The sequence below is a fragment of the Gobio gobio genome, assembly GCF_949357685.1.
Source record: "Gobio gobio genome assembly, chromosome: 1".
In the NCBI taxonomy this organism is placed as follows: domain Eukaryota; kingdom Metazoa; phylum Chordata; class Actinopteri; order Cypriniformes; family Gobionidae; genus Gobio; species Gobio gobio.
In genome coordinates, this window is record NC_137097.1 from 79779900 (window position 1) to 79850907 (window position 71008).

The 71008-nt window shown below is 41.5% G+C and overlaps 6 protein-coding genes across 8 annotated transcripts in view; 3 read left to right on the plus strand and 3 right to left on the minus strand.

Annotated features, from left to right (window-relative positions):
• Nucleotides 1-5371: 5371 nt before the first annotated feature.
• Nucleotides 5372-23680, minus strand: LOC307133447 (uncharacterized protein). 2 transcript variants are annotated; one of them, XM_079828533.1, is made up of 7 exons: nucleotides 23641-23680; nucleotides 23498-23543; nucleotides 18428-18528; nucleotides 16532-18216; nucleotides 16355-16382; nucleotides 13054-13737; nucleotides 5372-7268 (listed from the first exon to the last, which is right to left on the minus strand). In XM_079828533.1, the coding sequence occupies exons 3-7, from the start codon at nucleotides 18525-18527 to the stop codon at nucleotides 6406-6408; spliced, it is 3360 nt and encodes a 1119-aa protein (XP_079684659.1). In that variant the 5' UTR covers nucleotide 18528; nucleotides 23498-23543; nucleotides 23641-23680; the 3' UTR covers nucleotides 5372-6405. The 2 variants fall into 2 exon arrangements, with proteins under 2 accessions (XP_079684659.1, XP_079684658.1); XM_079828532.1 differs by having other exon boundaries at nucleotides 23498-23680.
• Nucleotides 23681-25831: 2151 nt separating this feature from the next.
• On the plus strand, nucleotides 25832-27626 carry LOC307129020 (DNA-directed RNA polymerases I, II, and III subunit RPABC2). Its single transcript, XM_079821132.1, has 5 exons — nucleotides 25832-26274; nucleotides 26538-26607; nucleotides 26952-27082; nucleotides 27172-27243; nucleotides 27362-27626. Exons 1-5 carry the CDS (start codon nucleotides 26255-26257, stop codon nucleotides 27450-27452), a joined length of 384 nt encoding a protein of 127 aa, XP_079677258.1. The 5' UTR covers nucleotides 25832-26254; the 3' UTR covers nucleotides 27453-27626.
• A 5267-nt stretch (nucleotides 27627-32893) lies between these two features.
• Nucleotides 32894-37826, plus strand: LOC307129045 (uncharacterized protein). The gene is made up of 3 exons (XM_079821160.1): nucleotides 32894-33018; nucleotides 33490-34980; nucleotides 36820-37826. Exon 2 carries the CDS (start codon nucleotides 33635-33637, stop codon nucleotides 34667-34669), a length of 1035 nt encoding a protein of 344 aa, XP_079677286.1. The 5' UTR covers nucleotides 32894-33018; nucleotides 33490-33634; the 3' UTR covers nucleotides 34670-34980; nucleotides 36820-37826.
• On the minus strand, nucleotides 35420-53738 carry LOC307129028 (uncharacterized protein). 2 transcript variants are annotated; one of them, XM_079821145.1, is made up of 6 exons: nucleotides 53556-53738; nucleotides 48486-48586; nucleotides 46644-48274; nucleotides 46413-46440; nucleotides 43112-43795; nucleotides 35420-37316 (listed from the first exon to the last, which is right to left on the minus strand). In XM_079821145.1, the coding sequence occupies exons 2-6, from the start codon at nucleotides 48583-48585 to the stop codon at nucleotides 36454-36456; spliced, it is 3306 nt and encodes a 1101-aa protein (XP_079677271.1). In that variant the 5' UTR covers nucleotide 48586; nucleotides 53556-53738; the 3' UTR covers nucleotides 35420-36453. The 2 variants fall into 2 exon arrangements, with proteins under 2 accessions (XP_079677271.1, XP_079677270.1); XM_079821144.1 differs by having other exon boundaries at nucleotides 46590-48274.
• A 2151-nt stretch (nucleotides 53739-55889) lies between these two features.
• Nucleotides 55890-57688, plus strand: LOC307128702 (DNA-directed RNA polymerases I, II, and III subunit RPABC2). The gene is made up of 5 exons (XM_079820645.1): nucleotides 55890-56332; nucleotides 56596-56665; nucleotides 57014-57144; nucleotides 57234-57305; nucleotides 57424-57688. Exons 1-5 carry the CDS (start codon nucleotides 56313-56315, stop codon nucleotides 57512-57514), a joined length of 384 nt encoding a protein of 127 aa, XP_079676771.1. The 5' UTR covers nucleotides 55890-56312; the 3' UTR covers nucleotides 57515-57688.
• Nucleotides 57689-65387: 7699 nt separating this feature from the next.
• The window catches only part of LOC307138273 (uncharacterized protein), an 18305-nt gene continuing 12684 nt past the window's right edge, over nucleotides 65388-71008 (minus strand). Inside the window, exon 6 of the mRNA XM_079836488.1 lies at nucleotides 65388-67278. Within this exon, the coding sequence (XP_079692614.1) occupies nucleotides 66416-67278 (863 nt within the window). The 3' untranslated portion in view covers nucleotides 65388-66415. The remainder of the gene's footprint in view (nucleotides 67279-71008) is intronic.

Sequence of the window (71008 nt, forward strand, 5' to 3'; positions counted from 1 at the left end):
CGGCCACAGGGTCATGGAGGACCAGTGGAGAACCGGCCACAGGGTCATGGAGGACCAGTGGAGAACCGGTCACAGGGTCATGGAGGACCAGTGGAGAACCGGCCACAGGGTCATGGAGGACCAGTGGAGAACCGGTCACAGGGTCATGGAGGACCAGTGGAGAACCGGCCACAGGGTCATGGAGGACCAGTGGAGAACCGGCCACAGGGTCATGGAGGACCAGTGGAGAACCGGCCACAGGGTCATGGAGGACCAGTGGAGAACCGGTCACAGGGTCATGGAGGACCAGTGGAGAACCGGCCACAGGGTCATGGAGGACCAGTGGAGAACCGGCCACAGGGTCATGGAGGACCAGTGGAGAACCGGCCACAGGGTCATGGAGGACCAGTGGAGAACCGGCCACAGGGTCATGGAGGACCAGTGGAGAACCGGCCACAGGGTCATGGAGGACCAGTGGAGAACCGGCCACAGGGTCATGGAGGACCAGTGGAGAACCGGCCACAGGGTCATGAAGGACCAGTGGAGAACCGGCCACAGGGTTATGGAGGACCAGTGGAGAACCGGCCACAGGGTTATGGAGGACCAGTGGAGAACCGGCCACAGGGTCATGGAGGACCAGTGGAGAACCGGCCACAGGGTCATGAAGGACCAGTGGAGAACCGGCCACAGGGTCATGAAGGACCAGTGGAGAACCGGCCACAGGGTTATGGAGGACCAGTGGAGAACCGGCCACAGGGTTATGGAGGACCAGTGGAGAACCGGCCACAGGGTTATGGAGGACCAGTGGAGAACCGGCCACAGGGTCATGAAGGACCAGTGGAGAACCGGCCACAGGGTCATGAAGGACCAGTGGAGAACCGGCCACAGGGTCATGAAGGACCAGTGGAGAACCGGCCACAGGGTCATGGAGGACCAGTGGAGAACCGGCCACAGGGTTATGGAGGACCAGTGGAGAACCGGCCACAGGGTCATGGAGGACCAGTGGAGAACCGGCCACAGGGTCATGAAGGACCAGTGGAGAACCGGCCACAGGGTCATGAAGGACCAGTGGAGAACCGGCCACAGGGTTATGGAGGACCAGTGGAGAACCGGCCACAGGGTTATGGAGGACCAGTGGAGAACCGGCCACAGGGTTATGGAGGACCAGTGGAGAACCGGCCACAGGGTCATGAAGGACCAGTGGAGAACCGGCCACAGGGTCATGAAGGACCAGTGGAGAACCGGCCACAGGGTCATGAAGGACCAGTGGAGAACCGGCCACAGGGTTATGGAGGACCAGTGGAGAACCGGCCACAGGGTTATGGAGGACCAGTGGAGAACCGGCCACAGGGTTATGGAGGACCAGTGGAGAACCGGCCACAGGGTCATGAAGGACCAGTGGAGAACCGGCCACAGGGTCATGGAGGACCAGTGGAGAACCGGCCACAGGGTCATGGAGGACCAGTGGAGAACCGGCCACAGGGTCATGAAGGACCAGTGGAGAACTGGCCACAGGGTCATGAAGGACCAGTGGAGAACCGGCCACAGGGTTATGGAGGACCAGTGGAGAACCGGCCACAGGGTTATGGAGGACCAGTGGAGAACCGGCCACAGGGTCATGGAGGACCCGTGGAGAACCGGCCACAGGGTCATGAAGGACCAGTGGAGAACCGGCCACAGGGTCATGAAGGACCAGTGGAGAACCGGCCACAGGGTTATGGAGGACCAGTGGAGAACCGGCCACAGGGTTATGGAGGACCAGTGGAGAACCGGCCACAGGGTTATGGAGGACCAGTGGAGAACCAGCCACAGGGTCATGAAGGACCAGTGGAGAACCGGCCACAGGGTCATGAAGGACCAGTGGAGAACCGGCCACAGGGTCATGAAGGACCAGTGGAGAACCGGCCACAGGGTCATGAAGAACCAGTGGAGAACCGGCCACAGGGTCATGAAGGACCAGTGGAGAACCGGCCACAGGGTCATGAAGAACCAGTGGAGAACCGGCCACAGGGTCATGAAGGACCAGTGGAGAACTGGTCACAGGGTCATGGAGGACCAGTGGAGAACTGGCCACAGGGTCATGGAGGACCAGTGGAGAACCGGCCACAGGGTCATGAAGGACCAGTGGAGAACCGGTCACAGGGTCATGGAGGACCAGTGGAGAACCGGCCACAGGGTCATGGAGGACCAGTGGAGAACCGGCCACAGGGTCATGGAGGACCAGTGGAGAACCGGCCACAGGGTTATGGAGGACCAGTGGAGAACCGGCCACAGGGTTATGGAGGACCAGTGGAGAACCAGCCACAGGGTCATGAAGGACCAGTGGAGAAGCGGCCACAGGGTCATGAAGGACCAGTGGAGAACCGGCCACAGGGTCATGAAGGACCAGTGGAGAACCGGCCACAGGGTCATGGAGGACCAGTGGAGAACTGGTCACAGGGTCATGGAGGACCAGTGGAGAACTGGCCACAGGGTCATGGAGGACCAGTGAAGAACCGGCCACAGGGTCATGAAGGACCAGTGGAGAACCGGTCACAGGGTCATGGAGGACCAGTGGAGAACCGGCCACAGGGTCATGGAGGACCAGTGGAGAACCGGCCACAGGGTCATGGAGGACCAGTGGAGAACCGGCCACAGGGTCATGGAGGACCAGTGGAGAACCGGTCACAGGGTCATGGAGGACCAGTGGAGAACCGGCCACAGGGTCATGAAGGACCAGTGGAGAACTGGCCACAGGGTCATGAAGGACCAGTGGAGAACCGGCCACAGGGTCATGAAGGACCAGTGGAGAACCGGCCACAGGGTCATGAAGGACCAGTGGAGAACTGGCCACAGGGTCATGAAGGACCAGTGGAGAACCGGCCACAGGGTCATGGAGGACCAGTGGAGAACCGGCCACAGGGTCATGAAGGACCAGTGGAGAACCGGCCACAGGGTCATGAAGGACCAGTGGAGAACCGGCCACAGGGTCATGAAGGACCAGTGGAGAACCGGCCACAGGGTCATGGAGGACCAGTGGAGAACCGGCCACAGGGTCATGAAGGACCAGTGGAGAACCGGCCACAGGGTCATTGTAAAAAAGTCCACCCTTCACAAATGGACTCTTCCAAACTCCCCCACCTCTGTTCGTGACTTGGACTGTTCAAAAAAAAAAAACTTTCCGCGGAGTTGTAAACAAGCTATCAGTGAGTGAGGCTGCAGAGATGCGATTGTATATAGTTATTAACATTTAAATTAGTCAGAAGTGCCATTTACAGTTCTTGTGGATTGTGTGTGCGTGCAACTGATTGTAAGTATTTCGCGTCATTAGTGATTATTGCTAAGAGACAGGAAAGAGCGCTACCGCGGCATTCCGCGTGAATGTTTACAGTAATAATTCGGTTTGCACATTATGTTGTTGCATAAATACCTTGTATTAAGGCCATATAATCTCACTGTGTTCTTATCAGTAAAGTATTTGATGCTGCACTTATATTGTATAGACTTTAAAGTGTCTCAGGGAACATGTACGAGCATGTTATTCATACAAGTTAGACGCATGCGCTGTAAACACTACGTGCAATAGGCTGGCGGTGCGATAGCATAAACATTTTATTGAGTCTGTAATGCATATATTTGGGTTTATAGCTATTTATTTAATGTGCAATTTAATATGATGCTTAAAACTAATAGTGAAGTGCTTTTTTATAGTTAAGTATTGTTTATAGATCTGTGATTGTGCATTTATGTTTATTCATATTTGTATATTGCTTGTTTACAGAACCACACGCACTCCCATGACAAACCCTAATAAATAATCTTGAAGTACAGACTGGTGTGAGACATAATGTTCTGACCGGACATCCTGTAGCCGTTCAATTACTCCGAACCAGAAATATAGAGGGTGAACAGCAGTTTTTACAGTCATGGAGGACCAGTGGAGAACCGGCCACAGGGTCATGAAGAACCAGTGGAGAACCGGCCACAGGGTCATGAAGGACCAGTGGAGAACCGGCCACAGGGTCATGAAGGACCAGTGGAGAACCGGCCACAGGGTCATGGAGGACCAGTGGAGAACCGGCCACAGGGTCATGAAGGACCAGTGGAGAACCGGCCACAGGGTCATGGAGGACCAGTGGAGAACTGGTCACAGGGTCATGGAGGACCAGTGGAGAACCGGCCACAGGGTCATGAAGGACCAGTGGAGAACTGGTCACAGGGTCATGGAGGACCAGTGGAGAACCGGCCACAGGGTCATGAAGGACCAGTGGAGAACCGGCCACAGGGTCATGAAGGACCAGTGGAGAACCGGCCACAGGGTCATGAAGGACCAGTGGAGAACCGGCCACAGGGTCATGGAGGACCAGTGGAGAACCGGCCACAGGGTCATGGTGGACCAGTGGAGAACCGGCCACAGGGTCATGGAGGACCAGTGGAGAACCGGCCACAGGGTCATGAAGGACCAGTGGAGAACCGGCCACAGGGTCATGGGCGGCCAAGGCTCATTGATGCCCGTGTGGTCGATCAAACAGACGAGCTACTGGAGCTCAAACTGCTCAAGAAGCAGGTTCTTAAATTTGGTTCTGATAGAAAAGGCTCAGAATACACAGAGCATCTCAGTTTGTGGAGTATGGGGCGGCACAACAACGAGTTTGAGGTGTTGACTTGGCCTCCAAATTCCCCAGATCTCAATCCAATCGAGCATCTGTGGGATGTGCTGAACAAAAAAGTCCGATCCATGGAGGCCCCACCTCACAACTTACAGGATTAAAGGATCTGCTGCTAACATCTTGGTGCCAGAAACCACAGCACACCTTCAGGGGTCTAGTGGAGTCCATGCCTCGACGGGTCAGCAAAAGGGGGACCAACACAATATTAGGAAGGTGGTCATAATGTTATGCCTGGTGGTGTTTTTTTTTACCAACATTCTTCAAAATATCTTCTTTTGTGTTCACCAAAAGAAAGAAACAAGAGGGTGAGTAAATGACGTCTGACTCTAACCACAACCCTTACCCATTTACCCAACCCCAACCCTAACCAGAACATAAAGAATTTGATCAAAATCTAAAGTATAATGAGGAAAAATTACTAAATTAATTTGATCTTCAAACCAAACCCCTTTGTTATTTTGCCCTAAACAGAACCATCAAATTGGCAAATAAAATATTAAATATTATCAATAAAACAATTAAAAGAAGGACAGATTTATTCAAAATATTGAGATTTAGAGAAAGGATGACAAAAAACCTATGCAGACACTGTGATTTGAATCAGAGGATGAGAATTATACCCCCCCCCCCCCCCAGACCTTATATTGTTATATAGAAGACACTCGGCAGATTATTGCTGAAGTGGAAGCAAAACATGAAAGTATGAAAAAGTTATGGAAGTATTTTTTATTTTATTTTCTTTTACAAAATAATTTTTACAAAATTTTGACTAAAATTACTATAAAATCAAAGCCACATGTCTAACCAAGTTGTGTTCCAAATATAACAAATATGACAAAAGTTGAAGATCTCCTGAGATTGTGTTTAGGTGCTGTACAAAAAATATCCACCAGGTGTCATCCACATTCCAGTGAATGTTTTTAATACATTCTCCTGTAACAAATGAATACATTTCAGTCTAAATATCACTTCTATCACACATCATTCACCAAATATGAACCTTGAGACTCAGACCTTTCAGATGTGTTTTGTCATAATTAGAAAATGTTTCCATGGTAACGCAACATCCAATTCAAAACAGTTTCCACAGGATGAATTTTGAGTTGGTGAGCTCTCGAATAAAACCTAATTTATAATAATTACTCAAATATATGACACAAAAAAGTGAGTTTTTCCAGTTCAAGTTCTTTCTGCGGTTCTTCCAGCATCAGTTTGAGCGAATCTTTCCTTCATATTCCTTTCCTCTTTCTTTTCTCATCTTCTCTTGATCTTTGTCTCGTTCATTTTCCAGATCTTCAATTATCTTCTTCCTTCCTTCTCTCCCACTCCTCTTTTCTCTCTTGCTCCACTCTTTCATGATATATTTTAATTTAATGTCTCTTTTCGTCAAAATCTATCTCTTTTTCCTCCCTCTCTCTTTTGTTACTGTCTTTTTTTTCTTTTTTTTTCTTTCTCTTTCTCATTTTCTCCAGTTCTTCTTGTTTTTCTCTCAGTTGTTCCTCATGTTTCTCTGTCTTTCTTCTTCCTCGCTTTCTCTCATTTGTCATTTCTTTTCATCCTCTCATTCTCTCGCTGTCAGCTGTTTCATCTGTAATCCTGCTATAATTTGATCTTGTCTGTATTTCTCTTCTCTCTTTCTATCTTCTTCTCTTTCTTTTCGCTGTTTTTCATACTGTGATCTCTGATTTTCAATCTCTCTCTTCATCTCTTCTATTTTCTGATGATATTCAGCTCTTTGCTGTTCTTCCTCTTCTGATTGTTTCTGGTTTTCAGTCTCTCACTTCTTCTGTTCTGTTTTCTCTTTCTCTTTAAACTCTTTTATGAGTTTTTCCTCTTTTTCTCTGAATTGATTCTCCATTTTAATTCTCTCCTCCTCTGCTCTTTGTTTCTCTTCCTCGAGTCTCTTCATCATGTCTTTCATTTCCATCTCATATTTGGCTTGTAATTCTTCTCTCTGAGCCTGAATTTCTCTCTCTCTCTCCTTTATTATTTCCTCCATTCTCTTTTTAATGGACATCTCTGCCTCCTCAAACATGCTGTTAGTGAAGTATCGCCCCTCATTACTATTCTTCACTTCTTTTATCATGTTTAACAGTTGAATCACTTGAGTTCTGTCTTGTTTTTCTCTGTTATTGAAAACCAGGAATCTGTTTCCACAATCTCTGATCAGTTTCTTCCGTTCTTGATTGGTACTTCTCTTCACATAATCATCTATAGATTGATCCTCGAGATCGTCTCCTCCAGTGAACAGGACGATGCTGAACTGAGCAGATTTATGACCAAAGATCTTCTTTATCAGATCTACAGTCTCTGTTTCTTCCTTGGTGAATCTTCCCAAACTCAACACAATGATGAACACATGAGGTCCAGGAGATGACATTGAAATACATTTCATTATTTCTTCCACCACTTGATCATTTGACAATGTCGTGTCAAAGAGTCCTGGAGTATCAACAACAGCTACTGATCGACCATCAACTTCACCAACTGCCTTCTGACACACAGTCGTCACTGAATCTGGCCTTAATTTGCTCTGAAATTCCCTTCTTCCCAGAATAGTGTTTCCTGTTGCACTCTTTCCACTTCCTGTCCTGCCGATCAGCACAATCCTCAGATTCTCCTGATCGTCTGATTCAGCATCTGAAAATCATAAAGAGGTCACACAATAAAAGAAGACTTTTTTTTTTTACTGTTTCTAGTACTTACTAACTTTAATTGACCTTATAACAGATAAATAACTGACAGCCCATCAGCCAATCAAACCACTCCACTGAGAAGCCTTGGTGCAGATAATAAGTGGCTATTAATGGTGTTTGGTTATTGTTCCTGTGTTAATGTCAATGCTCATGACACTTCTATAATTGTAATTTCACTATTTTCTCCTACAGTTAAGCTAAACATAACCTGATACAGCTTGTGCTTTGTGTTGTTTTTATTTGTTGTTTATTTGCACAATGATAAACTGCATCTGGAAAGCCATAAAGGAAATGGAACCGCTGAGGACCACATGATAGAAAGTGTGAGCGAAATAGGATACATTTATTACTCTTATACAATCTAAATGACCAGCATCCAGTGTCACTGTGCTAGAGATTATCCTTTTATTTTGATTTAATTAATGTAACTATTCTGATTAAATATGTTTCTGGCATGTTGTGTTTTTGGCAACAATTCTTTTAACCCTAACGGATGCAGTGTGTAGATTTCATGAGGCTCAAATGATCAAGACCTCCACCACAGAGTCCTGACCTTAACCCCATTCAAAGTCTTTGGGAAGTTCTGGAGTCAACTATAAACTGCCTGTCCCAAATAAAGTTGTGCTGGACCGCCTTTAGCTTTGATTACATTGTGTATTAATTGTGGAATTGTTTCGACAACATTACGCAACATCACAAAATTTATTTCCATCAAGGGTTTCATCAATTTTTGGTCCATCACTCTGTAAAGTCTCCTCCAGCACATCCCAGGGTTAGGTCCCAATTTAAGTTCTGGACTCAGACGTGCCAAATCATGTGTGAAAATGATTCTTTATGCTTCTCCCAACCATTCTCTCACAGTCTGAGCTGATGAATAAACCTAAAAATTAAACTTCCTCCACCCCAGTAAAACCAATGCAATTTATTTTTCTTCAAAAATATTTTTTCTTTTTAATTTTGCATTTTGAGATGATTTGATGGTATTTTTTAATATTTATGCAATAATTATGGTCTATTTTTGCCATTTGCCATTTTTTTATTTATTATTATTGCAGTATTTCAGGTTAAAATAGAGACTAGGCCTTCAAAATAATTATTTTGAAGGCAGATTAGCCCCTCTTTTGGAATTATTTAAGAAATCATGCAACCATGTGTGTAACCACTAGAGGTCTCTGTGGAGAGGCTTGAGAATTTCCTAGTTCTGTTTTGAACACATTTAATAATTTTTTTGATGGATTTGAATATATATTTAAAAAATCTCAAAGACTATTTATTGTAAAGGTTTAGATTTTTTTTAGTTAGAAATATAGATTTTTTTTCTGTGAATTTGTGTTTTTGCAGATTTCCCATTCATTTCCTATGGTGGTCATTTTTGACCGAAGAGCACAAATGGGAGTATTTTTTTACGACCACTTAGCATGCTCGAATCATGCCCTCAATTTAATTTGTGTTTATATACCTAATGATAGAAAAGTCACCAAGTCATTCATATCATTCTGATGAAGCTGTGATTTTTAGAAATTCCAAATGTGGTTCAGTTTTTCATAGGTGTGTGTGTGTGTGTGTGTGTGTGTGTGTGTGTGTGTGTGTGTGTGTGTGTGTGTGTGTGTGTGTGTGTGTGTGTGTGTGTGTGTGTGTGTGTGTGTGTGTGTGTGTGTGTGTGTGTGTGTGTGTGTGTGTGTGTATAAGTGTGTGTGTATAAGTGTGTGTGTGAGTGGATGTGTCAATATCACACTCTTGATGTTTTAGAGTGTCACTCCTTTACTGCTGTGTACTTTTTTTCAGCATTGTGGCTGATTTGTAGATTGTACACACAAATATTCTGTGAATTTTTGTGTTTTTGCCAATTTCCCATTCATTTCCTATAGTCGCTCATTTATGACCGAAGACAATGAACGCTACTTTTTTTTTTTTACGACCAATTAGCATGCTCGAATCATGACCCCAATTTTTTTGTGTGTTTACATCCCTAATGCATGAAAAGTCACCAAGTTTCATATCATTCTGATGAAGCTGTGATTTTTAACATTTCAAAACAGAAAATTTTCCGGTCAGAAATGACCGAAGAGCACCAGAGGGTTAAGAAATGAAAAGCTACACACTCCATCAATTAGAGTTAGAAGATCTCTTGCCAAACATATAACATTACTAGAAACATAATAATCACTGGAATAATGATCCAATCATACACTCTAAAAAATGCTGGGTTAAAAATAACCCAAGTTGGGTTGAAAATGGACTAACCCAGCAATTGGGTTGTTTTAAGCAAACATTTAACCCAACCGATGGGTTAAAACAACCCAATTGCTAGGTTAGTCCATTTTCAACCCAACTCGGGTTATTTTTTACCAAGCATTTACTATTAAACCCTTAAACAAAATGCAAAACAACAGCAGGGCTGCCAGTGTGTGTTATGCTGCCATAATGCAGTGAATTTGGGCTCTATGAAATCCTATTTTTTCCCAAATTGCAATAACATTTTTATTTTTGGACTCCATTTAAATAGTTATTTAAAAAGCATGTCTAGTTAATTTAAATGAAACTTTTTATTAACAAGAATTTATTAAAAGTTGAACAAAAATTACATTTTTAGGGCCTTATGATATACGTTTTATTAATAATATCTCTTATATTATTTGTTTTTAGTTTTCTGGATTTCATTTTCAATGGTTTAACACATTTTAGTAATCAAAACACATGTCTAATTAATTTAAATGAAACTTTTTATTAACAAGAATTTATTAAATGTTAACATGTTACAACAAAAATTACATTTTTAGGGCCTTATGAAATACGTTTCATTTATAATATCTCTTTTTTATTATCTGTTTTTAGTTTTCTGGATTTCATTTTTAATGCACTCTAAAAAATGCTGGTTTAAAAATAGCCCAAGTTGGGTTGAAAATGGACTAACCCAGCAATTGGGTTGTTTTAACCCAGCGGTTGGGTTAAATGTTTGCTTAAAACAACCCAATTGCTGGGTTAGTCCATTTTCAACCCAACTTGGGTTATTTTTTACCCAGCATTTTTTAGAGTGTAGCGTTTGCATTTCAATTTAATATTGAAAGTTAAAAAAAAGAGAAAAGGGCTTGATTTAATATTTTTAGGTTCAGGGATAGAAAATGGATTAATGGCTTGAATATTCGATTCCCACATGTGGGCAGGCATGAAACGCCCCTTTCCTCTGATTGGTCAAACAAAGATCAACCCATGCCGCGTTCAGTTCTTCCACAGTTCTGTGCAGAATAACATTCCTCCGCTGATGGATGGCTTCTTAAAGTGTTTATGACAAATAAACTCTCTCTCATAAAAAAACGTATGCTGGGCAGGGACTAGAAAGGGTTTTCTTCTCTATAGGCATGGATTCGACAACCTACGTGCTCCAGAAATATTAGCTGATTATTTCAGAAATATTAATGTAGGTTATCTCGCATCTGCAGCCACATTACCCATCAGCCTACTTCAAATCTGCATGACCCACTGCACAGCAGCAGATGCAGTCACATTGTGGCGAAGCTCAGACCAGTATCAATTGTAAAAGCAGCAGTCATAATTTTAGACAGCACACTGAGTTTTGGACAAGGGATGAAGCTGAAATCAAATTAATGAATGCTATTGCAAAATAAAGCCACAGAACTGTTGCACGGCTAACTCTCTGGACAGTGCTGTTCATGAATGAATCTGATTCTTTGAATGAATCGGTTGAGTGAATGATTTAATGTCCCATAGACAGCCACTTGCTTCATTCCTGAATCAGCATTTTGAACGAATCGGTAGAATGAATGAATGACTCACTGACTGACTATTATTAAAGCTACACTGTGTGATATTTCCCCCCATCTAGTGGTGAACTTGTATATGACCATCCAGTGAATTTTAGTTTCTGTTCCTCTCAATTCCGATTTTGTTTCAACTCCTACGGTGGCCGATTTAGTCCAAGATTAACATGGCTTCCAGTTCGACCTTGTCCACATTCGACACGGTGCCTGTGGGATATTCTGTGCGCAGTGGGATGGTTGGAACTCAACTAGCCTAATTATTCGGCTAGAAAGAACTGCAGCTAATCCAGAGTGAACTTTGATGCTAGTAATGTTTATTCAGTCATCCAATTGCAAGGCATAAACAGGTTTGCGTGGATATGTACATAAATGTGGTTTCTGTGAGAGAACAAATAAGGATGGTAAATATACATACACAGTTAAGAACTGTATAACTATACTTATAAGTTACATTTGTATAATGTAACCGTAAACCAGAGCTTATTGTACCATATATAGGCGCTAAATGCAGCTGCATTAAAAGGAGCGGAGCTGCCGCTGCTGCTGCTAACAAGCGGTGTCCGGTTACAAAAGTGTGTGCGGCGCTTTAACATTAGCACTGCAGACAGTCAGTGCGCTCTGTTTAACAATGTTAATATGCCGATCAGACCTGATACATATTTCCATCAACATACATTACAAGCAAATATTTAAAAACGAATAAACATTGTTGATAACAAAATAACTGAATGATTATTCAAATAGGTGAGCATTACGCTATTGTATGTTGACACAAAAATACTTCTGAGGTGAAATCAACTGAATTACGCGATGACACACTCTGAAACACATCCACAATGACAATAACTATTATTACTTACGGAGTTATTAACGCACAGAAACACCACACAAGGAAAAACAGACTTTTGAGGAATAAACAAGCCAGGAAAACTCCGTATAACTCTGTTACTGGAGCTGCTGAGATGAAAACTCTCTGTGCATGCACCAGACAAGTCTGAACAAGTTGACGCGCACATGCGCGAGGCAGGGAATTTTGTACAGTGCCATCGAGTATTAAAACGCGAAAGGCGAAGCTTGAATTTACGGGTATGTCCCTCTTTGGCTAATGTACTTTCAAGATGGAGGGGCAACATGGCGACCACCGTTAGATCCCATTACCTAATGTATTTTCAATGGCATATTATAAACTTACGAGAACACTTTATTACTTGAAAGAAGTAAATATACATTAATGAGCACATATATTTTTGAAAGAACTAAGTGTTTTTAGCTAAGAATAAACTAAAAAAGTTACACAGTGTAGCTTTAAGACAGTTACATGCTGCCACCTACTGGGGGTTTTACTCTCATAATCTAAGTTTCGTTTAATTTTGTCATTAATTTCGTATTTCTAAAGGCTATTCAAAATATTATATTTAAATCTTTAATCTCATAACACTGTGTAATTGTAATTACTGTGTAAATCCTCTGAGCAGCATTAAAACAGTTTGCAAATCTAAATGCCACTTCAGAATTCAGATGCAGCTTCTAGTTGATACTGATTTAATTTGATTGGTAACAGCCTATTGTCTTATTATTCTAATTTAATTTGTTGATTAAATTTAAGAATTTTTCATAAAAGATGAAAAATATATTTAAACAAGATTAGAATAATTGATTATAAGCCACTCAAGTCATTAATTCATTTTCTATCCCTGAACCTAAAAATATAAAATCAAGCCGAATTCTCGGTTTTTATTTAGAAAATAAATAAATAAATGAGCCGTTTTCTCATTTTTCAACTTTCCATATTAAATCGAAAAATGAATGAACACAGGACCCGGGTCAAACAGTGTTTTATATATATATATACACACACACAAATATTAATGTCATATTGTTATATATTGTAAATCACATAAATAATGTGTTTAATTAATTATGAATGAAACATTTATTTATATGACTCACCATCTGACTGAATCTTCTGCTCCAACTCTTTGATTTTATTCTCCATTTCACTCAGTTGTGTCTTATGTTGTTCCTCAAGCTCTTGTGTTGCTCTGTTCTCTTGAGCTTTCACATACATCTGAAGTGAATATGGTTCAGTCTTCATGTTCTCTATATAATCCAGTAGATCTGGGATCTGTCTTGAGTCTTCAGGTTCCGTTAACCCCATCACTCTGTACTGACCTCCACAACGACTGATTAACCTCTGAGATTCTGGGCTGGATTTGACAAACTCTGAAGCAAATCCGTCAGCAGTGAGCTCTGTGGTGAAGAGCAGCATTAAGTGCTCTTTGGGATAAAATATCTTCTGGATTTTCTCTATTTCTGCTTTATCTTCATCATTCAGAGCCCCAACTGGAACAATGAGGAGGAAAGCATGAACTCCAGGATCACAGAGAGACACACAGCGGAGTGTCTGACGCATCACTTCCTCCTCTGAGAGCCGACTGAGAGCTGGAAGCTCCACCAGACTGATCAGACGACCATGAATCCTCTCTCTCTTCACACACTCTTCACTGCTTGCTAGCTGACATGACAGTTTTATCCTTTTCCCTCGTAAACGTTTTGACACAGAGACCTTAAGTGATCCGTTACTTCCACACAGCACCAGGTTCAGCTTCGGTTTTCCAGTGAGATGTACATTTCCTTAAAGACCAGCAACAAAGTATGTTATTACAGGATTTCAGTCAGACTAACACATTTACATCACATTTCAAAAGTGGAATAATTGCTTTAGTCTAATTGAAATCAAATGTAATGATCTGCTGTGCTGCAAAAACAGTACGAGATGGGGCACAACAGCCGAAGATGTCCATCAAATCTTAGTTTGCTTTAAGATATAAATAATTTATTTTCTTAACACAATTCACCCCATGTATATAACACCCCTCAAAACTTTCTGACAAGCTGTTGATCAGACGTTCATCAGAAACAAACAAAAAAGGAATTTGAGCATTTTGTTTGCACAATCTAAACCACAAGTAATTGAAAGAGTATTTCCCATGGGTCAAATGCTTTATCCCAGTATTCAGAACCTGAGAGCAAACCCACAGCAGCAAACATTGATATTAATTTTTCATATGAAGGCATGTTTATGAAGAAGAATTAATGATAATGCAGCATAAAACAGATCATTTAACCCTTAAATGCATATTTCGGGTCTTTATTGACCCGGGACGTCCTTCACTAACCTCCCTCTCATTCAGTTTTTAAAGGTAGATACCAACTTTCTTAGTATTCCTCAACAATTCATTTATTAATTGAATATACACTCACCTAAAGGATTATTAGGAACACACACTAATACTGTGTTTGACCCCCTTTGACCTTCAGAACTGCCTTAATTCTACGTGGCATTGATTCAACAAGGTGCTGAAAGCATTCTTTAGAAATGTTGGCCCATATTGATAGGAGAGCATCTGCAGTTGATGGAGATTTGTGGGATGCACATCCAGGGCACAAAGCTCCCGTTCCACCACATCCCAAAGATGCTCTATTGGGTTGAGATCTGGCGACTGTGGGGCCATTTTAGTCCAGTGAACTCATTGTCATGTTCAAGAAACCAATTTGAAATGATTCGAGCTTTGTGACGGTGCATTATCCTGCTGGAAGTAGCCATCTGAGGATGGGGACATGGTGCTCATAAAGGGATGGACATGGTCAGAAACAATGCTCAGGTAGGCCGTGGCATTTAAACCATGCCCAATTGGCACTAAGGGGCCTAAAGTGTGCCAAGAAAACATCCCCCACACCATTACACCACCACCACCAGCCTGCACAGTGGTAACAAGGCATGATGGATCCATGTTCTCATTCTGTTTACGCCAAATTCTGACTCTACCATCTGAATGTCTCAACAGAAATCCAGACCAGGCAACATTTTTCCAGTCTTCAACTGTCCAATTTTGGTGAGCTTGTGCAAATTGTAGCCTCTTTTTCCTATTTGTAGTGGAGATGAGTGGTACCCGGTGGGGTCTTCTGCTGTTGTAGCCCATCCACCTCAAGGTTGTGTGTGTTGTGGCTTCACAAATGCTTTGCTGCATACCTCGGTTGTAACGAGTGGTTATTTCAGTCAAAGTTGCTCTTCTATCAGCTTGAATCAGTCGGCCCATTCTCCTCTGACCTCTAGCATCAACAAGGCATTTTCGCCCACAGGACTGCCGCATACTGGATGTTTTTCCCTTTTCACACCATTCTTTGTGAACCCTAGAAATGGTTGTGCGTGAAAATCCCAGTAACTGAGCAGATTGTGAAATACTCAGACCGGCCCGTCTGGCACCAACAACCATGCCACGCTCAAAATTGCTTAAATCACCTTTCTTTCCCATTCTGACATTCAGTGTGGAGTTCAGGAGATTGTCTTGACCAGGACCACACCCCTAAATGCATTGAAGCAACTGCCATGTGATTGATTGATTAGATAATTGCATTAATGAGAAATTGAACAGGTGTTCCTAATAATCCTTTAGGTGAGTGTATTAAACAATATAACAAGAAAAATAAATTTGTAAACGAATGTCTGTTTGATAATACATTTCTTGTAAAAAATTGTATAGGGTCTATAGTGACCCAATGTATGTACTATAGTAAGTATTTGTTTTCTGCACAACAATAATTGAATCTTTGATGACTGAATAAGTGCAATCATCTTTTCTCCACAAGGTGGCAATGTCTTATACACAATGATGAAGTGACGTTTCACTCATAGTCACCGCAGGCAGAAAACAAAACAATAAGAATAATCATCAGTAAAACTGGCTCAGAGATTTGAAGAACTAAAGGCAATCAAATATTTTGATGGTGGATCTGGTGAAGAAGCTGTCAGCGATCAAAATATTGATTTTGAAGGTGTTGAAAAGTATAGTTTTGAGAATATGGTTGAGATTGTGAATATGAATGTACTGGGAAATGAGCTCTGACGAGGATAGTTAAACCCTTCCAATTTCTAAAAGGAAACTAAACATATTATATTTTATTATTTTCTAATTTATATTAAAATGCTAAAATATTTATACTATTGTGGCAGTTAGAGGCCCATCCATGTCAGATATAGTTCTGGGTCATTATATAATAATATATAATAATGATTGGTGAAACATTCATGCATTTAAGGATAATTTCTTGCATGTGTTAGAAAAAGTACAAAACGCCATTTTTTTCATAGAAAACATAAGCTATAATATTTTACATCATTTAGTTTGACAGTGTTAGTGTTTGACTACTACTGTTGGTTTATGGTTAACAGAAAAAGTATAAGACTCACCCTTGACTGCTTTGTTCCATGTACTTTGCTGAAAGACACATTAGATTCTATTTAACACCTGATAAGATGATGACACTGGCAATAATGGCATAAGTGTACGAAGTATATCTCAAAACTCACTCTCATGCAGCAGCATATGTCTCTATTCAATAATTTACTGAACATATTTCTTCATACCTCTGTGGTGACTCTGATCACATCACTGTCTCTGGTGTAGTTGAGTTTACCCACCGCTGCACATTTGATCTCATACTCCATCTCTTCTCTCAGATCAGTCAGAGTAACTGTGTGTTGATCCTTCAGCACAGGTTCAGATGTCCAGACTGTGTCCTGCTTCGGTTTATACAGTAATCTGAGCTCCACTGTAGCAGGACATGATGGAGGAACCTTCAGAACCACAGTCTGACCTTTGACCTCTTCAGTGACTGGGCGGGCTGGTTTGGATGGAGGAGTGAAACAAACAGCTTCACCGTATCCATGTTCATACAGGAGAATGCAGGAACCAGGATTGTTTTCCATTTCTCTAGAGGACACAATGAACTTGGCTGGTTTGCAGTCTTTTGATTTGGTTAAGTTCTTAAATATCTCCAAATTGTTCCTCATGAACTTTATGACATTAGGAGTGAGCCAAGACTTTTGCTTTGAATCAGGGCTCTTCTCATCAGATTCTCCTTGTGTTGAAGGACTGAGATAGGCATTCTGTTTAGCAAGGAGCACATCTGACCAGTCCAATGATGTGAACGTGTAGCTGACCAGATTCCCGACCTCCAGATCCATCATGATGGCATCTATGTTGGCTTCTACCTCAACTTCTTTCAGCTGTCTGAGGACTGATTTAATAATATCAGACTCTCTTTCTCTCTCTTTAAGCCATTCTGCAAGATCACTTCCTCTGAATGGAGATGCATTGTGTTCTTGTAGAAGTTCATTCAGTGCAGTTTCCTTTATCATGTCTCCACGGATGTTTGGTAGCAAAGTGCCCAGTTTCTTCATGAGTCTCAACTTGTACATGTAGCAGTTTTTCTTAATTTCCAGTATTTTATCATGAAATGCATCAAACGTAATAGCAGGAGAGTCTTCCATTAAGTCACTACATTTCATCTCAGTTGTATTTAAACTCTCAATCACTGATTCAATCTTTATGATTAGATCCATGCTGATATCTCTTTGAAGTTTTGATGTTCTTGAGTGAAGTTTGTCCAGAGGATAAAGCCAAACTCTCAGTGGAACCGCCAGCTCTTGGTTTTCTTTCAGCAGTTTTGGAAGTTCAGCAAAAACCTTCAACGCATCTTCAAAAGAGGTCGGATTAGACGGCAGCTGGAAATCACCGTAAAATGTACACGTGAAGTTTTTGACAGTATTTTTCTGATTGTGATTCACACTTAGATCAGCATTTGCACTCACTGAAACGATGCTTTGTAGTTTCTCAAGAGCCACTTTTACTTCTCCTTTTACTGTTTTTTTATCTTCGTCAGATGAAACTTCCCTATCAAACACAAAGCAAGCATCTGCTCCATACAGCACTCCGGTCACTACATGTGTAGCTATGTCACTATCATCATCAGGAGCAATATTTTCAGGAGACAAATGGTTTGTGATCAGTTCCTCAAACCTGCTGGTTGAATGATAATGTAGCGTCAGTCTCTGCTGTTTGAAAGATGTCTTGGTGTCTGTGAGATATTTTGCTGATCCACTAACTTGGATGAGATCACCCAAAAGACTCAGTTTGAGTCCACCATCAATATTCAGTAATTTAGATTTGTCCTGAATGGAGTCTGAAGCTGTGACATTGAAATCTGTATTGATTTGGGAATGAGAGGAAATATTCTGCTGCAGCTGCTCTTTATTCCAAAGTCTTACCCCTGTAAAAGGACAAATACGAATATATTAGATTCACATTTCACATCTGAAACAAATTCTGATGTTTATTAATAAAGTTTAAAACAATGAAAGTGAAAATGTCATGTTTGCTCACCTTTTGTTTATGATTTATTTGTCTTGAATATAATTTAAAGGCATTTATAGGAAAACTACAGACATTTTTATTCCTAGATTGATTTGACTAAAATTCACCTGTTATTAATGCATCTTTTCTGCAGTCATACAGCATGCCGAGCTGGAAGGGTCTCCCAAGAGCTGCTGTTTCAATCACATTCACTCCCACTGAATCCATACTGTAGACAAACATCACAGGAGGAAAAAATGTTATTTGTGTTACACTGCGTTCACACCGCCGCCGGCGAGAGCGTCAAAGTGGCCGGAAGTCATTAATTTTCATTGGGAGCCGGTGGTGAGCTCCGGCGAGAGCGGCGAGGCACGTCTCGGATGATTTGGCGTCGAGGAGAGTTGAAATCAGCTCAACTTTATGGTAATGAGACATGCCGCGGTTCGGCGGCAACCAATGGGAATGTAGAAGTGCTCCGCTTGATAGAATCTCAGAGAACGCTGTCCTGGAAACTTTGGTTATGACCACATTAGTTCCCAAGCAAAATGGAGAAGAGGTTGATCATTGCGGTGGCGGGTTTGATAAGAAGGCGCGCAACATTTTTGCTCTAGAACGCTTGTTTCTCAGCATGCAATTCATTTGATTCAACCAATTGCATTAATTCTGCACTTCAACCAGGACAGTTATTGTACTGTAGGCTGCACACAAATTAATGTTAATGTTAATTAAAGACCAAGTCTAGCAAACGTCTTCGATAAAACTGCATGTTGAAATTAGACTAGCACTTAAACCATGAACACAAAAGCCACACCACACAAATGGCTTTTAAATGGTGCATTGGGCTCGAGTGGAACCCTCCATTGTGTCCCGAGTGCTCACGGTTGGATGATTGGTTCCTGTGTGCGGCTCCCCAGTTTCTTCCCAGAGGTGCATGAGGAAGTTTAGAAGTTGTGGAAGGCACCTTTTCCTACCCAGAACCATTTTTCTGCCTCCTCCACTCTCACTACCCTCAATGGCGGAGCCGCCAAGGGTTATGTGGACAGTCCACAGCCCTGGCTACTACGGCTTACTCTGCCACTGGACTGGCCGCCTCTGCCCTGCATGCCATGGCCATCCTGCAGGTCCATCAGGCAAAAGCTCTCAAAGAGGCCCATCTCCCAGGCCGGCCTCTTCGACAACACTGTCGAGGACTTGCCTATGAGGTCTCGGCAGCCCAGAAGTAGACTGAAGTGATAAAGCACATCCTACCCCAGAGTGACACTGCCACCAAGCCGTTGTGGGCTCCCCCTCAGCCTGCTTGTCACCAAGGGCATCCCCCTGCAGCTGCACCGGTCGACCCTTCTGAAGGAAGGCGACGCAGCCCATCCAGACCACTAAACCCTCGAAGCGCACTTCGAAGCGGCCCTGGGTCAGGTGGCCCAGAGATGAAGGGAGCTGATCTGAACCAGAAGATGGTTGGAGGGCTGGGGGGAGAATCTTGTGTTTCATTTTGTTTCATTTTCCTCAACGACAGCGAGCAATGCTCTGCTTCCTCACTCGCAGCCGCCCCTTCATTCACCACAGGCAGTCTGCATTTCGAGGACGCACCGCCTCCCTATCCAGTCCCTCAGGGGACCCACGGAGCCGGGACGTTGTGCTTCCTGAGTTGGGCCCTAGTGCTCCTCACAAATATGCGTTTCCCCCAGTGAGCCTACTCGTACAGACACTGTGCAAGATCAGGAAGAAAGAGGAGCATGTCTTGATGGTTTTGTCTTACTGGCCCACCCAGACCTGGTTCTCAGAACTGATGCTCCTTGTGACAACCCCTCCCTCCCTGGTGGATTTCCCTGAGGAAGGACCTGCTTTCTCAGGGACGGGGCACCATTTGCCACCCGTGTCCGGACCGAGGACTTAAGTGGCTTAACACCTCAAGCTAGAGCCTCCTCTAGGTGCTTATGTGTTTAAAGTGGGGTCTGTTCGCTTCGGCGGGAAGACTCCCGGAAGTGCCCGATTGGCTCTGTTCTTTCCTTCCTTCAAGAGGGCTTGGAGCAGAGGCTGCAGTTGCCACCATCGCAGCACATCATGTTGCTGTTGATGGCAGGTCACTGGGAAACCTCCCGGACCACGCCTCATCCCTTCCTTTCTCACGTCATCTTGAGACCCCAGCCCTCACTCCCACCACAAGTTCCCACCACTCCCTTTAGGGACCAGGTGGTGAATTTTCAGTGCTTTGCAAGCACTGCCCCTGGAGGAGGCATGCACGGTCGGTCAGCCCTTGTACCGGGCTAGATCCCCATATGCTGTTATTCCCCCTGAGTAATCAAATATGTGTATTATCCACAATACAGTTTCCCAGTCAGTAGACCCTTGTCTTGCCCTGGGCAGTTCTGGACCTACTGCAGACATCTTCCTTATATATTTAGTACTGCCCCATGGGTCAGTTCATAAGTGTAGCCACCACACATTACCTCCCTTTTGGCAGGGTGTGGTACCCGTAGTGTCCTTCTCCATTGGACTAGGTATGTTTCCCCAGCGTTAACAACACTGGTCAAAACAATGGTAATTCAGATCTGAAGCACTCGTCCCCGTGAAATGTCACGATATAGAAACAGCAGCTATGACCATCCCCAGAGTAAGTCCTGTACCTTCCATCCCATTTGGTGTGAAGGACTATCCCTTGCTTACTTGGGGCGCTGGGTGGGTTACGACTGTACCAAAGGGGCACGCAACAGCTTGCCAGCATCTACATCTCCAACACTTTGAGACACTCTTTTAACACAGTTCAGAGGCTGTGGAGCTTTCCATAGGGACCTCATGACTTAAAGGGTTAGTTCACCCAAAAATGAAAATTCTGTCATTAATTACTTACCCTCATGTCGTTCGACACCCGTCAGACCTCCGTTCATCTTCGGAACAGAAATGAAGATATTTTAGTTGAAATCTGATGGCTCTGAAAGGCCTCCATTGACACAATGGCACGGTTCACTCTCAAGAGTTCACTTCAAAGCGTTATGAATCAGTGAGCCGAATGATGATTCGGATCGCGTGTCAAACCGCCAAACTGCTGAAATTTGGCGATTCAAACTGCTGAGTCGACTCGCTGATTCATAACGCTTCGAAGCTTCATGATGCCTTGTTTTGAAATCGTCATCACTATGTAAGTCGTTATTTAGGGTTTTTTTGCGCACAAAAACTATTCTCGCTGATTCATAAAGTTATTTTAGAACCACTGTAGTGAGATGGACTTTGCAACGACGTCTTTAGTACCTTTTAAGGGTCTTGAGAGTGAACCGTGCCATTGTGTCAATGGAGGCCTTTCAGAGCCATCAGATTTACACTAAAATATCTTCATTTCTGTTCCGAAGATGAACGGAGGTCTTACGGGTGTCCAACGACATGAGGGTAAGTAATTAATGACAGAATTTTCATTTTTGGGTGAACTAACCCTTTAATGCCAAACTGACTGAATGGGAACGTCTAGGTGGGAACTGAGACTTAACAAGATTCCATATTTGGTGGTTGTTTTGTTATAGAAGTAATATTGCAAAAGAAATGTATACATTTGTGACCGGAAAATGCATTTTAAAAATTAAATGGCGTTTGGGTCTCACCCGATGGCTGTTTTTGGTATAACACCTAAATAAAATCTCACAGGAACCTCAATTTTTTTTATATCAACTTTAAATTTGGAAAATAACTTATTTGGACATATGGCTTTAATTTTTATAGCAATTTCAGAGTAAAAAATATTATGTAAAATATTGATTTGATATAAAATATAAACTTTATAGTACAGGACATCATCTTTACAGTAAACATAAACTTCTTTAACTTTTTCATGCTTTCAATTTTTGAAATTATTTGAACTGATCTGTATTTCAAAGCGTTCATTAATTACAACAATTTAAGTTTGGATAGTGCATTTTCACATCTATGTTCAAAAAGGGGGGTGACAGTTAAGGGGTTAAGCATGAAGCGTAAGTAAAATTGAAACTAAAATTCCAATAAAATGAACAGAAGCACTATTAAAAGACCTGCACGCATTATACCTTCACCCATGCCTATACTAATCATCCAGCACACCCACAATCATATATAAAAGTATGACATATGGATGGATGGATTAACTACATCTTGTTTTGGTCTATTCATTATTATTATTATTATTTTAAAAAGTCAAGCACACCATCAACTAATTCCCATCCACCTCCGTTTATGTACTGTCTCGTCATAATATGACAAAAACGTCAAAAATAATCTTTAAAATCCATTTTCATGCCTTGTACTGTAAGCTTATATTTAATTACCAAAATACATTAGACATCATCAACTCTGAGACATGTGAAAAAAATTTACGTTAGCGTTAAGTGTCAAAGTATTGTTGTCATGGAGGTTTTAAGAGTGTTTTTGCTGATGTTTTATTTGTGGTTATTTATATTTGTTACACTTTTAGTTTTTTAATACACAATGTTGTTGTGCTGCTTAGTCTAATTAAAAGTCAATCTTGTCAGCAGTGAATTACTCCTTTAAGGCAATCTGTTCCCTTTACAGGAGGAGCACCACATCATTGTTCACATCATCACATTGTTGTTTGAAGTTCCACATAATTTACATTTGCAGTTTTGGGTTTTATCTTTTTATCGGTGTTGTTACTGTATAGTGCTCTTTCACGTCATGTCACTTTTCTGTTTATCCACCATATTTCAGACCAACAGGGCAATAAAGAACAGAAAGAAAAAACAAGGTTGAGAGAATGTTTTCATTATGCTATTGTTACCTTTTAATAATGTTCTAATCATGACAAGAAAAGTGTTAATGTTCTTGAAATGTTTCAAATAAATGTTTACAAAAAAAACATTATATTGTGAGCAAATATACAGTAGAAGAGTATAATGTGTTCTATCACACAAAATGTAAATTTTTAAGAGACATTTTAAATCACTATTATCCTATTTGAAAGGGAACTTCCTGTTTGTTTGTTGTGAAACAAGACCTGGTACTTCAGAACTGTAATTTCTCCATCATCTTTTTTCTGTAAATAGGCCTAATGTTACTTTACGGTGTCTGATTTACCCATAATTAATAATATTCATTCTCGTTTCATACAATTTTGTCAACATTAATAAGCGAGTTCCAGTTCTTCATATGTGTATTCTGTGTTATAAACCACTTCCTGTTTATAAATGTGTAGCCTGTATTTTAGCACAATTTTTACTCACCTTCTCTGTTCAAAGAATTTGGAGAGGAGTTGTCTTTTTTAGACTCCTGTATAAAAAAAAAAGACTTTTTAAACTTTTCTCATTAAAACTTTCAAATGAACTTGTAATTTATTTGTGTGCTGAGATGTTTGTCTTCCACAAACCGGTCAGATTAGCTTTCACTTTCAGTAGCCCAAGTTCATTGAAACTCCTCCCAGTTACAGACACGGACATTCATTTTATCAATCTTAGTAGATTTGCCTGTTAAATTAAAATACTTTATAGTAGCGATGGATGAACATTCATCAAATAAACAATGAACAGTCCGTTTAATGATTTGAAAAGTGATGCTTTATAAGCGGTAGATTTAGACAAAATCGTTTTACATCGATTTAGCTTAGTAGCCTTCAAATAACATTAGCTACTTCAAGTCAAACAATGAGAATATTGAGTAATATGTTTATTACGGCAATATAAAACATGATTTGAAACAGATGCCAAGCACTGAGTCCATCTGCTGGTTAAACACAGTAAATGCACAGCAAAACTATCTTCAATGACGTGCTAAAACCGGCTAAAACAACAGTAGGCGTTCTCTTTACTATCAGTATAAAATATACCACTAAAGGCGTAGTTTTTTAATGCAAAATACGTTTGCAGCAGCATTTTAGATGTATGACCAAACTATTAATACTGAGATGACATCATCAGCAAATTCTACTGCGTCAACTTTTTTAATCATACAATTTAATTCTAGTTTATTAGTTAAACTCTAAGTCATTAAACCACTATCATGTGAAATCGAGATCCTGATTCGACACAAAATATTTGGAAAATAACTTTATATTTAAGACATGACTTAAATGCCTTAATATTCAGTAAATCTGGCTGTTTATGGTATCAAATGAGCTGAGGCCTATTGCACAAAACTAGGATAAGGGATTAAGCCGGGATATCTTGGTGATCCTGGCTCAATTTATCTGTGATCCGGTTGCACTAAAGCTGGATAGGGTGGCAGTTGGATGTTATGGTATAAATTACCATGGCGATTTATTCTGTGGAGCTAGCCTGCTCCAGACCAGGCTAAAGTCCAGGATCTATTTAATCTCATCCCTTATGTCAGTCAGCAGTCACCACTAACGGAAACCAATAGTTATTCCACTGCCCACTATACATTATCACATATAACTAGACCCACTGTCATTATTTAAACGTTTGTGGTCATAATTTATCCAAAATGATTGAAATTATGATTTTTAGATGATGTTGCTATCATTAGATAATTTACGGTTTCCCATAGACTATAAGGCTATATATAAAAATGATAGAATATTAGGGCCACAGAGGAAAAAAAAGAAAAGTCACAGACTTCGAAAAATTAAGTCATAATATTGGAACCCGTTGTTTTAGAGGAAGACGGTTGTTAAAATGACAGCTGTGGGGCATTTCGTGGAATTGTTCTTCAGTATGGTTTCACAAACAAGGACATACTTAATCTTTTGGCACATCAGCGTCACATTGTCATAAGTATCAGGACTGTAAAAAGAATATGCATCTTTTCCGCAGAAAGAACCAGCCTCATAAATGTATGACTTTTTCTTTCTTCCTCAGTGTGGCCCTAATACTCGGTCGTATAAAATACACATTCCATATAAATATAAAAACACAAAGTGTAACATTAGGTTCCTTTATTGAATAAGGATAAAACAAAGCAGGTAAACCATCAGCTCCTTTCGAAACTGAAGTCACACAGTGACTCAACAATACAACAAAAGGATTATACAACAAAAGGATAAATACACATTCAAAGATAGAGATTATATATATATATATATATATATATATATATATATATATATCACACCCTGCTTGTCTGCACACTGAAATAAATGCAGGACAAATCCATACACATCAACTGAACAGACAAATGAATGGAAGCAGTAGCCTCCCTGCAAGCTTGTAGGCTATTACACACAGTATACAGCACAAACATCATAAGAGGCCAAAAAAAAAAAAAAAAAAAAAAAAAATATCGGTGGACAGCATAAGAAGCAGAGTAGCCTACAACGGCTAAGATTAAACTGTAGCTACTACTGAGCGTAGTAATTAAGCCTTTGATAATAATTTATCAAAGCCTTATACAGTGTGATGGGGTTACTTTACACAATTTCACTCATATCTGTTGTCCATTTCAATTAAAAGTTAAACTGTTTCATAATCACTGTACAACTGCATTTTTGGAGATGTGGCGGTGTTGCCTTTCTTCTTAATTATGTATTTTACCTCCTCGTATGCCTCCAACCTCCAACGGGGAAAAGTACGCCGCTCTAGTTGCCATGGTGAATCAGTGAATCTGTGATCGGCGGCGGGTCTATTTGAGTGAGCCGTGAGCGCGCACCTATCCAAGATTGGTTTAACCTGGCTTGATGAATCCGTGTCTGCTCATCCTGGCTTGGTCTTTGTGCAACCAATTAAGCCTGGATGCACTTGTTTTGGCTTCATTGAGCTCAGCTCAGTCATTTATCCTGGATGTCTTAATTCTACTTTTGTGCAACGGGCCTCTGTTTAACTGTTCAGCTTGTTGTTGTTTTTGCGCGTTTGGGGAACGTCGGTGTTGTGGCGCTGGTGTTTCTGTACGGACGCGAGAACTGCAGCACCGCCGGAAGTTCGTTCCACGCTTCGAGTCGTCCCGCAGTCAGTCGCGCGACGCATTAATAAACTGAAATTAGCGGAGAAATTAACAATTAAATCGTTTTTACGACACACAAGACACTAATAATGTCTGACAACGAAGACAAGTGAGTTCCGCACGCGTCTGGTACAGTTGTGTTGAGATGTTTACTGTCGTTTAAAGTTTGTTAGTGTGAACACAACACGATGAGACCATTATTTCATCTCTAGTTTATCTGTTTTAAAACTTATAAAGTATGACTGTGAGCTATTAGATAACAAGTCTACATGGTGGTTTAGTAAAGCTTTAGTTTAGAGTCTAGTTCTCATCGTGAGCTGTGTGTGTGTTTATTGACTCCAGTGTTTGTTTGTGTGTTTGTTTTTTGATCAGTTTTGATGACGGAGATTTCGATGATGTTGAAGATGAAGAGCCTCTGGATGATCTGGAGAATGTGGAAGATGTAAGATCACACTGGTTTATTATGTTCATATTCTCACTGGTGTTTCTTGACAAAATATGACACTTCATGTAGTCTAAGATCAGTTTTCGACTGATATTTCATGCCAAAATCTAAAGAAATTAGTGTTTTTATGCGTTGTTTCCACGAATTAAGTACAGTAGTACAGTAATGTTAAACAATTATTGATCAGACTTTGTTTGATTGTCATTGTTGTATTAAAGTACATTATCACTAGTTATTTTGGCTCATAATCTCAGTTGAAGTGCATCAGTTCCTGTGTGTGTGTGTGTGTGTTTGTTTCTCATCTGTCGTGTTGATGTGTGTGTGTGTGTGTGTGTGTCCAGGAGGATCAGGAGAACGTCCAGATCCTGCCGGCGGGTGAAGGACAGCAGGCCAATCAGAAGAGAATCACCACACCTTACATGACCAAATACGAGCGCGCACGAGTGCTGGGAACACGAGCGCTGCAGATCGCGTGAGTGACCTCTGACCCCTGTATCAATGCCGCTTTAGAGCCGAGATGTGCTGCGTCAATGATCAGTGACATCACTTCCTGTGTGACAGGATGTGTGCGCCGGTGATGGTGGAGCTGGAAGGAGAGACGGATCCGCTGCAGATCGCCATGAAAGAGCTCAAGTATGACAACACTCGTTTATTGAGATCAGCCGCTGCTTTATATAATACACACATAAAACTGTCTAACAATATTGGACCCCATTGACTTCCACTGTATGGATGTTTTACTGTCCGCCAGGAGCAGGAAGATCCCCATCATCATCCGCCGGTATCTGCCCGATGGCAGTTATGAGGACTGGGGCTGTGATGAGCTCATCATCACCGACTGATCACATGACCATCGCTCTCAGATGTGTGTGTGTGTGTGTGTGTGTGTGTGTGTGTACAGGACTCGTGTGTGTCCACATGAGGGCAGCACAAACACAGACTTCACTCTCATGCTCTTTATTTAATGTTCATTTGTTTTATTCATGCGAGATTAAACCGTTTTGTAGTAAATGACACTGTGTGTTTCTGTGTTGTTGTGATACTGATTCACACTCAATGGTTTAATAGGTTATAGTGGAAGCTAAGGTTTATAAATTATTAAATACATGACTGAATAATCCATGATATAAATGAAATAATTGTGTTCTTGTACAACGGGATGGTTTATTTGCAGAATGATTTCTGTTTTTGTTTCTTAATAATACCAATAAAGTGGGCGAAAGCTATAAAAAGTACCAAATGGAGGAAATTTCGATTACAGTGACGGTAATGTTTCATATTGTTGAATGTGGGAATAATAATATTCAGCTTGGCCGAACGGTTGATAAAGTTCGCGCGCTGAAAAGAAAATGGCGGGATTTCATTCAAATCATCAGTTTCGCTGTGATCTGAAGGTAAATATTCATTATTTGCGTTATAAGTGTGTGAAACAACAGTCTGAGGTGAATCTTGTGGTTGGTTTCTAACACGGGATTAAAAAAACGCAATTGCGACGTTATATCTCACAGTTCTGAGAAAAAATACTCCCACTTTGAGGAGAAACTTGCAATTGTGAGGGAGAAAAGTCCGAATTGTGTAAGAAGTCGTATTTATCTTGTATTATTATTATTCCGCTGTGGAAACAACAGATGGATGAACTTCAAATGATGTCATTGATGTGGGCGGAGTCTAACGTGCATAAACCATGTCCGTGTTCAGAATGCACTAATTTCATGATGTTGCCATTTTTTTAAAATAAATGAAGAATAAGTATACAATATCCAACAGAAGCTATTTCAAGCTGCATGTTATATTATTGTCTCATCACCACATTATGTTGTGTGTTTAATTTAGCCTGTGATTTTATATTTAGAATACAATCAAGTCTAAAAAAAAAGTGGTTCAAATGAATGTTGGGCCCTGTCTCAAATGCAACCCTGCTTTATTTACTCAGTGTGCAAGCTTTTTAAAGGATACTCTAGTCTAGTGAACTTTGTTTTCAAGGAAAGCTAGGCCTTTATTAGCCGCCTGGAGCCACAAGGACTAATTTCATGATGGATCAATGCACTTTTTTGGGCACTATTCACTCCAGTAGGCTATATAGTGGCGCAGGTATGACGTCACTTTGTAGGCCAACCGGCGGTTAGCATCGCACTGGTTCCCTCGAGAAAAACCAATAGGATTTTCCCATAAGCTTTTGGATTATAGCAAAAAACAAGCTCTGTGATCAACACAAGTTTATGACACTTGCACGTTTTGTCCATCAAGATAATTATCACAGATGAACACAACTTTTATGAATTTTGAAGACTAAATGCAGTCGCCAGAATTAAAAAGCTAAAGGTAGGCTATAAACAGACTACACCATGGTCCCACGACTTCAACATCACTAAGCTTCTGACAACTCTTTCTGTCAAGTCACAGTGTTAAACAGGAAAATAATGCAACAGAATTTGATTGGGCCGTACAGCCGCTCTGGAGGAAACGGTGATGTCATCAGCTCAGTTCAATTATCATACAGTGACAATGTGGGCAGCTTGGTAATTTAGATCAGGGGTTTTCAAACTTTATGATGCCATGGACCCCCAAATACGATAAACCTTTTATGGGGGACCCCGTTCCTAAAATCCTTCTATATATGTGACCCTGGACCACAAAACATGGGTCAATTTTTTAAAATAAAGATTTATATATATATATCTTCATGGAACATGATCTTTACTTAATATATGGATTTTTGGCATAAAAGAAAAATGTATAATTTTGACCCATACTGTATTGTTGGCTATTGCCACAAATATACCCGTTAGACTTATGACTGGTTTTGTGCTCCAGGGTCACATTGTTTTATGTATGAAAAAAAACATATAAATTGTTGGATAAATAGTATGACATTATAAATACAACATATTGTTTCAAATTAAATTGTCTATACTTAATATTGGATGTAAAAACCTGAAGATGAATAAAAAAATATTTGTATAAGCAACTTTCACAATAAATGTATGTAAGCAGCTCTCGTACTGCATTAGGAATACTGCCAGTGAGCGAGATAAAGGGGACTAAAGTGAGGAAAACTCACTAAAGATACAAAGCAAACATACACAGTTATAATGTTCAGTAAACTTTAACCATTTTTTGCTTTGTCTTTTTATTATTGTCTGGGGACCCCTTAGAACCCCGGACCCCAGTTTGAAAACCCCTGATTTAGATCATTAAAGTGTCCCAATATTTAGTGTTTCAGTTTTAATCTAAAACATTTTCCCAGATCGTTTGAGTTAGACTAGTTTGAAAGAGCACAATTATGAGCATAATGAGGCTGTAAAGGCTCCTGTTAGTGTGTGGGATATATTAGGCAGCAAGTGAACATTTTGTCCTCAGGGTTGACGTGTTAGAAGCAGGAAAAATGGGCAAGCGTAAGAATTTGAGCGAGTTTGACAAGGGCCAGATTGTGACGGCTAGACGACTGGGTTAGAACATCTCCAAAACTGAGGCTCTTGTGGGGTGAAGGACCAGTGGAGAACCGGCCACAGGGTCATGAAGGACCAGTGGAGAACCGGCCACAGGGTCATGAAGGACCAGTGGAGAACCGGCCACAGGGTCATGAAGGACCAGTGGAGAACCGGCCACAGGGTCATGAAGGACCAGTGGAGAACCGGCCACAGGGTCATGGAGGACCAGTGAAGAACCGGCCACAGGGTCATGAAGGACCAGTGGAGAACCGGCCACAGGGTCATGAAGGACCAGTGGAGAACCGGCCACAGGGTCATGGAGGACCAGTGGAGAACCGGCCACAGGGTCATGGTGGACCAGTGGAGAACCGGCCACAGGGTCATGAAGGACCAGTGGAGAACCGGCCACAGGGTCATGAAGGACCAGTGGAGAACCGGCCACAGGGTCATGGAGGACCAGTGGAGAACCGGCCACAGGGTCATGAAGGACCAGTGGAGAACCGGCCACAGGGTCATGAAGGACCAGTGGAGAACCGGCCACAGGGTCATGAAGGACCAGTGGAGAACCGGCCACAGGGTCATGGAGGACCAGTGGAGAACCGGCCACAGGGTCATGAAGGACCAGTGGAGAACCGGCCACAGGGTCATGAAGGACCAGTGGAGAACCGGCCACAGGGTCATGGTGGACCAGTGGAGAACCGGCCACAGGGTCATGAAGGACCAGTGGAGAACCGGCCACAGGGTCATGAAGGACCAGTGGAGAACCGGCCACAGGGTCATGAAGGACCAGTGGAGAACCGGCCACAGGGTCATGAAGGACCAGTGGAGAACCGGCCACAGGGTTATGGAGGACCAGTGGAGAACCGGCCACAGGGTTATGGAGGACCAGTGGAGAACCGGCCACAGGGTTATGGAGGACCAGTGGAGAACCGGCCACAGGGTCATGAAGGACCAGTGGAGAACCGGCCACAGGGTCATGGAGGACCAGTGGAGAACCGGCCACAGGGTCATGGAGGACCAGTGGAGAACCGGCCACAGGGTCATGAAGGACCAGTGGAGAACTGGCCACAGGGTCATGAAGGACCAGTGGAGAACCGGCCACAGGGTTATGGAGGACCAGTGGAGAACCGGCCACAGGGTTATGGAGGACCAGTGGAGAACCGGCCACAGGGTCATGGAGGACCCGTGGAGAACCGGCCACAGGGTCATGAAGGACCAGTGGAGAACCGGCCACAGGGTCATGAAGGACCAGTGGAGAACCGGCCACAGGGTTATGGAGGACCAGTGGAGAACCGGCCACAGGGTTATGGAGGACCAGTGGAGAACCGGCCACAGGGTTATGGAGGACCAGTGGAGAACCAGCCACAGGGTCATGAAGGACCAGTGGAGAACCGGCCACAGGGTCATGAAGGACCAGTGGAGAACCGGCCACAGGGTCATGAAGGACCAGTGGAGAACCGGCCACAGGGTCATGAAGAACCAGTGGAGAACCGGCCACAGGGTCATGAAGGACCAGTGGAGAACCGGCCACAGGGTCATGAAGAACCAGTGGAGAACCGGCCACAGGGTCATGAAGGACCAGTGGAGAACTGGTCACAGGGTCATGGAGGACCAGTGGAGAACTGGCCACAGGGTCATGGAGGACCAGTGGAGAACCGGCCACAGGGTCATGAAGGACCAGTGGAGAACCGGTCACAGGGTCATGGAGGACCAGTGGAGAACCGGCCACAGGGTCATGGAGGACCAGTGGAGAACCGGCCACAGGGTCATGGAGGACCAGTGGAGAACCGGCCACAGGGTCATGGAGGACCAGTGGAGAACCGGCCACAGGGTCATGGAGGACCAGTGGAGAACCGGTCACAGGGTCATGGAGGACCAGTGGAGAACCGGCCACAGGGTCATGGAGGACCAGTGAAGAACCGGCCACAGGGTTATGGAGGACCAGTGGAGAACCGGCCACAGGGTTATGGAGGACCAGTGGAGAACCAGCCACAGGGTCATGAAGGACCAGTGGAGAAGCGGCCACAGGGTCATGAAGGACCAGTGGAGAACCGGCCACAGGGTCATGAAGGACCAGTGGAGAACCGGCCACAGGGTCATGGAGGACCAGTGGAGAACTGGTCACAGGGTCATGGAGGACCAGTGGAGAACTGGCCACAGGGTCATGGAGGACCAGTGAAGAACCGGCCACAGGGTCATGAAGGACCAGTGGAGAACCGGTCACAGGGTCATGGAGGACCAGTGGAGAACCGGCCACAGGGTCATGGAGGACCAGTGGAGAACCGGCCACAGGGTCATGGAGGACCAGTGGAGAACCGGCCACAGGGTCATGGAGGACCAGTGGAGAACCGGTCACAGGGTCATGGAGGACCAGTGGAGAACCGGCCACAGGGTCATGAAGGACCAGTGGAGAACTGGCCACAGGGTCATGAAGGACCAGTGGAGAACCGGCCACAGGGTCATGAAGGACCAGTGGAGAACCGGCCACAGGGTCATGAAGGACCAGTGGAGAACTGGCCACAGGGTCATGAAGGACCAGTGGAGAACCGGCCACAGGGTCATGGAGGACCAGTGGAGAACCGGCCACAGGGTCATGAAGGACCAGTGGAGAACCGGCCACAGGGTCATGAAGGACCAGTGGAGAACCGGCCACAGGGTCATGAAGGACCAGTGGAGAACCGGCCACAGGGTCATGGAGGACCAGTGGAGAACCGGCCACAGGGTCATGAAGGACCAGTGGAGAACCGGCCACAGGGTCATTGTAAAAAAGTCCACCCTTCACAAATGGACTCTTCCAAACTCCCCCACCTCTGTTCGTGACTTGGACTGTTCAAAAAAAAAAAACTTTCCGCGGAGTTGTAAACAAGCTATCAGTGAGTGAGGCTGCAGAGATGCGATTGTATATAGTTATTAACATTTAAATTAGTCAGAAGTGCCATTTACAGTTCTTGTGGATTGTGTGTGCGTGCAACTGATTGTAAGTATTTCGCGTCATTAGTGATTATTGCTAAGAGACAGGAAAGAGCGCTACCGCGGCATTCCGCGTGAATGTTTACAGTAATAATTCGGTTTGCACATTATGTTGTTGCATAAATACCTTGTATTAAGGCCATATAATCTCACTGTGTTCTTATCAGTAAAGTATTTGATGCTGCACTTATATTGTATAGACTTTAAAGTGTCTCAGGGAACATGTACGAGCATGTTATTCATACAAGTTAGACGCATGCGCTGTAAACACTACGTGCAATAGGCTGGCGGTGCGATAGCATAAACATTTTATTGAGTCTGTAATGCATATATTTGGGTTTATAGCTATTTATTTAATGTGCAATTTAATATGATGCTTAAAACTAATAGTGAAGTGCTTTTTTATAGTTAAGTATTGTTTATAGATCTGTGATTGTGCATTTATGTTTATTCATATTTGTATATTGCTTGTTTACAGAACCACACGCACTCCCATGACAAACCCTAATAAATAATCTTGAAGTACAGACTGGTGTGAGACATAATGTTCTGACCGGACATCCTGTAGCCGTTCAATTACTCCGAACCAGAAATATAGAGGGTGAACAGCAGTTTTTACAGTCATGGAGGACCAGTGGAGAACCGGCCACAGGGTCATGAAGAACCAGTGGAGAACCGGCCACAGGGTCATGAAGGACCAGTGGAGAACCGGCCACAGGGTCATGAAGGACCAGTGGAGAACCGGCCACAGGGTCATGGAGGACCAGTGGAGAACCGGCCACAGGGTCATGAAGGACCAGTGGAGAACCGGCCACAGGGTCATGGAGGACCAGTGGAGAACTGGTCACAGGGTCATGGAGGACCAGTGGAGAACCGGCCACAGGGTCATGAAGGACCAGTGGAGAACTGGTCACAGGGTCATGGAGGACCAGTGGAGAACCGGCCACAGGGTCATGAAGGACCAGTGGAGAACCGGCCACAGGGTCATGGAGGACCAGTGGAGAACCGGCCACAGGGTCATGAAGGACCAGTGGAGAACCGGCCACAGGGTCATGGAGGACCAGTGGAGAACTGGTCACAGGGTCATGGAGGACCAGTGGAGAACCGGCCACAGGGTCATGAAGGACCAGTGGAGAACTGGTCACAGGGTCATGGAGGACCAGTGGAGAACCGGCCACAGGGTCATGGAGGACCAGTGGAGAACCGGCCACAGGGTCATGAAGGACCAGTGGAGAACTGGTCACAGGGTCATGGAGGACCAGTGGAGAACCGGCCACAGGGTCATGGAGGACCAGTGGAGAACCGGCCACAGGGTCATGAAGGACCAGTGGAGAACCGGCCACAGGGTCATGAAGGACCAGTGGAGAACTGGTCACAGGGTCATGGAGGACCAGTGGAGAACCGGCCACAGGGTCATGGAGGACCAGTGGAGAACCGGCCACAGGGTCATGAAGGACCAGTGGAGAACCGGCCACAGGGTCATGGGCGGCCAAGGCTCATTGATGCCCGTGTGGTCGATCAAACAGACGAGCTACTGGAGCTCAAACTGCTCAAGAAGCAGGTTCTTAAATTTGGTTCTGATAGAAAAGGCTCAGAATACACAGAGCATCTCAGTTTGTGGAGTATGGGGCGGCACAACAACGAGTTTGAGGTGTTGACTTGGCCTCCAAATTCCCCAGATCTCAATCCAATCGAGCATCTGTGGGATGTGCTGAACAAAAAAGTCCGATCCATGGAGGCCCCACCTCACAACTTACAGGATTAAAGGATCTGCTGCTAACATCTTGGTGCCAGAAACCACAGCACACCTTCAGGGGTCTAGTGGAGTCCATGCCTCGACGGGTCAGCAAAAGGGGGACCAACACAATATTAGGAAGGTGGTCATAATGTTATGCCTGGTGGTGTTTTTTTTTACCAACATTCTTCAAAATATCTTCTTTTGTGTTCACCAAAAGAAAGAAACAAGAGGGTGAGTAAATGACGTCTGACTCTAACCACAACCCTTACCCATTTACCCAACCCCAACCCTAACCAGAACATAAAGAATTTGATCAAAATCTAAAGTATAATGAGGAAAAATTACTAAATTAATTTGATCTTCAAACCAAACCCCTTTGTTATTTTGCCCTAAACAGAACCATCAAATTGGCAAATAAAATATTAAATATTATCAATAAAACAATTAAAAGAAGGACAGATTTATTCAAAATATTGAGATTTAGAGAAAGGATGACAAAAAACCTATGCAGACACTGTGATTTGAATCAGAGGATGAGAATTATACCCCCCCCCCCCCCCCAGACCTTATATTGTTATATAGAAGACACTCGGCAGATTATTGCTGAAGTGGAAGCAAAACATGAAAGTATGAAAAAGTTATGGAAGTATTTTTTATTTTATTTTCTTTTACAAAATAATTTTTACAAAATTTTGACTAAAATTACTATAAAATCAAAGCCACATGTCTAACCAAGTTGTGTTCCAAATATAACAAATATGACAAAAGTTGAAGATCTCCTGAGATTGTGTTTAGGTGCTGTACAAAAGATATCCACCAGGTGTCATCCACATTCCAGTGAATGTTTTTAATACATTCTCCTGTAACAAATGAATACATTTCAGTCTAAATATCACTTCTATCACATCTCATTCACCAAATATGAACCTTGAGACTCAGACCTTTCAGATGTGTTTTGTCATAATTAGAAAATGTTTCCATGGTAACGCAACATCCAATTCAAAACAGTTTCCACAGGATGAATTTTGAGTTGGTGAGCTCTCGAATAAAACCTAATTTATAATAATTACTCAAATATATGACACAAAAAAGTGAGTTTTTCCAGTTCAAGTTCTTTCTGCGGTTCTTCCAGCATCAGTTTGAGCGAATCTTTCCTTCATATTCCTTTCCTCTTTCTTTTCTCATCTTCTCTTGATCTTTGTCTCGTTCATTTTCCAGATCTTCAATTATCTTCTTCCTTCCTTCTCTCCCACTCCTCTTTTCTCTCTTGCTCCACTCTTTCATGATATATTTTAATTTAATGTCTCTTTTCGTCAAAATCTATCTCTTTTTCCTCCCTCTCTCTTTTGTTACTGTCTTTTTTTTCTTTTTTTTTCTTTCTCTTTCTCATTTTCTCCAGTTCTTCTTGTTTTTCTCTCAGTTGTTCCTCATGTTTCTCTGTCTTTCTTCTTCCTCGCTTTCTCTCATTTGTCATTTCTTTTCATCCTCTCATTCTCTCGCTGTCAGCTGTTTCATCTGTAATCCTGCTATAATTTGATCTTGTCTGTATTTCTCTTCTCTCTTTCTATCTTCTTCTCTTTCTTTTCGCTGTTTTTCATACTGTGATCTCTGATTTTCAATCTCTCTCTTCATCTCTTCTATTTTCTGATGATATTCAGCTCTTTGCTGTTCTTCCTCTTCTGATTGTTTCTGGTTTTCAGTCTCTCACTTCTTCTGTTCTGTTTTCTCTTTCTCTTTAAACTCTTTTATGAGTTTTTCTTCTTTTTCTCTGAATTGATTCTCCATTTTAATTCTCTCCTCATCTGCTCTTTGTTTCTCTTCCTCGAGTCTCTTCATCATGTCTTTCATTTCCATCTCATATTTGGCTTGTAATTCTTCTCTCTGAGCCTGAATTTCTCTCTCTCTCTCCTTTATTATTTCCTCCATTCTCTTTTTAATGGACATCTCTGCCTCCTCAAACATGCTGTTAGTGAAGTATCGCCCCTCATTACTATTCTTCACTTCTTTTATCATGTTTAACAGTTGAATCACTTGAGTTCTGTCTTGTTTTTCTCTGTTATTGAAAACCAGGAATCTGTTTCCACAATCTCTGATCAGTTTCTTCAGTTCTTGATTGGTACTTCTCTTCACATAATCATCTATAGATTGATCCTCGAGATCGTCTCCTCCAGTGAACAGGACGATGCTGAACTGAGCAGATTTATGACCAAAGATCTTCTTTATCAGATCTACAGTCTCTGTTTCTTCCTTGGTGAATCTTCCCAAACTCAACACAATGATGAACACATGAGGTCCAGGAGATGACATTGAAATACATTTCATTATTTCTTCCACCACTTGATCATTTGACAGTGTTGTGTCAAAGAGTCCTGGAGTATCAACAACAGCTACTGATCGACCATCAACTTCACCAACTGCCTTCTGACACACAGTCGTCACTGAATCTGGCCTTAATTTGCTCTGAAATTCCCTTCTTCCCAGAATAGTGTTTCCTGTTGCACTCTTTCCACTTCCTGTCCTGCCGATCAGCACAATCCTCAGATTCTCCTGATCGTCTGATTCAGCATCTGAAAATCATAAAGAGGTCACACAATAAAAGAAGACTTTTTTTTTTTACTGTTTCTAGTACTTACTAACTTTAATTGACCTTATAACAGATAAATAACTGACAGCCCATCAGCCAATCAAACCACTCCACTGAGAAGCCTTGGTGCAGATAATAAGTGGCTATTAATGGTGTTTGGTTATTGTTCCTGTGTTAATGTCAATGCTCATGACACTTCTATAATTGTAATTTCACTATTTTCTCCTACAGTTAAGCTAAACATAACCTGATACAGCTTGTGCTTTGTGTTGTTTTTATTTGTTGTTTATTTGCACAATGATAAACTGCATCTGGAAAGCCATAAAGGAAATGGAACCGCTGAGGACCACATGATAGAAAGTGTGAGCGAAATAGGATACATTTATTACTCTTATACAATCTAAATGACCAGCATCCAGTGTCACTGTGCTAGAGATTATCCTTTTATTTTGATTTAATTAATGTAACTATTCTGATTAAATATGTTTCTGGCATGTTGTGTTTTTGGCAACAATTCTTTTAACCCTAACGGATGCAGTGTGTAGATTTCATGAGGCTCAAATGATCAAGACCTCCACCACAGAGTCCTGACCTTAACCCCATTCAAAGTCTTTGGGAAGTTCTGGAGTCAACTATAAACTGCCTGTCCCAAATAAAGTTGTGCTGGACCGCCTTTAGCTTTGATTACATTGTGTATTAATTGTGGAATTGTTTCGACAACATTACGCAACATCACAAAATTTATTTCCATCAAGGGTTTCATCAATTTTTGGTCCATCACTCTGTAAAGTCTCCTCCAGCACATCCCAGGGTTAGGTCCCAATTTAAGTTCTGGACTCAGACGTGCCAAATCATGTGTGAAAATGATTCTTTATGCTTCTCCCAACCATTCTCTCACAGTCTGAGCTGATGAATAAACCTAAAAATTAAACTTCCTCCACCCCAGTAAAACCAATGCAATTTATTTTTCTTCAAAAATATTTTTTCTTTTTAATTTTGCATTTTGAGATGATTTGATGGTATTTTTTAATATTTATGCAATAATTATGGTCTATTTTTGCCATTTGCCATTTTTTTATTTATTATTATTGCAGTATTTCAGGTTAAAATAGAGACTAGGCCTTCAAAATAATTATTTTGAAGGCAGATTAGCCCCTCTTTTGGAATTATTTAAGAAATCATGCAACCATGTGTGTAACCACTAGAGGTCTCTGTGGAGAGGCTTGAGAATTTCCTAGTTCTGTTTTGAACACATTTAATAATTTTTTTGATGGATTTGAATATATATTTAAAAAATCTCAAAGACTATTTATTGTAAAGGTTTAGATTTTTTTTAGTTAGAAATATAGATTTTTTTTCTGTGAATTTGTGTTTTTGCAGATTTCCCATTCATTTCCTATGGTGGTCATTTTTGACCGAAGAGCACAAATGGGAGTATTTTTTTACGACCACTTAGCATGCTCGAATCATGCCCTCAATTTAATTTGTGTTTATATACCTAATGATAGAAAAGTCACCAAGTCATTCATATCATTCTGATGAAGCTGTGATTTTTAGAAATTCCAAATGTGGTTCAGTTTTTCATAGGTGTGTGTGTGTGTGTGTGTGTGTGTGTGTGTGTGTGTGTGTGTGTGTGTGTGTGTGTGTGTGTGTGTGTGTGTGTGTGTGTGTGTGTGTGTGTGTGTGTGTGTGTGTGTGTGTGTGTGTGTGTGTGTGTGTGTGTGTGTGTGTGTATAAGTGTGTGTGTATAAGTGTGTGTGTGAGTGGATGTGTCAATATCACACTCTTGATGTTTTAGAGTGTCACTCCTTTACTGCTGTGTACTTTTTTTCAGCATTGTGGCTGATTTGTAGATTGTACACACAAATATTCTGTGAATTTTTGTGTTTTTGCCAATTTCCCATTCATTTCCTATAGTCGCTCATTTATGACCGAAGACAATGAACGCTACTTTTTTTTTTTTACGACCAATTAGCATGCTCGAATCATGACCCCAATTTTTTTGTGTGTTTACATCCCTAATGCATGAAAAGTCACCAAGTTTCATATCATTCTGATGAAGCTGTGATTTTTAACATTTCAAAACAGAAAATTTTCCGGTCAGAAATGACCGAAGAGCACCAGAGGGTTAAGAAATGAAAAGCTACACACTCCATCAATTAGAGTTAGAAGATCTCTTGCCAAACATATAACATTACTAGAAACATAATAATCACTGGAATAATGATCCAATCATACACTCTAAAAAATGCTGGGTTAAAAATAACCCAAGTTGGGTTGAAAATGGACTAACCCAGCAATTGGGTTGTTTTAAGCAAACATTTAACCCAACCGATGGGTTAAAACAACCCAATTGCTAGGTTAGTCCATTTTCAACCCAACTCGGGTTATTTTTTACCAAGCATTTACTATTAAACCCTTAAACAAAATGCAAAACAACAGCAGGGCTGCCAGTGTGTGTTATGCTGCCATAATGCAGTGAATTTGGGCTCTATGAAATCCTATTTTTTCCCAAATTGCAATAACATTTTTATTTTTGGACTCCATTTAAATAGTTATTTAAAAAGCATGTCTAGTTAATTTAAATGAAACTTTTTATTAACAAGAATTTATTAAAAGTTGAACAAAAATTACATTTTTAGGGCCTTATGATATACGTTTTATTAATAATATCTCTTATATTATTTGTTTTTAGTTTTCTGGATTTCATTTTCAATGGTTTAACACATTTTAGTAATCAAAACACATGTCTAATTAATTTAAATGAAACTTTTTATTAACAAGAATTTATTAAATGTTAACATGTTACAACAAAAATTACATTTTTAGGGCCTTATGAAATACGTTTCATTTATAATATCTCTTTTTTATTATCTGTTTTTAGTTTTCTGGATTTCATTTTTAATGCACTCTAAAAAATGCTGGTTTAAAAATAGCCCAAGTTGGGTTGAAAATGGACTAACCCAGCAATTGGGTTGTTTTAACCCAGCGGTTGGGTTAAATGTTTGCTTAAAACAACCCAATTGCTGGGTTAGTCCATTTTCAACCCAACTTGGGTTATTTTTTACCCAGCATTTTTTAGAGTGTAGCGTTTGCATTTCAATTTAATATTGAAAGTTAAAAAAAAGAGAAAAGGGCTTGATTTAATATTTTTAGGTTCAGGGATAGAAAATGGATTAATGGCTTGAATATTCGATTCCCACATGTGGGCAGGCATGAAACGCCCCTTTCCTCTGATTGGTCAAACAAAGATCAACCCATGCCGCGTTCAGTTCTTCCACAGTTCTGTGCAGAATAACATTCCTCCGCTGATGGATGGCTTCTTAAAGTGTTTATGACAAATAAACTCTCTCTCATAAAAAAACGTATGCTGGGCAGGGACTAGAAAGGGTTTTCTTCTCTATAGGCATGGATTCGACAACCTACGTGCTCCAGAAATATTAGCTGATTATTTCAGAAATATTAATGTAGGTTATCTCGCATCTGCAGCCACATTACCCATCAGCCTACTTCAAATCTGCATGACCCACTGCACAGCAGCAGATGCAGTCACATTGTGGCGAAGCTCAGACCAGTATCAATTGTAAAAGCAGCAGTCATAATTTTAGACAGCACACTGAGTTTTGGACAAGGGATGAAGCTGAAATCAAATTAATGAATGCTATTGCAAAATAAAGCCACAGAACTGTTGCACGGCTAACTCTCTGGACAGTGCTGTTCATGAATGAATCTGATTCTTTGAATGAATCGGTTGAGTGAATGATTTAATGTCCCATAGACAGCCACTTGCTTCATTCCTGAATCAGCATTTTGAACGAATCGGTAGAATGAATGAATGACTCACTGACTGACTATTATTAAAGCTACACTGTGTGATATTTCCCCCCATCTAGTGGTGAACTTGTATATGACCATCCAGTGAATTTTAGTTTCTGTTCCTCTCAATTCCGATTTTGTTTCAACTCCTACGGTGGCCGATTTAGTCCAAGATTAACATGGCTTCCAGTTCGACCTTGTCCACATTCGACACGGTGCCTGTGGGATATTCTGTGCGCAGTGGGATGGTTGGAACTCAACTAGCCTAATTATTCGGCTAGAAAGAACTGCAGCTAATCCAGAGTGAACTTTGATGCTAGTAATGTTTATTCAGTCATCCAATTGCAAGGCATAAACAGGTTTGCGTGGATATGTACATAAATGTGGTTTCTGTGAGAGAACAAATAAGGATGGTAAATATACATACACAGTTAAGAACTGTATAACTATACTTATAAGTTACATTTGTATAATGTAACCGTAAACCAGAGCTTATTGTACCATATATAGGCGCTAAATGCAGCTGCATTAAAAGGAGCGGAGCTGCCGCTGCTGCTGCTAACAAGCGGTGTCCGGTTACAAAAGTGTGTGCGGCGCTTTAACATTAGCACTGCAGACAGTCAGTGCGCTCTGTTTAACAATGTTAATATGCCGATCAGACCTGATACATATTTCCATCAACATACATTACAAGCAAATATTTAAAAACGAATAAACATTGTTGATAACAAAATAACTGAATGATTATTCAAATAGGTGAGCATTACGCTATTGTATGTTGACACAAAAATACTTCTGAGGTGAAATCAACTGAATTACGCGATGACACACTCTGAAACACATCCACAATGACAATAACTATTATTACTTACGGAGTTATTAACGCACAGAAACACCACACAAGGAAAAACAGACTTTTGAGGAATAAACAAGCCAGGAAAACTCCGTATAACTCTGTTACTGGAGCTGCTGAGATGAAAACTCTCTGTGCATGCACCAGACAAGTCTGAACAAGTTGACGCGCACATGCGCGAGGCAGGGAATTTTGTACAGTGCCATCGAGTATTAAAACGCGAAAGGCGAAGCTTGAATTTACGGGTATGTCCCTCTTTGGCTAATGTACTTTCAAGATGGAGGGGCAACATGGCGACCACCGTTAGATCCCATTACCTAATGTATTTTCAATGGCATATTATAAACTTACGAGAACACTTTATTACTTGAAAGAAGTAAATATACATTAATGAGCACATATATTTTTGAAAGAACTAAGTGTTTTTAGCTAAGAATAAACTAAAAAAGTTACACAGTGTAGCTTTAAGACAGTTACATGCTGCCACCTACTGGGGGTTTTACTCTCATAATCTAAGTTTCGTTTAATTTTGTCATTAATTTCGTATTTCTAAAGGCTATTCAAAATATTATATTTAAATCTTTAATCTCATAACACTGTGTAATTGTAATTACTGTGTAAATCCTCTGAGCAGCATTAAAACAGTTTGCAAATCTAAATGCCACTTCAGAATTCAGATGCAGCTTCTAGTTGATACTGATTTAATTTGATTGGTAACAGCCTATTGTCTTATTATTCTAATTTAATTTGTTGATTAAATTTAAGAATTTTTCATAAAAGATGAAAAATATATTTAAACAAGATTAGAATAATTGATTATAAGCCACTCAAGTCATTAATTCATTTTCTATCCCTGAACCTAAAAATATAAAATCAAGCCGAATTCTCGGTTTTTATTTAGAAAATAAATAAATAAATGAGCCGTTTTCTCATTTTTCAACTTTCCATATTAAATCGAAAAATGAATGAACACAGGACCCGGGTCAAACAGTGTTTTATATATATATATACACACACACAAATATTAATGTCATATTGTTATATATTGTAAATCACATAAATAATGTGTTTAATTAATTATGAATGAAACATTTATTTATATGACTCACCATCTGACTGAATCTTCTGCTCCAACTCTTTGATTTTATTCTCCATTTCACTCAGTTGTGTCTTATGTTGTTCCTCAAGCTCTTGTGTTGCTCTGTTCTCTTGAGCTTTCACATACATCTGAAGTGAATATGGTTCAGTCTTCATGTTCTCTATATAATCCAGTAGATCTGGGATCTGTCTTGAGTCTTCAGGTTCCGTTAACCCCATCACTCTGTACTGACCTCCACAACGACTGATTAACCTCTGAGATTCTGGGCTGGATTTGACAAACTCTGAAGCAAATCCGTCAGCAGTGAGCTCTGTGGTGAAGAGCAGCATTAAGTGCTCTTTGGGATAAAATATCTTCTGGATTTTCTCTATTTCTGCTTTATCTTCATCATTCAGAGCCCCAACTGGAACAATGAGGAGGAAAGCATGAACTCCAGGATCACAGAGAGACACACAGCGGAGTGTCTGACGCATCACTTCCTCCTCTGAGAGCCGACTGAGAGCTGGAAGCTCCACCAGACTGATCAGACGACCATGAATCCTCTCTCTCTTCACACACTCTTCACTGCTTGCTAGCTGACATGACAGTTTTATCCTTTTCCCTCGTAAACGTTTTGACACAGAGACCTTAAGTGATCCGTTACTTCCACACAGCACCAGGTTCAGCTTCGGTTTTCCAGTGAGATGTACATTTCCTTAAAGACCAGCAACAAAGTATGTTATTACAGGATTTCAGTCAGACTAACACATTTACATCACATTTCAAAAGTGGAATAATTGCTTTAGTCTAATTGAAATCAAATGTAATGATCTGCTGTGCTGCAAAAACAGTACGAGATGGGGCACAACAGCCGAAGATGTCCATCAAATCTTAGTTTGCTTTAAGATATAAATAATTTATTTTCTTAACACAATTCACCCCATGTATATAACACCCCTCAAAACTTTCTGACAAGCTGTTGATCAGACGTTCATCAGAAACAAACAAAAAAGGAATTTGAGCATTTTGTTTGCACAATCTAAACCACAAGTAATTGAAAGAGTATTTCCCATGGGTCAAATGCTTTATCCCAGTATTCAGAACCTGAGAGCAAACCCACAGCAGCAAACATTGATATTAATTTTTCATATGAAGGCATGTTTATGAAGAAGAATTAATGATAATGCAGCATAAAACAGATCATTTAACCCTTAAATGCATATTTCGGGTCTTTATTGACCCGGGACGTCCTTCACTAACCTCCCTCTCATTCAGTTTTTAAAGGTAGATACCAACTTTCTTAGTATTCCTCAACAATTCATTTATTAATTGAATATACACTCACCTAAAGGATTATTAGGAACACACACTAATACTGTGTTTGACCCCCTTTGACCTTCAGAACTGCCTTAATTCTACGTGGCATTGATTCAACAAGGTGCTGAAAGCATTCTTTAGAAATGTTGGCCCATATTGATAGGAGAGCATCTGCAGTTGATGGAGATTTGTGGGATGCACATCCAGGGCACAAAGCTCCCGTTCCACCACATCCCAAAGATGCTCTATTGGGTTGAGATCTGGCGACTGTGGGGCCATTTTAGTCCAGTGAACTCATTGTCATGTTCAAGAAACCAATTTGAAATGATTCGAGCTTTGTGACGGTGCATTATCCTGCTGGAAGTAGCCATCTGAGGATGGGGACATGGTGCTCATAAAGGGATGGACATGGTCAGAAACAATGCTCAGGTAGGCCGTGGCATTTAAACCATGCCCAATTGGCACTAAGGGGCCTAAAGTGTGCCAAGAAAACATCCCCCACACCATTACACCACCACCACCAGCCTGCACAGTGGTAACAAGGCATGATGGATCCATGTTCTCATTCTGTTTACGCCAAATTCTGACTCTACCATCTGAATGTCTCAACAGAAATCCAGACCAGGCAACATTTTTCCAGTCTTCAACTGTCCAATTTTGGTGAGCTTGTGCAAATTGTAGCCTCTTTTTCCTATTTGTAGTGGAGATGAGTGGTACCCGGTGGGGTCTTCTGCTGTTGTAGCCCATCCACCTCAAGGTTGTGTGTGTTGTGGCTTCACAAATGCTTTGCTGCATACCTCGGTTGTAACGAGTGGTTATTTCAGTCAAAGTTGCTCTTCTATCAGCTTGAATCAGTCGGCCCATTCTCCTCTGACCTCTAGCATCAACAAGGCATTTTCGCCCACAGGACTGCCGCATACTGGATGTTTTTCCCTTTTCACACCATTCTTTGTGAACCCTAGAAATGGTTGTGCGTGAAAATCCCAGTAACTGAGCAGATTGTGAAATACTCAGACCGGCCCGTCTGGCACCAACAACCATGCCACGCTCAAAATTGCTTAAATCACCTTTCTTTCCCATTCTGACATTCAGTGTGGAGTTCAGGAGATTGTCTTGACCAGGACCACACCCCTAAATGCATTGAAGCAACTGCCATGTGATTGATTGATTAGATAATTGCATTAATGAGAAATTGAACAGGTGTTCCTAATAATCCTTTAGGTGAGTGTATTAAACAATATAACAAGAAAAATAAATTTGTAAACGAATGTCTGTTTGATAATACATTTCTTGTAAAAAATTGTATAGGGTCTATAGTGACCCAATGTATGTACTATAGTAAGTATTTGTTTTCTGCACAACAATAATTGAATCTTTGATGACTGAATAAGTGCAATCATCTTTTCTCCACAAGGTGGCAATGTCTTATACACAATGATGAAGTGACGTTTCACTCATAGTCACCGCAGGCAGAAAACAAAACAATAAGAATAATCATCAGTAAAACTGGCTCAGAGATTTGAAGAACTAAAGGCAATCAAATATTTTGATGGTGGATCTGGTGAAGAAGCTGTCAGCGATCAAAATATTGATTTTGAAGGTGTTGAAAAGTATAGTTTTGAGAATATGGTTGAGATTGTGAATATGAATGTACTGGGAAATGAGCTCTGACGAGGATAGTTAAACCCTTCCAATTTCTAAAAGGAAACTAAACATATTATATTTTATTATTTTCTAATTTATATTAAAATGCTAAAATATTTATACTATTGTGGCAGTTAGAGGCCCATCCATGTCAGATATAGTTCTGGGTCATTATATAATAATATATAATAATGATTGGTGAAACATTCATGCATTTAAGGATAATTTCTTGCATGTGTTAGAAAAAGTACAAAACGCCATTTTTTTCATAGAAAACATAAGCTATAATATTTTACATCATTTAGTTTGACAGTGTTAGTGTTTGACTACTACTGTTGGTTTATGGTTAACAGAAAAAGTATAAGACTCACCCTTGACTGCTTTGTTCCATGTACTTTGCTGAAAGACACATTAGATTCTATTTAACACCTGATAAGATGATGACACTGGCAATAATGGCATAAGTGTACGAAGTATATCTCAAAACTCACTCTCATGCAGCAGCATATGTCTCTATTCAATAATTTACTGAACATATTTCTTCATACCTCTGTGGTGACTCTGATCACATCACTGTCTCTGGTGTAGTTGAGTTTACCCACCGCTGCACATTTGATCTCATACTCCATCTCTTCTCTCAGATCAGTCAGAGTAACTGTGTGTTGATCCTTCAGCACAGGTTCAGATGTCCAGACTGTGTCCTGCTTCGGTTTATACAGTAATCTGAGCTCCACTGTAGCAGGACATGATGGAGGAACCTTCAGAACCACAGTCTGACCTTTGACCTCTTCAGTGACTGGGCGGGCTGGTTTGGATGGAGGAGTGAAACAAACAGCTTCACCGTATCCATGTTCATACAGGAGAATGCAGGAACCAGGATTGTTTTCCATTTCTCTAGAGGACACAATGAACTTGGCTGGTTTGCAGTCTTTTGATTTGGTTAAGTTCTTAAATATCTCCAAATTGTTCCTCATGAACTTTATGACATTAGGAGTGAGCCAAGACTTTTGCTTTGAATCAGGGCTCTTCTCATCAGATTCTCCTTGTGTTGAAGGACTGAGATAGGCATTCTGTTTAGCAAGGAGCACATCTGACCAGTCCAATGATGTGAACGTGTAGCTGACCAGATTCCCGACCTCCAGATCCATCATGATGGCATCTATGTTGGCTTCTACCTCAACTTCTTTCAGCTGTCTGAGGACTGATTTAATAATATCAGACTCTCTTTCTCTCTCTTTAAGCCATTCTGCAAGATCACTTCCTCTGAATGGAGATGCATTGTGTTCTTGTAGAAGTTCATTCAGTGCAGTTTCCTTTATCATGTCTCCACGGATGTTTGGTAGCAAAGTGCCCAGTTTCTTCATGAGTCTCAACTTGTACATGTAGCAGTTTTTCTTAATTTCCAGTATTTTATCATGAAATGCATCAAACGTAATAGCAGGAGAGTCTTCCATTAAGTCACTACATTTCATCTCAGTTGTATTTAAACTCTCAATCACTGATTCAATCTTTATGATTAGATCCATGCTGATATCTCTTTGAAGTTTTGATGTTCTTGAGTGAAGTTTGTCCAGAGGATAAAGCCAAACTCTCAGTGGAACCGCCAGCTCTTGGTTTTCTTTCAGCAGTTTTGGAAGTTCAGCAAAAACCTTCAACGCATCTTCAAAAGAGGTCGGATTAGACGGCAGCTGGAAATCACCGTAAAATGTACACGTGAAGTTTTTGACAGTATTTTTCTGATTGTGATTCACACTTAGATCAGCATTTGCACTCACTGAAACGATGCTTTGTAGTTTCTCAAGAGCCACTTTTACTTCTCCTTTTACTGTTTTTTTATCTTCGTCAGATGAAACTTCCCTATCAAACACAAAGCAAGCATCTGCTCCATACAGCACTCCGGTCACTACATGTGTAGCTATGTCACTATCATCATCAGGAGCAATATTTTCAGGAGACAAATGGTTTGTGATCAGTTCCTCAAACCTGCTGGTTGAATGATAATGTAGCGTCAGTCTCTGCTGTTTGAAAGATGTCTTGGTGTCTGTGAGATATTTTGCTGATCCACTAACTTGGATGAGATCACCCAAAAGACTCAGTTTGAGTCCACCATCAATATTCAGTAATTTAGATTTGTCCTGAATGGAGTCTGAAGCTGTGACATTGAAATCTGTATTGATTTGGGAATGAGAGGAAATATTCTGCTGCAGCTGCTCTTTATTCCAAAGTCTTACCCCTGTAAAAGGACAAATACGAATATATTAGATTCACATTTCACATCTGAAACAAATTCTGATGTTTATTAATAAAGTTTAAAACAATGAAAGTGAAAATGTCATGTTTGCTCACCTTTTGTTTATGATTTATTTGTCTTGAATATAATTTAAAGGCATTTATAGGAAAACTACAGACATTTTTATTCCTAGATTGATTTGACTAAAATTCACCTGTTATTAATGCATCTTTTCTGCAGTCATACAGCATGCCGAGCTGGAAGGGTCTCCCAAGAGCTGCTGTTTCAATCACATTCACTCCCACTGAATCCATACTGTAGACAAACATCACAGGAGGAAAAAATGTTATTTGTGTTACACTGCGTTCACACCGCCGCCGGCGAGAGCGTCAAAGTGGCCGGAAGTCATTAATTTTCATTGGGAGCCGGTGGTGAGCTCCGGCGAGAGCGGCGAGGCACGTCTCGGATGATTTGGCGTCGAGGAGAGTTGAAATCAGCTCAACTTTATGGTAATGAGACATGCCGCGGTTCGGCGGCAACCAATGGGAATGTAGAAGTGCTCCGCTTGATAGAATCTCAGAGAACGCTGTCCTGGAAACTTTGGTTATGACCACATTAGTTCCCAAGCAAAATGGAGAAGAGGTTGATCATTGCGGTGGCGGGTTTGATAAGAAGGCGCGCAACATTTTTGCTCTAGAACGCTTGTTTCTCAGCATGCAATTCATTTGATTCAACCAATTGCATTAATTCTGCACTTCAACCAGGACAGTTATTGTACTGTAGGCTGCACACAAATTAATGTTAATGTTAATTAAAGACCAAGTCTAGCAAACGTCTTCGATAAAACTGCATGTTGAAATTAGACTAGCACTTAAACCATGAACACAAAAGCCACACCACACAAATGGCTTTTAAATGGTGCATTGGGCTCGAGTGGAACCCTCCATTGTGTCCCGAGTGCTCACGGTTGGATGATTGGTTCCTGTGTGCGGCTCCCCAGTTTCTTCCCAGAGGTGCATGAGGAAGTTTAGAAGTTGTGGAAGGCACCTTTTCCTACCCAGAACCATTTTTCTGCCTCCTCCACTCTCACTACCCTCAATGGCGGAGCCGCCAAGGGTTATGTGGACAGTCCACAGCCCTGGCTACTACGGCTTACTCTGCCACTGGACTGGCCGCCTCTGCCCTGCATGCCATGGCCATCCTGCAGGTCCATCAGGCAAAAGCTCTCAAAGAGGCCCATCTCCCAGGCCGGCCTCTTCGACAACACTGTCGAGGACTTGCCTATGAGGTCTCGGCAGCCCAGAAGTAGACTGAAGTGATAAAGCACATCCTACCCCAGAGTGACACTGCCACCAAGCCGTTGTGGGCTCCCCCTCAGCCTGCTTGTCACCAAGGGCATCCCCCTGCAGCTGCACCGGTCGACCCTTCTGAAGGAAGGCGACGCAGCCCATCCAGACCACTAAACCCTCGAAGCGCACTTCGAAGCGGCCCTGGGTCAGGTGGCCCAGAGATGAAGGGAGCTGATCTGAACCAGAAGATGGTTGGAGGGCTGGGGGGAGAATCTTGTGTTTCATTTTGTTTCATTTTCCTCAACGACAGCGAGCAATGCTCTGCTTCCTCACTCGCAGCCGCCCCTTCATTCACCACAGGCAGTCTGCATTTCGAGGACGCACCGCCTCCCTATCCAGTCCCTCAGGGGACCCACGGAGCCGGGACGTTGTGCTTCCTGAGTTGGGCCCTAGTGCTCCTCACAAATATGCGTTTCCCCCAGTGAGCCTACTCGTACAGACACTGTGCAAGATCAGGAAGAAAGAGGAGCATGTCTTGATGGTTTTGTCTTACTGGCCCACCCAGACCTGGTTCTCAGAACTGATGCTCCTTGTGACAACCCCTCCCTCCCTGGTGGATTTCCCTGAGGAAGGACCTGCTTTCTCAGGGACGGGGCACCATTTGCCACCCGTGTCCGGACCGAGGACTTAAGTGGCTTAACACCTCAAGCTAGAGCCTCCTCTAGGTGCTTATGTGTTTAAAGTGGGGTCTGTTCGCTTCGGCGGGAAGACTCCCGGAAGTGCCCGATTGGCTCTGTTCTTTCCTTCCTTCAAGAGGGCTTGGAGCAGAGGCTGCAGTTGCCACCATCGCAGCACATCATGTTGCTGTTGATGGCAGGTCACTGGGAAACCTCCCGGACCACGCCTCATCCCTTCCTTTCTCACGTCATCTTGAGACCCCAGCCCTCACTCCCACCACAAGTTCCCACCACTCCCTTTAGGGACCAGGTGGTGAATTTTCAGTGCTTTGCAAGCACTGCCCCTGGAGGAGGCATGCACGGTCGGTCAGCCCTTGTACCGGGCTAGATCCCCATATGCTGTTATTCCCCCTGAGTAATCAAATATGTGTATTATCCACAATACAGTTTCCCAGTCAGTAGACCCTTGTCTTGCCCTGGGCAGTTCTGGACCTACTGCAGACATCTTCCTTATATATTTAGTACTGCCCCATGGGTCAGTTCATAAGTGTAGCCACCACACATTACCTCCCTTTTGGCAGGGTGTGGTACCCGTAGTGTCCTTCTCCATTGGACTAGGTATGTTTCCCCAGCGTTAACAACACTGGTCAAAACAATGGTAATTCAGATCTGAAGCACTCGTCCCCGTGAAATGTCACGATATAGAAACAGCAGCTATGACCATCCCCAGAGTAAGTCCTGTACCTTCCATCCCATTTGGTGTGAAGGACTATCCCTTGCTTACTTGGGGCGCTGGGTGGGTTACGACTGTACCAAAGGGGCACGCAACAGCTTGCCAGCATCTACATCTCCAACACTTTGAGACACTCTTTTAACACAGTTCAGAGGCTGTGGAGCTTTCCATAGGGACCTCATGACTTAAAGGGTTAGTTCACCCAAAAATGAAAATTCTGTCATTAATTACTTACCCTCATGTCGTTCGACACCCGTCAGACCTCCGTTCATCTTCGGAACAGAAATGAAGATATTTTAGTTGAAATCTGATGGCTCTGAAAGGCCTCCATTGACACAATGGCACGGTTCACTCTCAAGAGTTCACTTCAAAGCGTTATGAATCAGTGAGCCGAATGATGATTCGGATCGCGTGTCAAACCGCCAAACTGCTGAAATTTGGCGATTCAAACTGCTGAGTCGACTCGCTGATTCATAACGCTTCGAAGCTTCATGATGCCTTGTTTTGAAATCGTCATCACTATGTAAGTCGTTATTTAGGGTTTTTTTGCGCACAAAAACTATTCTTGCTGATTCATAAAGTTATTTTAGAACCACTGTAGTGAGATGGACTTTGCAACGACGTCTTTAGTACCTTTTAAGGGTCTTGAGAGTGAACCGTGCCATTGTGTCAATGGAGGCCTTTCAGAGCCATCAGATTTACACTAAAATATCTTCATTTCTGTTCCGAAGATGAACGGAGGTCTTACGGGTGTCCAACGACATGAGGGTAAGTAATTAATGACAGAATTTTCATTTTTGGGTGAACTAACCCTTTAATGCCAAACTGACTGAATGGGAACGTCTAGGTGGGAACTGAGACTTAACAAGATTCCATATTTGGTGGTTGTTTTGTTATAGAAGTAATATTGCAAAAGAAATGTATACATTTGTGACCGGAAAATGCATTTTAAAAATTAAATGGCGTTTGGGTCTCACCCGATGGCTGTTTTTGGTATAACACCTAAATAAAATCTCACAGGAACCTCAATTTTTTTTATATCAACTTTAAATTTGGAAAATAACTTATTTGGACATATGGCTTTAATTTTTATAGCAATTTCAGAGTAAAAAATATTATGTAAAATATTGATTTGATATAAAATATAAACTTTATAGTACAGGACATCATCTTTACAGTAAACATAAACTTCTTTAACTTTTTCATGCTTTCAATTTTTGAAATTATTTGAACTGATCTGTATTTCAAAGCGTTCATTAATTACAACAATTTAAGTTTGGATAGTGCATTTTCACATCTATGTTCAAAAAGGGGGGTGACAGTTAAGGGGTTAAGCATGAAGCGTAAGTAAAATTGAAACTAAAATTCCAATAAAATGAACAGAAGCACTATTAAAAGACCTGCACGCATTATACCTTCACCCATGCCTATACTAATCATCCAGCACACCCACAATCATATATAAAAGTATGACATATGGATGGATGGATTAACTACATCTTGTTTTGGTCTATTCATTATTATTATTATTATTTTAAAAAGTCAAGCACACCATCAACTAATTCCCATCCACCTCCGTTTATGTACTGTCTCGTCATAATATGACAAAAACGTCAAAAATAATCTTTAAAATCCATTTTCATGCCTTGTACTGTAAGCTTATATTTAATTACCAAAATACATTAGACATCATCAACTCTGAGACATGTGAAAAAAATTTACGTTAGCGTTAAGTGTCAAAGTATTGTTGTCATGGAGGTTTTAAGAGTGTTTTTGCTGATGTTTTATTTGTGGTTATTTATATTTGTTACACTTTTAGTTTTTTAATACACAATGTTGTTGTGCTGCTTAGTCTAATTAAAAGTCAATCTTGTCAGCAGTGAATTACTCCTTTAAGGCAATCTGTTCCCTTTACAGGAGGAGCACCACATCATTGTTCACATCATCACATTGTTGTTTGAAGTTCCACATAATTTACATTTGCAGTTTTGGGTTTTATCTTTTTATCGGTGTTGTTACTGTATAGTGCTCTTTCACGTCATGTCACTTTTCTGTTTATCCACCATATTTCAGACCAACAGGGCAATAAAGAACAGAAAGAAAAAACAAGGTTGAGAGAATGTTTTCATTATGCTATTGTTACCTTTTAATAATGTTCTAATCATGACAAGAAAAGTGTTAATGTTCTTGAAATGTTTCAAATAAATGTTTACAAAAAAAACATTATATTGTGAGCAAATATACAGTAGAAGAGTATAATGTGTTCTATCACACAAAATGTAAATTTTTAAGAGACATTTTAAATCACTATTATCCTATTTGAAAGGGAACTTCCTGTTTGTTTGTTGTGAAACAAGACCTGGTACTTCAGAACTGTAATTTCTCCATCATCTTTTTTCTGTAAATAGGCCTAATGTTACTTTACGGTGTCTGATTTACCCATAATTAATAATATTCATTCTCGTTTCATACAATTTTGTCAACATTAATAAGCGAGTTCCAGTTCTTCATATGTGTATTCTGTGTTATAAACCACTTCCTGTTTATAAATGTGTAGCCTGTATTTTAGCACAATTTTTACTCACCTTCTCTGTTCAAAGAATTTGGAGAGGAGTTGTCTTTTTTAGACTCCTGTATAAAAAAAAAAGACTTTTTAAACTTTTCTCATTAAAACTTTCAAATGAACTTGTAATTTATTTGTGTGCTGAGATGTTTGTCTTCCACAAACCGGTCAGATTAGCTTTCACTTTCAGTAGCCCAAGTTCATTGAAACTCCTCCCAGTTACAGACACGGACATTCATTTTATCAATCTTAGTAGATTTGCCTGTTAAATTAAAATACTTTATAGTAGCGATGGATGAACATTCATCAAATAAACAATGAACAGTCCGTTTAATGATTTGAAAAGTGATGCTTTATAAGCGGTAGATTTAGACAAAATCGTTTTACATCGATTTAGCTTAGTAGCCTTCAAATAACATTAGCTACTTCAAGTCAAACAATGAGAATATTGAGTAATATGTTTATTACGGCAATATAAAACATGATTTGAAACAGATGCCAAGCACTGAGTCCATCTGCTGGTTAAACACAGTAAATGCACAGCAAAACTATCTTCAATGACGTGCTAAAACCGGCTAAAACAACAGTAGGCGTTCTCTTTACTATCAGTATAAAATATACCACTAAAGGCGTAGTTTTTTAATGCAAAATACGTTTGCAGCAGCATTTTAGATGTATGACCAAACTATTAATACTGAGATGACATCATCAGCAAATTCTACTGCGTCAACTTTTTTAATCATACAATTTAATTCTAGTTTATTAGTTAAACTCTAAGTCATTAAACCACTATCATGTGAAATCGAGATCCTGATTCGACACAAAATATTTGGAAAATAACTTTATATTTAAGACATGACTTAAATGCCTTAATATTCAGTAAATCTGGCTGTTTATGGTATCAAATGAGCTGAGGCCTATTGCACAAAACTAGGATAAGGGATTAAGCCGGGATATCTTGGTGATCCTGGCTCAATTTATCTGTGATCCGGTTGCACTAAAGCTGGATAGGGTGGCAGTTGGATGTTATGGTATAAATTACCATGGCGATTTATTCTGTGGAGCTAGCCTGCTCCAGACCAGGCTAAAGTCCAGGATCTATTTAATCTCATCCCTTATGTCAGTCAGCAGTCACCACTAACGGAAACCAATAGTTATTCCACTGCCCACTATACATTATCACATATAACTAGACCCACTGTCATTATTTAAACGTTTGTGGTCATAATTTATCCAAAATGATTGAAATTATGATTTTTAGATGATGTTGCTATCATTAGATAATTTACGGTTTCCCATAGACTATAAGGCTATATATAAAAATGATAGAATATTAGGGCCACAGAGGAAAAAAAAGAAAAGTCACAGACTTCGAAAAATTAAGTCATAATATTGGAACCCGTTGTTTTAGAGGAAGACGGTTGTTAAAATGACAGCTGTGGGGCATTTCGTGGAATTGTTCTTCAGTATGGTTTCACAAACAAGGACATACTTAATCTTTTGGCACATCAGCGTCACATTGTCATAAGTATCAGGACTGTAAAAAGAATATGCATCTTTTCCGCAGAAAGAACCAGCCTCATAAATGTATGACTTTTTCTTTCTTCCTCAGTGTGGCCCTAATACTCGGTCGTATAAAATACACATTCCATATAAATATAAAAACACAAAGTGTAACATTAGGTTCCTTTATTGAATAAGGATAAAACAAAGCAGGTAAACCATCAGCTCCTTTCGAAACTGAAGTCACACAGTGACTCAACAATACAACAAAAGGATTATACAACAAAAGGATAAATACACATTCAAAGATAGAGATTATATATATATATATATATATATATATATATATATATATATCACACCCTGCTTGTCTGCACACTGAAATAAATGCAGGACAAATCCATACACATCAACTGAACAGACAAATGAATGGAAGCAGTAGCCTCCCTGCAAGCTTGTAGGCTATTACACACAGTATACAGCACAAACATCATAAGAGGCCAAAAAAAAAAAAAAAAAAAAAAAAAATATCGGTGGACAGCATAAGAAGCAGAGTAGCCTACAACGGCTAAGATTAAACTGTAGCTACTACTGAGCGTAGTAATTAAGCCTTTGATAATAATTTATCAAAGCCTTATACAGTGTGATGGGGTTACTTTACACAATTTCACTCATATCTGTTGTCCATTTCAATTAAAAGTTAAACTGTTTCATAATCACTGTACAACTGCATTTTTGGAGATGTGGCGGTGTTGCCTTTCTTCTTAATTATGTATTTTACCTCCTCGTATGCCTCCAACCTCCAACGGGGAAAAGTACGCCGCTCTAGTTGCCATGGTGAATCAGTGAATCTGTGATCGGCGGCGGGTCTATTTGAGTGAGCCGTGAGCGCGCACCTATCCAAGATTGGTTTAACCTGGCTTGATGAATCCGTGTCTGCTCATCCTGGCTTGGTCTTTGTGCAACCAATTAAGCCTGGATGCACTTGTTTTGGCTTCATTGAGCTCAGCTCAGTCATTTATCCTGGATGTCTTAATTCTACTTTTGTGCAACGGGCCTCTGTTTAACTGTTCAGCTTGTTGTTGTTTTTGCGCGTTTGGGGAACGTCGGTGTTGTGGCGCTGGTGTTTCTGTACGGACGCGAGAACTGCAGCACCGCCGGAAGTTCGTTCCACGCTTCGAGTCGTCCCGCAGTCAGTCGCGCGACGCATTAATAAACTGAAATTAGCGGAGAAATTAACAATTAAATCGTTTTTACGACACACAAGACACTAATAATGTCTGACAACGAAGACAAGTGAGTTCCGCACGCGTCTGGTACAGTTGTGTTGAGATGTTTACTGTCGTTTAAAGTTTGTTAGTGTGAACACAACACGATGAGACCATTATTTCATCTCTAGTTTATCTGTTTTAAAACTTATAAAGTATGACTGTGAGCTATTAGATAACAAGTCTACATGGTGGTTTAGTAAAGCTTTAGTTTAGAGTCTAGTTCTCATCGTGAGCTGTGTGTGTGTTTATTGACTCCAGTGTTTGTTTGTGTGTTTGTTTTTTGATCAGTTTTGATGACGGAGATTTCGATGATGTTGAAGATGAAGAGCCTCTGGATGATCTGGAGAATGTGGAAGATGTAAGATCACACTGGTTTATTATGTTCATATTCTCACTGGTGTTTCTTGACAAAATATGACACTTCATGTAGTCTAAGATCAGTTTTCGACTGATATTTCATGCCAAAATCTAAAGAAATTAGTGTTTTTATGCGTTGTTTCCACGAATTAAGTACAGTAGTACAGTAATGTTAAACAATTATTGATCAGACTTTGTTTGATTGTCATTGTTGTATTAAAGTACATTATCACTAGTTATTTTGGCTCATAATCTCAGTTGAAGTGCATCAGTTCCTGTGTGTGTGTGTGTGTGTGTTTGTTTCTCATCTGTCGTGTTGATGTGTGTGTGTGTGTGTGTGTGTGTCCAGGAGGATCAGGAGAACGTCCAGATCCTGCCGGCGGGTGAAGGACAGCAGGCCAATCAGAAGAGAATCACCACACCTTACATGACCAAATACGAGCGCGCACGAGTGCTGGGAACACGAGCGCTGCAGATCGCGTGAGTGACCTCTGACCCCTGTATCAATGCCGCTTTAGAGCCGAGATGTGCTGCGTCAATGATCAGTGACATCACTTCCTGTGTGACAGGATGTGTGCGCCGGTGATGGTGGAGCTGGAAGGAGAGACGGATCCGCTGCAGATCGCCATGAAAGAGCTCAAGTATGACAACACTCGTTTATTGAGATCAGCCGCTGCTTTATATAATACACACATAAAACTGTCTAACAATATTGGACCCCATTGACTTCCACTGTATGGATGTTTTACTGTCCGCCAGGAGCAGGAAGATCCCCATCATCATCCGCCGGTATCTGCCCGATGGCAGTTATGAGGACTGGGGCTGTGATGAGCTCATCATCACCGACTGATCACATGACCATCGCTCTCAGATGTGTGTGTGTGTGTGTGTGTGTGTGTGTGTGTACAGGACTCGTGTGTGTCCACATGAGGGCAGCACAAACACAGACTTCACTCTCATGCTCTTTATTTAATGTTCATTTGTTTTATTCATGCGAGATTAAACCGTTTTGTAGTAAATGACACTGTGTGTTTCTGTGTTGTTGTGATACTGATTCACACTCAATGGTTTAATAGGTTATAGTGGAAGCTAAGGTTTATAAATTATTAAATACATGACTGAATAATCCATGATATAAATGAAATAATTGTGTTCTTGTACAACGGGATGGTTTATTTGCAGAATGATTTCTGTTTTTGTTTCTTAATAATACCAATAAAGTGGGCGAAAGCTATAAAAAGTACCAAATGGAGGAAATTTCGATTACAGTGACGGTAATGTTTCATATTGTTGAATGTGGGAATAATAATATTCAGCTTGGCCGAACGGTTGATAAAGTTCGCGCGCTGAAAAGAAAATGGCGGGATTTCATTCAAATCATCAGTTTCGCTGTGATCTGAAGGTAAATATTCATTATTTGCGTTATAAGTGTGTGAAACAACAGTCTGAGGTGAATCTTGTGGTTGGTTTCTAACACGGGATTAAAAAAACGCAATTGCGACGTTATATCTCACAGTTCTGAGAAAAAATACTCCCACTTTGAGGAGAAACTTGCAATTGTGAGGGAGAAAAGTCCGAATTGTGTAAGAAGTCGTATTTATCTTGTATTATTATTATTCCGCTGTGGAAACAACAGATGGATGAACTTCAAATGATGTCATTGATGTGGGCGGAGTCTAACGTGCATAAACCATGTCCGTGTTCAGAATGCACTAATTTCATGATGTTGCCATTTTTTTAAAATAAATGAAGAATAAGTATACAATATCCAACAGAAGCTATTTCAAGCTGCATGTTATATTATTGTCTCATCACCACATTATGTTGTGTGTTTAATTTAGCCTGTGATTTTATATTTAGAATACAATCAAGTCTAAAAAAAAAGTGGTTCAAATGAATGTTGGGCCCTGTCTCAAATGCAACCCTGCTTTATTTACTCAGTGTGCAAGCTTTTTAAAGGATACTCTAGTCTAGTGAACTTTGTTTTCAAGGAAAGCTAGGCCTTTATTAGCCGCCTGGAGCCACAAGGACTAATTTCATGATGGATCAATGCACTTTTTTGGGCACTATTCACTCCAGTAGGCTATATAGTGGCGCAGGTATGACGTCACTTTGTAGGCCAACCGGCGGTTAGCATCGCACTGGTTCCCTCGAGAAAAACCAATAGGATTTTCCCATAAGCTTTTGGATTATAGCAAAAAACAAGCTCTGTGATCAACACAAGTTTATGACACTTGCACGTTTTGTCCATCAAGATAATTATCACAGATGAACACAACTTTTATGAATTTTGAAGACTAAATGCAGTCGCCAGAATTAAAAAGCTAAAGGTAGGCTATAAACAGACTACACCATGGTCCCACGACTTCAACATCACTAAGCTTCTGACAACTCTTTCTGTCAAGTCACAGTGTTAAACAGGAAAATAATGCAACAGAATTTGATTGGGCCGTACAGCCGCTCTGGAGGAAACGGTGATGTCATCAGCTCAGTTCAATTATCATACAGTGACAATGTGGGCAGCTTGGTAATTTAGATCAGGGGTTTTCAAACTTTATGATGCCATGGACCCCCAAATACGATAAACCTTTTATGGGGGACCCCGTTCCTAAAATCCTTCTATATATGTGACCCTGGACCACAAAACATGGGTCAATTTTTTAAAATAAAGATTTATATATATATATCTTCATGGAACATGATCTTTACTTAATATATGGATTTTTGGCATAAAAGAAAAATGTATAATTTTGACCCATACTGTATTGTTGGCTATTGCCACAAATATACCCGTTAGACTTATGACTGGTTTTGTGCTCCAGGGTCACATTGTTTTATGTATGAAAAAAAACATATAAATTGTTGGATAAATAGTATGACATTATAAATACAACATATTGTTTCAAATTAAATTGTCTATACTTAATATTGGATGTAAAAACCTGAAGATGAATAAAAAAATATTTGTATAAGCAACTTTCACAATAAATGTATGTAAGCAGCTCTCGTACTGCATTAGGAATACTGCCAGTGAGCGAGATAAAGGGGACTAAAGTGAGGAAAACTCACTAAAGATACAAAGCAAACATACACAGTTATAATGTTCAGTAAACTTTAACCATTTTTTGCTTTGTCTTTTTATTATTGTCTGGGGACCCCTTAGAACCCCGGACCCCAGTTTGAAAACCCCTGATTTAGATCATTAAAGTGTCCCAATATTTAGTGTTTCAGTTTTAATCTAAAACATTTTCCCAGATCGTTTGAGTTAGACTAGTTTGAAAGAGCACAATTATGAGCATAATGAGGCTGTAAAGGCTCCTGTTAGTGTGTGGGATATATTAGGCAGCAAGTGAACATTTTGTCCTCAGGGTTGACGTGTTAGAAGCAGGAAAAATGGGCAAGCGTAAGAATTTGAGCGAGTTTGACAAGGGCCAGATTGTGACGGCTAGACGACTGGGTTAGAACATCTCCAAAACTGAGGCTCTTGTGGGGTGAAGGACCAGTGGAGAACCGGCCACAGGGTCATGAAGGACCAGTGGAGAACCGGCCACAGGGTCATGAAGGACCAGTGGAGAACCGGCCACAGGGTCATGAAGGACCAGTGGAGAACCGGCCACAGGGTCATGAAGGACCAGTGGAGAACCGGCCACAGGGTCATGGAGGACCAGTGAAGAACCGGCCACAGGGTCATGAAGGACCAGTGGAGAACCGGCCACAGGGTCATGAAGGACCAGTGGAGAACCGGCCACAGGGTCATGGAGGACCAGTGGAGAACCGGCCACAGGGTCATGGTGGACCAGTGGAGAACCGGCCACAGGGTCATGAAGGACCAGTGGAGAACCGGCCACAGGGTCATGAAGGACCAGTGGAGAACCGGCCACAGGGTCATGGAGGACCAGTGGAGAACCGGCCACAGGGTCATGAAGGACCAGTGGAGAACCGGCCACAGGGTCATGAAGGACCAGTGGAGAACCGGCCACAGGGTCATGAAGGACCAGTGGAGAACCGGCCACAGGGTCATGGAGGACCAGTGGAGAACCGGCCACAGGGTCATGAAGGACCAGTGGAGAACCGGCCACAGGGTCATGAAGGACCAGTGGAGAACCGGCCACAGGGTCATGGTGGACCAGTGGAGAACCGGCCACAGGGTCATGAAGGACCAGTGGAGAACCGGCCACAGGGTCATGAAGGACCAGTGGAGAACCGGCCACAGGGTCATGAAGGACCAGTGGAGAACCGGCCACAGGGTCATGAAGGACCAGTGGAGAACCGGCCACAGGGTCATGGAGGACCAGTGGAGAACCGGCCACAGGGTTATGGAGGACCAGTGGAGAACCGGCCACAGGGTTATGGAGGACCAGTGGAGAACCGGCCACAGGGTTATGGAGGACCAGTGGAGAACCGGCCACAGGGTCATGAAGGACCAGTGGAGAACCGGCCACAGGGTCATGGAGGACCAGTGGAGAACCGGCCACAGGGTCATGGAGGACCAGTGGAGAACCGGCCACAGGGTCATGAAGGACCAGTGGAGAACTGGCCACAGGGTCATGAAGGACCAGTGGAGAACCGGCCACAGGGTTATGGAGGACCAGTGGAGAACCGGCCACAGGGTTATGGAGGACCAGTGGAGAACCGGCCACAGGGTCATGGAGGACCCGTGGAGAACCGGCCACAGGGTCATGAAGGACCAGTGGAGAACCGGCCACAGGGTCATGAAGGACCAGTGGAGAACCGGCCACAGGGTTATGGAGGACCAGTGGAGAACCGGCCACAGGGTTATGGAGGACCAGTGGAGAACCGGCCACAGGGTTATGGAGGACCAGTGGAGAACCAGCCACAGGGTCATGAAGGACCAGTGGAGAACCGGCCACAGGGTCATGAAGGACCAGTGGAGAACCGGCCACAGGGTCATGAAGGACCAGTGGAGAACCGGCCACAGGGTCATGAAGAACCAGTGGAGAACCGGCCACAGGGTCATGAAGGACCAGTGGAGAACCGGCCACAGGGTCATGAAGAACCAGTGGAGAACCGGCCACAGGGTCATGAAGGACCAGTGGAGAACTGGTCACAGGGTCATGGAGGACCAGTGGAGAACTGGCCACAGGGTCATGGAGGACCAGTGGAGAACCGGCCACAGGGTCATGAAGGACCAGTGGAGAACCGGTCACAGGGTCATGGAGGACCAGTGGAGAACCGGCCACAGGGTCATGGAGGACCAGTGGAGAACCGGCCACAGGGTCATGGAGGACCAGTGGAGAACCGGCCACAGGGTTATGGAGGACCAGTGGAGAACCGGCCACAGGGTTATGGAGGACCAGTGGAGAACCAGCCACAGGGTCATGAAGGACCAGTGGAGAAGCGGCCACAGGGTCATGAAGGACCAGTGGAGAACCGGCCACAGGGTCATGAAGGACCAGTGGAGAACCGGCCACAGGGTCATGGAGGACCAGTGGAGAACTGGTCACAGGGTCATGGAGGACCAGTGGAGAACTGGCCACAGGGTCATGGAGGACCAGTGAAGAACCGGCCACAGGGTCATGAAGGACCAGTGGAGAACCGGTCACAGGGTCATGGAGGACCAGTGGAGAACCGGCCACAGGGTCATGGAGGACCAGTGGAGAACCGGCCACAGGGTCATGGAGGACCAGTGGAGAACCGGCCACAGGGTCATGGAGGACCAGTGGAGAACCGGTCACAGGGTCATGGAGGACCAGTGGAGAACCGGCCACAGGGTCATGAAGGACCAGTGGAGAACTGGCCACAGGGTCATGAAGGACCAGTGGAGAACCGGCCACAGGGTCATGAAGGACCAGTGGAGAACCGGCCACAGGGTCATGAAGGACCAGTGGAGAACTGGCCACAGGGTCATGAAGGACCAGTGGAGAACCGGCCACAGGGTCATGGAGGACCAGTGGAGAACCGGCCACAGGGTCATGAAGGACCAGTGGAGAACCGGCCACAGGGTCATGAAGGACCAGTGGAGAACCGGCCACAGGGTCATGAAGGACCAGTGGAGAACCGGCCACAGGGTCATGGAGGACCAGTGGAGAACCGGCCACAGGGTCATGAAGGACCAGTGGAGAACCGGCCACAGGGTCATTGTAAAAAAGTCCACCCTTCACAAATGGACTCTTCCAAACTCCCCCACCTCTGTTCGTGACTTGGACTGTTCAAAAAAAAAAAACTTTCCGCGGAGTTGTAAACAAGCTATCAGTGAGTGAGGCTGCAGAGATGCGATTGTATATAGTTATTAACATTTAAATTAGTCAGAAGTGCCATTTACAGTTCTTGTGGATTGTGTGTGCGTGCAACTGATTGTAAGTATTTCGCGTCATTAGTGATTATTGCTAAGAGACAGGAAAGAGCGCTACCGCGGCATTCCGCGTGAATGTTTACAGTAATAATTCGGTTTGCACATTATGTTGTTGCATAAATACCTTGTATTAAGGCCATATAATCTCACTGTGTTCTTATCAGTAAAGTATTTGATGCTGCACTTATATTGTATAGACTTTAAAGTGTCTCAGGGAACATGTACGAGCATGTTATTCATACAAGTTAGACGCATGCGCTGTAAACACTACGTGCAATAGGCTGGCGGTGCGATAGCATAAACATTTTATTGAGTCTGTAATGCATATATTTGGGTTTATAGCTATTTATTTAATGTGCAATTTAATATGATGCTTAAAACTAATAGTGAAGTGCTTTTTTATAGTTAAGTATTGTTTATAGATCTGTGATTGTGCATTTATGTTTATTCATATTTGTATATTGCTTGTTTACAGAACCACACGCACTCCCATGACAAACCCTAATAAATAATCTTGAAGTACAGACTGGTGTGAGACATAATGTTCTGACCGGACATCCTGTAGCCGTTCAATTACTCCGAACCAGAAATATAGAGGGTGAACAGCAGTTTTTACAGTCATGGAGGACCAGTGGAGAACCGGCCACAGGGTCATGAAGAACCAGTGGAGAACCGGCCACAGGGTCATGAAGGACCAGTGGAGAACCGGCCACAGGGTCATGAAGGACCAGTGGAGAACCGGCCACAGGGTCATGGAGGACCAGTGGAGAACCGGCTACAGGGTCATGAAGGACCAGTGGAGAACCGGCCACAGGGTCATGGAGGACCAGTGGAGAACCGGCCACAGGGTCATGAAGGACCAGTGGAGAACCGGCCACAGGGTCATGGAGGACCAGTGGAGAACCGGCCACAGGGTCATGAAGGACCAGTGGAGAACCGGCCACAGGGTCATGGAGGACCAGTGGAGAACTGGTCACAGGGTCATGGAGGACCAGTGGAGAACCGGCCACAGGGTCATGAAGGACCAGTGGAGAACTGGTCACAGGGTCATGGAGGACCAGTGGAGAACCGGCCACAGGGTCATGAAGGACCAGTGGAGAACCGGCCACAGGGTCATGGAGGACCAGTGGAGAACCGGCCACAGGGTCATGAAGGACCAGTGGAGAACCGGCCACAGGGTCATGGAGGACCAGTGGAGAACTGGTCACAGGGTCATGGAGGACCAGTGGAGAACCGGCCACAGGGTCATGAAGGACCAGTGGAGAACTGGTCACAGGGTCATGGAGGACCAGTGGAGAACCGGCCACAGGGTCATGGAGGACCAGTGGAGAACCGGCCACAGGGTCATGAAGGACCAGTGGAGAACTGGTCACAGGGTCATGGAGGACCAGTGGAGAACCGGCCACAGGGTCATGGAGGACCAGTGGAGAACCGGCCACAGGGTCATGAAGGACCAGTGGAGAACCGGCCACAGGGTCATGGGCGGCCAAGGCTCATTGATGCCCGTGTGGTCGATCAAACAGACGAGCTACTGGAGCTCAAACTGCTCAAGAAGCAGGTTCTTAAATTTGGTTCTGATAGAAAAGGCTCAGAATACACAGAGCATCTCAGTTTGTGGAGTATGGGGCGGCACAACAACGAGTTTGAGGTGTTGACTTGGCCTCCAAATTCCCCAGATCTCAATCCAATCGAGCATCTGTGGGATGTGCTGAACAAAAAAGTCCGATCCATGGAGGCCCCACCTCACAACTTACAGGATTAAAGGATCTGCTGCTAACATCTTGGTGCCAGAAACCACAGCACACCTTCAGGGGTCTAGTGGAGTCCATGCCTCGACGGGTCAGCAAAAGGGGGACCAACACAATATTAGGAAGGTGGTCATAATGTTATGCCTGGTGGTGTTTTTTTTTACCAACATTCTTCAAAATATCTTCTTTTGTGTTCACCAAAAGAAAGAAACAAGAGGGTGAGTAAATGACGTCTGACTCTAACCACAACCCTTACCCATTTACCCAACCCCAACCCTAACCAGAACATAAAGAATTTGATCAAAATCTAAAGTATAATGAGGAAAAATTACTAAATTAATTTGATCTTCAAACCAAACCCCTTTGTTATTTTGCCCTAAACAGAACCATCAAATTGGCAAATAAAATATTAAATATTATCAATAAAACAATTAAAAGAAGGACAGATTTATTCAAAATATTGAGATTTAGAGAAAGGATGACAAAAAACCTATGCAGACACTGTGATTTGAATCAGAGGATGAGAATTATACCCCCCCCCCCCCCCAGACCTTATATTGTTATATAGAAGACACTCGGCAGATTATTGCTGAAGTGGAAGCAAAACATGAAAGTATGAAAAAGTTATGGAAGTATTTTTTATTTTATTTTCTTTTACAAAATAATTTTTACAAAATTTTGACTAAAATTACTATAAAATCAAAGCCACATGTCTAACCAAGTTGTGTTCCAAATATAACAAATATGACAAAAGTTGAAGATCTCCTGAGATTGTGTTTAGGTGCTGTACAAAAAATATCCACCAGGTGTCATTCACATTCCAGTGAATGTTTTTAATACATTCTCCTGTAACAAATGAATACATTTCAGTCTAAATATCACTTCTATCACACATCATTCACCAAATATGAACCTTGAGACTCAGACCTTTCAGATGTGTTTTGTCATAATTAGAAAATGTTTCCATGGTAACGCAACATCCAATTCAAAACAGTTTCCACAGGATGAATTTTGAGTTGGTGAGCTCTCGAATAAAACCTAATTTATAATAATTACTCAAATATATGACACAAAAAAGTGAGTTTTTCCAGTTCAAGTTCTTTCTGCGGTTCTTCCAGCATCAGTTTGAGCGAATCTTTCCTTCATATTCCTTTCCTCTTTCTTTTCTCATCTTCTCTTGATCTTTGTCTCGTTCATTTTCCAGATCTTCAATTATCTTCTTCCTTCCTTCTCTCCCACTCCTCTTTTCTCTCTTGCTCCACTCTTTCATGATATATTTTAATTTAATGTCTCTTTTCGTCAAAATCTATCTCTTTTTCCTCCCTCTCTCTTTTGTTACTGTCTTTTTTTTCTTTTTTTTTCTTTCTCTTTCTCATTTTCTCCAGTTCTTCTTGTTTTTCTCTCAGTTGTTCCTCATGTTTCTCTTTCTTTCTTCTTCCTCGCTTTCTCTCATTTGTCATTTCTTTTCATCCTCTCATTCTCTCGCTGTCAGCTGTTTCATCTGTAATCCTGCTATAATTTGATCTTGTCTGTATTTCTCTTCTCTCTTTCTATCTTCTTCTCTTTCTTTTCGCTGTTTTTCATACTGTGATCTCTGATTTTCAATCTCTCTCTTCATCTCTTCTATTTTCTGATGATATTCAGCTCTTTGCTGTTCTTCCTCTTCTGATTGTTTCTGGTTTTCAGTCTCTCACTTCTTCTGTTCTGTTTTCTGTTTCTCTTCAAACTCTTTTCTGAGTTTTTCCTCTTTTTCTCTGAATTGATTCTCCATTTTAATTCTCTCCTCATCTGCTCTTTGTTTCTCTTCCTTGAGTCTCTTCATCATGTCTTTCATTTCCATCTCATATTTGGCTTGTAATTCTTCTCTCTGAGCCTGAATTTCTCTCTCTCTCTCCTTTATTATTTCCTCCATTCTCTTTTTAATGGACATCTCTGCCTCCTCAAACATGCTGTTAGTGAAGTATCGCCCCTCATTACTATTCTTCACTTCTTTTATCATGTTTAACAGTTGAATCACTTGAGTTCTGTCTTGTTTTTCTCTGTTATTGAAAACCAGGAATCTGTTTCCACAATCTCTGATCAGTTTCTTCCGTTCTTGATTGGTACTTCTCTTCACATAATCATCTATAGATTGATCCTCGAGATCGTCTCCTCCAGTGAACAGGACGATGCTGAACTGAGCAGATTTATGACCAAAGATCTTCTTTATCAGATCTACAGTCTCTGTTTCTTCCTTGGTGAATCTTTCCACACTCAACACAATGATGAACACATGAGGTCCAGGAGATGACATTGAAATACATTTCATTATTTCTTCCACCACTTGATCATTTGACAGTGTTGTGTCAAAGAGTCCTGGAGTATCAACAACAGCGACTGATCGACCATCAACTTCACCAACTGCCTTCTGACACACAGTCGTCACTGAATCTGGCCTTAATTTGCTCTGAAATTCCCTTCTTCCCAGAATAGTGTTTCCTGTTGCACTCTTTCCACTTCCTGTCCTGCCGATCAGCACAACCCTCAAACACTCCTGATCATCTGATTCAGCATCTGAAAATCATAAAGAGGTCACACAATAAAAGAAGACTTTTTTTTTTTACTGTTTCTAGTACTTACTAACTTTAATTGACCTTACAACAGATAAATAACTGACAGCCCATCAGCCAATCAAACCACTCCACTGAGAAGCCTTGGTGCAGATAATAAGTGGCTATTAATGGTGTTTGGTTATTGTTCCTGTGTTAATGTCAATGCTCATGACACTTCTATAATTGTAATTTCACTATTTTCTCCTACAGTTAAGCTAAACATAACCTGATACAGCTTGTGCTTTGTGTTGTTTTTATTTGTTGTTTATTTGCACAATGATAAACTGCATCTGGAAAGCCATAAAGGAAATGGAACCGCTGAGGACCACATGATAGAAAGTGTGAGCGAAATAGGATACATTTATTACTCTTATACAATCTAAATGACCAGCATCCAGTGTCACTGTGCTAGAGATTATCCTTTTATTTTGATTTAATTAATGTAACTATTCTGATTAAATATGTTTCTGGCATGTTGTGTTTTTGGCAACAATTCTTTTAACCCTAACGGATGCAGTGTGTAGATTTCATGAGGCTCAAATGATCAAGACCTCCACCACAGAGTCCTGACCTTAACCCCATTCAAAGTCTTTGGGAAGTTCTGGAGTCAACTATAAACTGCCTGTCCCAAATAAAGTTGTGCTGGACCGCCTTTAGCTTTGATTACATTGTGTATTAATTGTGGAATTGTTTCGACAACATTACGCAACATCACAAAATTTATTTCCATCAAGGGTTTCATCAATTTTTGGTCCATCACTCTGTAAAGTCTCCTCCAGCACATCCCAGGGTTAGGTCCCAATTTAAGTTCTGGACTCAGACGTGCCAAATCATGTGTGAAAATGATTCTTTATGCTTCTCCCAACCATTCTCTCACAGTCTGAGCTGATGAATAAACCTAAAAATTAAACTTCCTCCACCCCAGTAAAACCAATGCAATTTATTTTTCTTCAAAAATATTTTTTCTTTTTAATTTTGCATTTTGAGATGATTTGATGGTATTTTTTAATATTTATGCAATAATTATGGTCTATTTTTGCCATTTGCCATTTTTTTATTTATTATTATTGCAGTATTTCAGGTTAAAATAGAGACTAGGCCTTCAAAATAATTATTTTGAAGGCAGATTAGCCCCTCTTTTGGAATTATTTAAGAAATCATGCAACCATGTGTGTAACCACTAGAGGTCTCTGTGGAGAGGCTTGAGAATTTCCTAGTTCTGTTTTGAACACATTTAATAATTTTTTTGATGGATTTGAATATATATTTAAAAAATCTCAAAGACTATTTATTGTAAAGGTTTAGATTTTTTTTAGTTAGAAATATAGATTTTTTTTCTGTGAATTTGTGTTTTTGCAGATTTCCCATTCATTTCCTATGGTGGTCATTTTTGACCGAAGAGCACAAATGGGAGTATTTTTTTACGACCACTTAGCATGCTCGAATCATGCCCTCAATTTAATTTGTGTTTATATACCTAATGATAGAAAAGTCACCAAGTCATTCATATCATTCTGATGAAGCTGTGATTTTTAGAAATTCCAAATGTGGTTCAGTTTTTCATAGGTGTGTGTGTGTGTGTGTGTGTGTGTGTGTGTGTGTGTGTGTGTGTGTGTGTGTGTGTGTGTGTGTGTGTGTGTGTGTGTGTGTGTGTGTGTGTGTGTGTGTGTGTGTGTGTGTGTGTGTGTGTGTGTGTGTGTGTGTATAAGTGTGTGTGTATAAGTGTGTGTGTGAGTGGATGTGTCAATATCACACTCTTGATGTTTTAGAGTGTCACTCCTTTACTGCTGTGTACTTTTTTTCAGCATTGTGGCTGATTTGTAGATTGTACACACAAATATTCTGTGAATTTTTGTGTTTTTGCCAATTTCCCATTCATTTCCTATAGTCGCTCATTTATGACCGAAGACAATGAACGCTACTTTTTTTTTTTTACGACCAATTAGCATGCTCGAATCATGACCCCAATTTTTTTGTGTGTTTACATCCCTAATGCATGAAAAGTCACCAAGTTTCATATCATTCTGATGAAGCTGTGATTTTTAACATTTCAAAACAGAAAATTTTCCGGTCAGAAATGACCGAAGAGCACCAGAGGGTTAAGAAATGAAAAGCTACACACTCCATCAATTAGAGTTAGAAGATCTCTTGCCAAACATATAACATTACTAGAAACATAATAATCACTGGAATAATGATCCAATCATACACTCTAAAAAATGCTGGGTTAAAAATAACCCAAGTTGGGTTGAAAATGGACTAACCCAGCAATTGGGTTGTTTTAAGCAAACATTTAACCCAACCGATGGGTTAAAACAACCCAATTGCTAGGTTAGTCCATTTTCAACCCAACTCGGGTTATTTTTTACCAAGCATTTACTATTAAACCCTTAAACAAAATGCAAAACAACAGCAGGGCTGCCAGTGTGTGTTATGCTGCCATAATGCAGTGAATTTGGGCTCTATGAAATCCTATTTTTTCCCAAATTGCAATAACATTTTTATTTTTGGACTCCATTTAAATAGTTATTTAAAAAGCATGTCTAGTTAATTTAAATGAAACTTTTTATTAACAAGAATTTATTAAAAGTTGAACAAAAATTACATTTTTAGGGCCTTATGATATACGTTTTATTAATAATATCTCTTATATTATTTGTTTTTAGTTTTCTGGATTTCATTTTCAATGGTTTAACACATTTTAGTAATCAAAACACATGTCTAATTAATTTAAATGAAACTTTTTATTAACAAGAATTTATTAAATGTTAACATGTTACAACAAAAATTACATTTTTAGGGCCTTATGAAATACGTTTCATTTATAATATCTCTTTTTTATTATCTGTTTTTAGTTTTCTGGATTTCATTTTTAATGCACTCTAAAAAATGCTGGTTTAAAAATAGCCCAAGTTGGGTTGAAAATGGACTAACCCAGCAATTGGGTTGTTTTAACCCAGCGGTTGGGTTAAATGTTTGCTTAAAACAACCCAATTGCTGGGTTAGTCCATTTTCAACCCAACTTGGGTTATTTTTTACCCAGCATTTTTTAGAGTGTAGCGTTTGCATTTCAATTTAATATTGAAAGTTAAAAAAAAGAGAAAAGGGCTTGATTTAATATTTTTAGGTTCAGGGATAGAAAATGGATTAATGGCTTGAATATTCGATTCCCACATGTGGGCAGGCATGAAACGCCCCTTTCCTCTGATTGGTCAAACAAAGATCAACCCATGCCGCGTTCAGTTCTTCCACAGTTCTGTGCAGAATAACATTCCTCCGCTGATGGATGGCTTCTTAAAGTGTTTATGACAAATAAACTCTCTCTCATAAAAAAACGTATGCTGGGCAGGGACTAGAAAGGGTTTTCTTCTCTATAGGCATGGATTCGACAACCTACGTGCTCCAGAAATATTAGCTGATTATTTCAGAAATATTAATGTAGGTTATCTCGCATCTGCAGCCACATTACCCATCAGCCTACTTCAAATCTGCATGACCCACTGCACAGCAGCAGATGCAGTCACATTGTGGCGAAGCTCAGACCAGTATCAATTGTAAAAGCAGCAGTCATAATTTTAGACAGCACACTGAGTTTTGGACAAGGGATGAAGCTGAAATCAAATTAATGAATGCTATTGCAAAATAAAGCCACAGAACTGTTGCACGGCTAACTCTCTGGACAGTGCTGTTCA

What these genes read in the sequence shown, in the direction of transcription:
- LOC307133447 (XM_079828533.1), bottom strand. Translation starts at nt 18,527, where the DNA reads ATGGATTCAGTGGGAGTGAATGTGATTGAAACAGCAGCTCTTGGGAGA. An exon ending in TGATCAGAGTCACCACAGAG is followed by an intron (nt 16,383 to 16,531) that starts GTATGAAGAAAT and finishes TGTGTCTTTCAG; the next exon opens with CAAAGTACATGGAACAAAGC. An exon ending in GCAGAAGATTCAGTCAGATG is followed by an intron (nt 7,269 to 13,053) that starts GTGAGTCATATA and finishes TATGATTTTCAG; the next exon opens with ATGCTGAATCAGACGATCAG.
- LOC307129020 (XM_079821132.1), top strand. Translation starts at nt 26,255, where the DNA reads ATGTCTGACAACGAAGACAA. An exon ending in ATCTGGAGAATGTGGAAGAT is followed by an intron (nt 26,608 to 26,951) that starts GTAAGATCACAC and finishes GTGTGTGTCCAG; the next exon opens with GAGGATCAGGAGAACGTCCA. An exon ending in ATCGCCATGAAAGAGCTCAA is followed by an intron (nt 27,244 to 27,361) that starts GTATGACAACAC and finishes ACTGTCCGCCAG; the next exon opens with GAGCAGGAAGATCCCCATCA.
- LOC307129045 (XM_079821160.1), top strand. Translation starts at nt 33,635, where the DNA reads ATGGAGGACCAGTGGAGAACCGGCCACAGGGTCATGAAGAACCAGTGG.
- LOC307129028 (XM_079821144.1), bottom strand. Translation starts at nt 48,585, where the DNA reads ATGGATTCAGTGGGAGTGAATGTGATTGAAACAGCAGCTCTTGGGAGA. An exon ending in AAAAGATGCATTAATAACAG is followed by an intron (nt 48,275 to 48,485) that starts GTGAATTTTAGT and finishes GTCCTTTTACAG; the next exon opens with GGGTAAGACTTTGGAATAAA. An exon ending in GCAGAAGATTCAGTCAGATG is followed by an intron (nt 37,317 to 43,111) that starts GTGAGTCATATA and finishes TATGATTTTCAG; the next exon opens with ATGCTGAATCAGACGATCAG.
- LOC307128702 (XM_079820645.1), top strand. Translation starts at nt 56,313, where the DNA reads ATGTCTGACAACGAAGACAA. An exon ending in ACACGAGCGCTGCAGATCGC is followed by an intron (nt 57,145 to 57,233) that starts GTGAGTGACCTC and finishes CCTGTGTGACAG; the next exon opens with GATGTGTGCGCCGGTGATGG. An exon ending in ATCGCCATGAAAGAGCTCAA is followed by an intron (nt 57,306 to 57,423) that starts GTATGACAACAC and finishes ACTGTCCGCCAG; the next exon opens with GAGCAGGAAGATCCCCATCA.